At 46.7% G+C, this 71,709-nt stretch overlaps 1 protein-coding gene and 1 long non-coding RNA gene across 5 annotated transcripts; both read right to left on the bottom strand.

Annotated features, from left to right (window-relative positions):
* Positions 1 to 15,924: 15,924 nt before the first annotated feature.
* SMUG1 (single-strand-selective monofunctional uracil-DNA glycosylase 1) lies at positions 15,925 to 37,497 on the bottom strand. Of its 3 annotated transcripts, none has more exons than XM_080995043.1 (4): positions 37,475 to 37,497; positions 25,503 to 25,620; positions 23,481 to 23,743; positions 15,925 to 17,191 (listed from the first exon to the last, which is right to left on the bottom strand). In XM_080995043.1, the coding sequence occupies exons 3-4, from the start codon at positions 23,730 to 23,732 to the stop codon at positions 16,664 to 16,666; spliced, it is 780 nt and encodes a 259-aa protein (XP_080851169.1). In that variant the 5' UTR covers positions 23,733 to 23,743; positions 25,503 to 25,620; positions 37,475 to 37,497; the 3' UTR covers positions 15,925 to 16,663. The 3 variants fall into 3 exon arrangements, with proteins under 3 accessions (XP_080851169.1, XP_080851171.1, XP_080851170.1); XM_080995045.1 differs by lacking the exon at positions 37,475 to 37,497 and adding an exon at positions 35,564 to 35,623; XM_080995044.1 differs by lacking the exon at positions 37,475 to 37,497 and adding an exon at positions 25,936 to 26,087.
* A 1,536-nt stretch (positions 37,498 to 39,033) lies between these two features.
* Positions 39,034 to 61,277, bottom strand: LOC308471237. Of its 2 annotated transcripts, none has more exons than XR_013982827.1 (3): positions 61,159 to 61,277; positions 57,031 to 57,629; positions 39,034 to 39,229 (listed from the first exon to the last, which is right to left on the bottom strand). It is a non-coding gene; the product is annotated as an uncharacterized lncRNA (long non-coding RNA). The 2 variants fall into 2 exon arrangements; XR_013982828.1 differs by lacking the exon at positions 39,034 to 39,229 and adding an exon at positions 43,232 to 43,615.
* Between the last annotated feature and the right edge of the window lie 10,432 nt (positions 61,278 to 71,709).

Below are 71,709 nucleotides of genomic sequence, written 5' to 3'. Positions count from 1 at the left end.
CACTTTAGCTAATGGGGCCTCCTGCTGCTGCCGCGCCGCCGGAGCACAATTTCTGCTCTCATCCTGAAGCAAAGTTCTTAACCCGAGGTAATATTTCTGGGTTGGGGGAGTCTGTAACCTGAAGCGTATGTAACCTGAGGTACCACTGTATGCTGATCTCAGTCCTCCTTTATGAGCGAATGACACAACTTGATTGTTGGGATAAGAACCTAAAGCCAGCACCTGGTGACATCTGAAAAAACTTTACAGAGAAGATGCGTTTTCAGCCATTAACCCTGATGCAGATGTCCTGTGCTTTGGGGAGAATTCCTATGAATGACGTCAGGCTTTTGTGTAATTAAAAAAAAAAAATCTACAGTTGATAGGACTTTCAAAGGTCAGGGCACCCTAACAGCACAAAGAGACCTTGTGATTTTGGTCAACTTCAGCATGGGATAACTGAGGAAAACTGATTCTCATCATTGCCAATGAGGCTGTGCCAGCGACTCTGATGGGTGCTAATGGGACCTTCCTGCCTCCCATCGAGAGCTATGTGGACCCTTCTTGAGCATCCCAGCTGTGCAATAATTAATCACTGTCGGGCTCCCATAGCTCGGAGCAAAATTACTCCTGCATGAAAGCAATTTCCCTGGACAGAACATAGCTTGCGGTGAGCAGGCCTCGCCATTCTATTTCACAGGAAGCTCTAATTATCTTCCAAAGATGGGAGGCAACGCTTAAGAACAATCATTTATCTAGTTAGTACATTTTGCAGGTGAGGTTGTCAGTCTGCTTAAACATCCACCCCTCGGGGAAGAGAAGCAGAGTGGGGGGAAGGCTCCCCTCTCCTCCATCAATGGCTGGGAAGTTCAGGCAAAGTACAAGGTGGCTCGAGGAGGAGGTGAGAGGCGCATGCTGTCGGAGCCAGTCCATGTTGTAGGAAACAGCATGGGCTTCCAAGTCTGAAGTGTTGAATGCAGCAACAGAGAATAGGTACCACTTCACTGAGCAGGAAAGGACAGGTTCACATAATTTGCAATCCAGCTGGCCAATCCAGAGGCTTCGTACTGCCAGCCAACGACCAAAGTCAATGTTCCATACCGTTTTTATGACAAGCTGAGGTTGCCCCAAACGTAGGTCAGGAGATTCCTGGTTGAAGTCTCAAAACCAGGGTACCTCAGATCTGGCCAACTCTCCTGTTTTGAGCAGACGCTTGCAGTTTTAGGGCCGATTACTCTGAAACCTGATCTCTTGGCTGCCTCTCTTCCTAATCTATTTTATCTCCTCCGACTGTCTCCTAAGCAATGGGCTGCATCTAATTCTGTGCTTGTGCAAGGGAAATTTCTCGCCGCTTCCTACCCACCAGGGCTGGCCCTATCATTAGTCAAAGTGAGGTGGTGGCAGATGGAATGGCAAAGCCTCTCCCGACATCAGGAGGGGGGGGGTGCGGGCTCATGCCCACCTTCACCCACGCGGGGCTGGTTGCAGCCTGGCGCGATCTAGGGAATTCTCTGGCCGTGTCATTGCCTGGGCCAGCCAATCAGCTGGCTGCAGAGGCAGGGCTTGGGGTAATTTAAGGTCAGTGTGGCCCGAGAACGCCCCTTTCTTTCTTCGTTCCAGCTGCAGTTTCTCACCCACCCGCCCTCTAGGTTTCATCTGACTTTGCTATGGACTTCGGTTGGTCGCCACAAGGGGCCTGGTAGGAGTTTTTCCATTTTGGCTAATTGGCATTGATTTTAAAGCCATTTGGTTTTTTCACCTACCTCGTAGCAAAATGTCACAACACCTTTGGTTTTGGCGGTTAGGCATTGGTAGGGGTATTATTATGCTGATGAGATGGGGGGAGGAGCGCCATCAACTCCCCCAAATGCTGAGGGTTAGTCCGATAAAGGATTCCGGGGGGGGCGTTGCCTCGTCCGAAACCTAGGGAGGCTAGGGCCTAAAGCGCGCCCCCGAGCGGTAACCCCTCGGGGAGCACCTAGGGATGTGCATCTCAGGGGCTCCCCCTGTTGGAGTTAACCCCTCCAGGTCTTGTGCCGGATAGTCTGATAGGACCAATGCCTAAAGCCAATACCGCTCTTACCTGTAATCAATAAAGTTGTGGCCAATTTTTGCTCATTAACCTTAAATTATGGTCTCCTGTGTCTATTTCTATCCAACTTGGGGGGGGGGGGCGGGAATCGCCATGCAATGGAATCAGCAGCTGTAGCCCCTGCCCATTTCATTCTGTTGGTGGACATATCTCTGTGTGTCAGGTGACCTGAACTCTCTCCCCTCCTTGCAACCTGCTGATCTCAAATGCAATGGAAGATGGTGCCCCGCTAGCAGTGTCAAAACAAGGTCCAACTTCCAGTGTGGTCTACAACTCACACACCCCATGCCTATGGACCATGCTTGCTGGAGCTGATGTAAGCTTGAATTCAACAGCACCAGTTCTCCATAAAAGGAAATGATTGTGCGAAGAGGATCAGGTAAGGTTGAATCCCATATTGTAAATGCAGGTTCCTGCATAGGAGACCGTCAGGCCTATGCAATGTGGAATATAGGTAAAGGGTAAAGGGACCCCTGACCATTAGGTCCAGTCGTGGCCAACTCTGGGGTTGCAGCGCTCATCTCGCTTTATTGGCCGAGGGAGCCGGCGTACAGCTTCCAGGTCATGTGGCCAGCATGACTAAGGCGCTTCTGGCGAACCAGAGCAGCGCACGAAAACGCCGTTTACCTTCCCGCCAGAGCGGTACCTATTTATCTACTTGCACTTCGACGTGCTTTCGAACTGCTAGGTTGGCAGGAGCAGGGACCCAGCAATGGGAGCTCACCGCGTCACGGGGATTCGAACCGCCGACCTTCTGATCAGCAAGCCCTCAGCTCTGTGGCTTAACCCACAGTGCCACCCGCATGATGCGGAATATACTGTGTCCCTTATCAGTGAAGAGCGTCTTGTGGGATTGCTGAACAATCAGGTGTATCCTCCAACATTTCTCCAATGAAAATAGGGACATCCTATTCCATAATAATAACAACAACAATAATTTTATTATTTATACCCTGCCCATCTGACTGGGTTGCCCCAGCCACTCTGAGCGGCTTCCAACATATATAAAAACATAATCAAACATTAACCATGCAAAAACTTCCCTATACAGGGCCACCTTCAGATATCTTCTAATGGCTGTATAGTTACTTATCTTATTGGCTTGGGGGTCACATTAACTCCATACCCTCCAATAGTTCTCTGATGAAAATAGGGATGTCCTAAGGAAAAGCGTGACATTTCGGGATCAAATCAGAAACCAGGACAGCTTCTGTAAATCCAGGACTGTCCCTGGAAAATAGGGTCTGGGACTATGAGAGAAGGGTCATGTGACTGAATGCTTCTCCATACAAATTAAAAAATAAATTCTTGCATGGAAGAGCACTCAGCCATCATGATCACCTGCAGGTTGAAGCGGTGTAGTCCAAACACAGGTATACCACCTGAAACTATGCCTACATTTCACCTATTCACCTCTGTATTTACCTATGCAGGCATGTCCAATAGGTAGATCACTGGACATCTGTGGTAGATCACTGGTAGATCATTGGCTCCCCGCAAAGAAGCTGAACAACTGTGGCTCCCCTAAAAAAAGCTCAACATTTTACATCCTCCCTGAAAAACCTCAACAACTATGACCCAAATCCCCAAAAAGGGGGATCATTGCCAGTTTTTAAGAATGTACTGTATTTTTCGCTCTATAGGACGCACCCGACCATAGGACGTACGTTGCTTTAGAGGGGGAGAACAAGGGGGGGAAATCTCTCCCTCTCTGCGCAGCACCCCTTCAGCGAAGCGGGAGGAGAAATGGAGCCCCTTCCATTTCTCCTCCCGCTTCGCTGAAGGGGCGCTGCGCAGAGAGGGAAAGCTGCGCAGCGCCTCTCCAGCGAAGCAAACCCAGGAAAGCAAGAGGGATCGGTGCGCACCAACCCCTCTCGCTCTCCAGGCTTCAGCAAAAGCAACGCAAAGCCTCCGGAGCACGGCGGGAGCGCTTCCACTGCGCTTCGGAGGCTTTGCGTTGCTATCGCTGAAGCCATGGAGCCTGCATTCGCTCCATAAGACGCACACACATTTCCCTTTAATTTTTGGAGGGGGGAAAGTGCGTCTTATAGAGCGAAAAATATGGTAAGTAGATGACAGTCTCTTGGGAGTTGGCCACCCATAGGCCATTGGAAGCTCATCTCACAATCTTGGCTCCAACTAACTCTACCAGAGGGAAACTGCAGGCTGTGTCTACTTCAACATGGAGAACAATGACAATTACTTCAGGGTCAAACAAATTATTTGAGGGGGTCAGTGCTACACAAAGGTGTTGATGCGCCTAGCCAGTTTACCTTTAGGAACATCTCTGCATCAATGGTGCAGAAGACTTTTCCACCAGGAAGAACCTATGGGAACCATTGACTGCTAATGATGCTCTCCAAGCTGTTTTCCAGCGAATGGGTATGTAAATTTCACTGTGCAGCTGAGTAGAAAATCTCAGCGCCAGCATCTCCTCCTGCAATTAAAAGAATAAATAAACCACAAGCCACCTGGTGGCAATGCTGTAGAAGTCTGGAGATGTGTCCTACCTCACTGGAATACCCACTGAGGGAACAGGCAAGTGGGAGGCACGCAGGAACATTCCACTTAAGGTCAATGACTTCACACAAGTAGGTCCATCGCTTGATGCCTCGTCACTTCCCCACCACCAAAATTTGATAATACCCCTTTCTTAAACAAAAACTGTAATATTTTTATCATTAATATTTATAAAGCAGCATCAACAACCAATCACGACAAAGAAAGGCTCTCACATGCATTGACTTCCACATTACAGAGCTTTGTGGGACCACTTTTAATGAATAAGAAAGGCCTTTGGTTTAAGGAGTTGTCCCAGACGAGAGAGCCCTGTTACGCTGGTCCAAATGGTATATGGTTTTTACTGGCTTATGTCTCAAACAATTGGTAATATTACCACCTACTCAACCCCATGATTGTTTCAACACACTCAGATAGGCAGGGCATTTATTATTATTATTATTATTATTATTATTATTATTATTATTGTGAACCTCCCCAAAGTCAATTCAGAGTGGGGGTAATGCCTCTTACCCTCACTCTGAATGAGCGGGACACTTTTAGACCCGTCTGCAGAATGATGAAAAGTGAAGAGGGATAAAAGGCAAATGTCGACCCCAACTTCCCTTGTTCCTGCTGAGCTGTGGTTGTTACAGAAGGATAGCTGTGTGGTTAAGTCTGTCACAGCAGGAACAACTAAGAGTCCCATGGCACCTTAAAGACCAGCAATAACTAACCATAAAGGTGTCAGTCTTTAACGTGCCACAGGACTCCTTGTTGTTAGGATTATTAATTCAGTGTAGCTCTGAGTGGCTTACAACAGCCCTAATAAAATAAAAAAATCAACAGTGAAAATATAAAAGTTAAATAAAAACATACAGTGCGAATCAATAAAACTCTAAACCAGTAAAGTCAACAAAACCATCTGTAACGATTACCGTTTACAACTACACACCCTCTGAAAGCCTGCATAAAAAAAAGAATGTTTTACAACGCTTCTGAATATTGGGCTCAAATGGCCTTCTTTCAGCAGGGAAGCATATAGTGTTGCTTGAGAGTAGCCAGCCACATCTTCAAAGCAGACATCTTCCACCAGTGAGTTGCTCCACAGCTACTATTTCCTTCCTTCCTTCCTTCCTTTTGTAAGAGATGGAGAAAGAGAGTAAGGGAATGAAAAAGGAGCATGAAAGCCTGAGAGGGAGAGAGAAGGAAAACGAGAAGGATGGATGGACAGATGTGATAGAAACTGAGTCCTGGACCCTGAAAGGCATAGCGCTCTGTGTGTCTGAAAAGGTTGGGATCTGTTACTTGAAAGCATCTTCCATCTACTGAGAGTCACATTGGAAAGAACCTTGTTTTGCCCTTCTTCCCACCTGTCTTTTGCGACGTTTAAGCCTCCAAATGGAGCGTCTGGCTTGCTGCATCCGAGACTGGATGATATTATAAGAGACGAGGTCAGAAAATTAGATGCTTTCATCACTTTGACACTTAGAACTCGGTTTTGCCTGGTCCAAAAAGTGATTCTCACCAGATGCTGGGGGACGCAGACAATCCGATACAGCTGATCTTTGATGCAGGCTCCTGCGAGAGGTAGCGGGTCCTTTTGATTTCGCCGCCCACCCCCCAGCCCTGTGGCTTCCCCTCCAGCCCTCAGCCCCCATCTGTTAGTTCGAGAGCGAAATCTCAAATTTCAGGTTAATGTCACGGGAGATCAAAAGCTGCGTGGGGCAGGTGGGGTGGAGAGGGGAGCTGGGATGAGGTAGTGATGAGGTAATGGCCTAAAATTCTAGGGAGAGAAGCCCCTCGGGACTCAGCACAGCAGCAGGATGTAGCCAGCCTGCGCCACGGAGGGGGGGGGGCAGCCTTATATAGGGTCCATTTCCTTGAAAAGAGAGAGCATGATGAACGTGTGTTTTTCCTGTTATTTATTACAAGGCAAGATCTGTTTATTCACAAAGATACAAACTGCACATGGGTGGGCAGCCAGAACAGCCCATTTCTTTAAAACAGCATCACTTCTCCCACAAGTACCGTATTTTTCGCTCTATAAGACACACTTTTTCCCCTCCCAAAAAGTAAGGGGAAATGTGTGTGCCTCTTATGGAGCAAATGCAGGCTGCACAGCTACCACAGAAGCCAGAACAGCAAGAGGGATCGCGAAAGAAGCGATCCCTCTTGCTGTTCTGACTTCTGGGATAACCGCGCGAAGCCTCTTCAGGGCAACGGGAGGAATGCTCCCCCTGCCCTGAAGAGGCTTGGCATGGCTATCCCAGAAGCCAGAACAGCAAGATGGATCGCTGCTTTCACTGTGCAGCGATCCCTCTTGCTGTCCTGTATTCGCTTCGCTGGAGAGGCGCTGCGCAGAGAGGGAGAGCTGCGCAGCGCCCCTTCAGCGAAGCAGGAGGAGAAATGGAAGGGGCTCCGTTTCTCCTGCCACTTCGCTGAAGGGGTGCTGTGCAGAGAGGCGCTGTGCAGAGAGGGAGAATATTTTTTTTCTTGTTCTTCTCCTCTAAAACTAGGTGCCTCTTATGGTTGGGTGCGTCTTATGAAGCGGAAAATACGGTATGTCCTTGAGAAGCCCTACCACCACCACCACCACCACCACCTAGGCTTCTTAGCATCACAGAACTAGAGAGTTCAAAGAGACCCTGTGGGTCATCTAGTCCAACCCCCTGCAATGCAGGAAACCTGCCCACAGCCGTCCCTGGGTGGGCTTGAACCACCAACCTCCTGTCAGCTGCCAAACCTGGGCTCTTGTGTCCATTCCTGGCTCCATTACAATTGTTTCTTTCTCCGGCCACCATTCAAACAGGTGGGGATGTCCATAGCAGCTCAGTTGGTTAGAGTGCAGTGCTGATAATGCCAAGGTTGCAGGTTCAATCCCTGCTTGGGACAGATGCATAAACCTGCGTTGCAAGGGGTTGGACTAGATAAGGGGTCAGTAAACTTTTTCAGCAGGGGGCCGGTCCACTGTCCCTCAAACCTTGTGGGGGGGCAGGCTATATTTTTTTTGGGGGGGGGAATGAACAAATTCCTATGCCCCACAAATAACCCAGAGATGCATTTTAAATAAAAGCACGCATTCTACTCATGTAAAAACACCAGGCAGGCCCCACAAATAACCCAGAGATGCATTTTAAATAAAAGGACACATTCTACTCATGTAAAAACACCAGGCAGGCCCCACAAATAACCCAGAGATGCATTTTATATAAAAGGACACATTCTACTCATGTAAAACACCATACAGGCCCCACAAATAACCCAGAGATGCATTTTAAATAAAAACACACATTCTACTCATGTAAAAACACGCTGACTGTCCACGGGCCATATTTAGAAGGCGATTGGGCCAGATCTGGCCCCCGGGCCTTAGTTTGTCTACCCATAGACTAGATAATGGATGTTTACTGTGGAATTCATGTTCTTTACGCACCCAGGTTTTTCACACTGTCTGCATGATGGCACAGCACAGTTGTCCAAAATGCCAGCTCGTTTTTTATATGTATACTTAATTTGGATTTTCTCGTATGATGGAAAGCCTGTTACGCAGAAGTAACCTGCTATGCAGCCACTACTGGTAGTGAAAGCTTGTTAGCTCTTTTCTTCTGGGAGGGGAAGGTGGTTTGCCCTATGTGTCAAAGTTTGCTCCTCAAACATTGGTGAAGTTTCAGTTTCAACAACTGCAATCAGAGAAGTTGCTTGCTCAAGATCTCATGTAAGGGTTACCATGGAGACTGTAATCACAGTAAATGCATCAGGGCATTTTTTTAAAATCATACCGAATTTCTGCACAAGATCTCTTTATCAGATAATATAGATAAACGGAATGCAAAACCTCTGCATATATTTTGAAAACGGAATGGAAATGGATACTCCTCCCCTTAAAGAACAACAACCCACAAGGCTTCATTGTGAAACATGGTAACAAGAGACTGGTAATGTTCACTCTTCTGCTTTTGCACACTTCCTGTGTGTGTTGTTGTTCTTGTTTTTTAAGAGCGTGGGCACACAAATACAGAAATACGTGCACATATGCCCAGAATGGGAAGAGATGGGGGGGGGGAGAGAGAAGTAGCAGTTGAGGGGACCAGAAAACACAGCATAGGAATATTCCACGGAGGACCACCCACTGTTGAGGATGGGGAGCAGAGGAGTATCTCTGAAAAACCCCTGTAGCTATCAAGACCGGACATTTAAAAGCGCATTCTTCAGCTATACAACACATGACTTAAATCAAGAGATGGGTGGTTGAAATCCTGACAGAGGCCCTACCAGATACTTTTAGCTCCGGATTATGAATCATGGAACCTAAAAATAATTGTTAAGTTCATTGTGATGCATTATTTACTGTGCAAGCCACTTTGAAGAATCTCAGTGAGAACAGGTGAGATAAACTGTTCTTATTTATAAATGTATAGGCCACTTATTGGCACAATCAGCTCACAAGCAGTTTACAAAGTATAAAAATCTGTTATACAGAAACTGAAATAGAAAACACCCATAATGAAAGTACACAATAAAACAGTCCCATTAAAACATTAAAATATCAACATCCATCATTAAAATATGCTAAAATAATCACATGATGACAACACAGCAATCAAAACCAAACAGGAGACTTGGGTCAAGATCAGGGGAATGCCTGTGTTTACAGGTGTGTGTCTTCAAGAGAGCCAGTGCGGTGTAGTGGTTAAGAGCAGTAGACTCGTAATCTGGGGAACCGGGTTCACGTCTCCGCTCCTCCACATGCAGCTGCTATGTGACCTTGGGCTAGTCATACTTCTCTGAAGTCTCTCAGCCCCACTCACCTCACAGAGTGTTTGTTGTGGGGGAGGAAGGGAAAGGAGAATGTTAGCCACTTTGAGACTCCTTTGGCTAGTGATAAAGCGGGGTATCAAATCTAAACTCTTCTTCTTCTTCTTCAAGAGTTGGCGGAATGCCAAAGCAGATAGCCAATACTCATATATCTATGAGGTTCATCTGAAATGCTGCTTCTCCTGGCACAAAATAATAACACATCAAAATACACATGTACACAAACCAACCACACCAGGGAGTGAATTAGCCAGATAGAACTAAATACCTTTCCACCAGATTTTTCTCATACCTCGTAACGAATAATAATAATAAATAATAATAATTTTTATTTATACCCCGCCCTCCCCAGCCAGAGCTGGGCTCAGGGTGGCTAACACCAATAAAAATTCAGTAAAAAATAATAAGAAAAAAAGAAAAAGAAAAAAACCAATTTAAAATACATGTTAAAATGCAGTTTAAAATGCAGCCTCATTCAATAGAATGAAGGCTGTGACAGCCAATGAGATCCAGGGTCCAATCTAGAATGTTATCAAGGTAACGTTTTAGGGGAAAGGTGATTTATTTGTACTGGAACCATCTAAATTGAAAATAAAGGTTTAGTCAAAACTGGGTTCTTCTACCAGCAACAAGGGGAATCCAGCATCAGCAAAGACAGGATAAGACCATTCTCACAGCAGCTGTAAATTAAAGTGTCGAGCTTTTGCACATACATTTCTCACTAGGCTTAACTTTCTTCTTTGTTAATCGACCAGGAAACCACTCCATTACAACTTATGATTATTCCAGAAAAAAACTTCCTACAGCTCATTAGGGTTTTCTCCAGAGTTATCAAGGTGGTGGTCAACTACTCTATTCTGAACTTAAAAATGGAAACCGTAATGCTGGTGGTCAACAAAAGAGGTTTAAAGACTGTCTCAAGGCAAATCTTTTAAAATGTAGTATGAACACCGACAACTGGGAAACAATGGCCAGCAAGCGCTCCAGTTGGAGAACAGCCTTTATCAAAGGTGTCATGGACTTTGAAGACACTCGAACTCAAAATGCAAGGGAGAAATGTGCTAAGAGGAGGGCACACTTGGTAAATCCACACCGTGATCAACTCCTGCCCGGAAAACAATGTCCCCACTGTGGAAGGATGTGTGGGTCCAGAATTGGCCTACACAGTCACTTACGGACTCATTGTTAAAACCCTGTTTATGGAAGACAATCTTACTCAGCTACAAGTGATCGCCGAAGAAGAAGAAGAAGAAGAAGAAGAAGAAGAAGAAGAAGAAGGTTGTTCCTCCAAAACCACAAGGACTATAAACTCATTGTTATATAAAAGCCCTGATTCCAAGGAAAGAGTTTCAGACGCCAAGTTAAAAGCTGTATTCTGTGCTCCACTGTGATCAATTGCAGCAAGGTGGATTTCGCTAGGCTCCCTGGAGGGTCTTTTTTGTGCTAAACTCAACCTCCCCTACAAGCACGAAGGCACTTTGCGATTTGGTCTCCCCAGGCCTCCAGAAGTGGAGCAAGCCGATAAGCGGCTGCAGCGACAGCTGCTCTTGGAGCTGTGGATTGAGTTACAAGGGAGCGCAGATTGCTTTTGTCCACTCGGCTCTGAGCCATCCATCACCAGGTCTGACAGCACTTAGAACTGCAGGAACACACCGGCCACAGCGGCTCTCAGCACTGGGCTATCGGCGACATTACATCTCAAGATACAGGATTACAGCAGAGAGGCGCTTATACCCCCTAAATTGAAAGAGGGTGCAGGAGATCTGATGCACATCTCGTGTCAAAGACTTCAAAGGCACAGGGCAGCCAGGGAGGAGGGACGCTGCCCAACACCTCCTTACACTCCCTAACGCACATGAGCACAGCGGAAGCAGGTTACAAATCTTCCAAGCTGCAAATCTTTTAATGCCTTTTACATTAACATGGAATTCCTCCATCTTCCTTTAAAGAGGAAAGTGATGCATCATATTTAATGGATTTAGAAGGGATTTTGCATGTAGGGCAACCCACCTGCTGAATAAATGGGAGAGCAGTCCTGGAAGCTGTCAGCTGAGTGCCCTTTAGTCTTCTTGCTACGGTGGTGAGCTTTTGTTTGCAGAAATTCAGGTACACAGGCATGAATGCCTCTGAGCATGTACAGAATTTATTCCCAACCCCAACAAAAGGTACTGGTATTTTTTTTCCCCATGAAGGGAATGTTTTCTCACATACTTTTGAATTATTATTATTATTATTATTTTAAAAAATTGTTCTTCCACATTTATGACAAATATAACATATAATACCCACAAAAGAAAAGATATTACAATACTAAAAGAAAATAAAAAGAAAAATATAAACACTTATTACTTCTAGAACCCATTTTATCTTTCATTGTTATCTGACTTCCTCAAATCCCCCCTAACTGAATTTCATTGTATCACCTTGTAACAGTTTTCCAAAATCCTCTTTCTAATAAAATTAACTCCTTCAATTTACTATCTTCTTCTCTTTTCTTATTAGTCTAAATCCACAGTTCTTTACAACTCCTTCTTATTTTAATCCTAAGCCTAGGTGATACTTTCAAGTGACTTCTAATTATCTTATATTACAATATTTAGATAGATAGTCTTTAAATTTCTTCCAATCTTCTTGGTGCTCCTCTTCTTTCTGATCGCAAATTCTTCCAGTCAGGTCGGCCAACTCCAAAAAGTCCAACATCTTAATCTGCCATTCTTCTACAGTTGGTATTTCTTGAGATTTCCAGTTTTTAGCTAATAGTCTTTCCGCTGTAGTGGCATACAAAAATAATCTAACATCTTTTTTGGGCAAGTCCAGTCCTATTATTCCAAGTAAAAACACTTCTGGTTTCTTAACAAATGTATTTTTCAACATTTTTTTCAACTTATTATAAATCTTTTCCCAGACGTCCTTACATCCTTTTGAATTATTGGTGTCAATAAGCATATGGATAGGCCTGATCTGATAGGCATTACGTACTTTGATTTCAAAAAGCTTTTCATAAAGTCCCTCACCTAGGACTAAACTTAGCTGTCATGGAATAACAAAAGAGGTTGTCATCTGGATATGTAACAGGTTAAAGAACAGGAAGCAGAGAGTAGGAATAAATGAACAGTTCTCACGATGGAGAAAGTGGTGTCTTCAAAGGACTGATATTGGAACCACCGTTTTGAAACTTGCTCAAAAATGCCCTGGAATTAGGCATGACCAGGTTTGCTGATGACATCAGAGGGTTCCAGATGGCAAAAGAGCAAAAAGGGATTGCAAGGGGGTCCAAAACACTTTCTTCATGCTGTGAATGAACATTAAAACGGCAAGTGTGATTCAGTGATGCACACTGGGGCTAAAACATTGCAACTTCACTTCCTGAAGTTATTAATACCGATTTACAACCAATTACTGCAGTGCTAAGAACAGCAAAACAGGGTATTGCACAAAAATGGAAAAATAAAGATCCTCCTGCCATAAATGGTAGGGACACGGGTGGCGCTGTGGGTTAAACCACAGAGCCTAGGGCTTGCCGATCAGAAGGTTGGTGGTTCGAATCCCCGCTACAGGGTGAGCTCCCGTTGCTCGGTCCCTGCTCCTGCCAACCTAGCAGTTCAAAAGCGCGTCAAAGTGCAAGTAGATAAATAGGTAGCGCTCCGGCGGGGAGGTAAACAGCGTTTCCGTGCGCTGCTCTGGTTCGCCAGAAGCGGCTTAGTCATGCTGGCCACATGACCCGGAAGCTGTACGCCGGCTCCCTCGGCCAGTAAAGCAAGATGAGCACCGCAACCCCAGAGTCGGCCACGACTGGACCTCATGGTCAGGGGTCCCTTTACCTTTACCATAACTGATTGGTTAAGCAAAACTTGGCAAACTATCTTAAGGAAACTATCTTACTTCCATACAAGAGAAATGCAATACTTAATAATCAAGAAAATGTTTTTTTATTGAGAGGTGCGCCTTGTTTTTACAGTTCGGGAGTTAACAAAGTAAGTGATATTTTTCCTTTTAATTTCTTCAAGGTATTATAGTTTTGTTGTCTCTCTCTCTCTTCTTCATATGTAATTTCCTTGTTTTTTTCTTTTGCATGAGATATAATAGATTTTGCTGCATATTGTTACAACATAGTATCATTAAATTTTAAATAAAGGAAAAAGGGATGGATCCCGCTTGCTGTCTTGGCTTCGTTTTTAGCGGCGGGTCCGGGAGAGGCGGCAAGGTTGCGAAGCCTTTGGAGCACAGCGCGAGTTCCCGCTGTGCTCCAAAGGCACTCCAAAGGCTTTGGGCTTTGGGTTCCTTTCACTGAAGCCGGGAGAGTCTTGCTCTCCTGGCTTCAGCAAAAGGAACCCGAAGCCTGCGGAGCACAGCGCGAGTTCCCGCTGCACTCCAGGCGGCTATCCGACCCCTCTCGCTCTCCAGGCTTCAGCGAAAGCAACGCGTAGCCTCCGGAGCGCGGAGGGAGCGCTTCCTCTGCGCTTTGGAGGCTTCACGTTGCTATCGCTGAAGCCAAGGAGCCTGCATTCACTCCATAGGACACACACACATTTCCCCTTCATTTTTGGAGGGGGGAAAGTGCGTCCTATAGAGGGGAAAATATGGTAATTGTTTTTGAAAATCTATGGTACAATCACACTTGGAATACTATGAACAGTTCTGGTTGCCTCAGCTCAAAAAGGATATTGCAGGTTCAGAAACGGAGAACTAAAATGATCAAAGAGGTGGAACAATTCAGAAAAGTCTACAACATTCAGGGCTTTTTAGTTCAGAAAAAAAGGAGAGGTGGGGGTGAGGGAACATGAAATATATGCATAAGATGTGCAAGAAGTTGACAGAGAAAACATTTCCTGCTTTTCTCATTACACTGGAACTCATAGACATTCAATGAAGCTTAATAATGCAAGATTCAAGACAGACAAAAGACAGTACATTTTCACACATTACACAGCTAAACTCTGGAATTTATCTCCAAAATTCAAGTTACATTTAATAAATTTTGCATACTGCCAACCCTCTGACATATTCTTAAGTTTGCTAAAGGACGTGCATACCTTTCCTGGAGTGTGTGGTAACTTACAATTTAATCAACAAAAACATAAATGCTCAGTGTTCAAAGGCAGCGCCAACTTTGATATTTTCTCTTTCCATCAGAGAAGGTTATGGAATGCAGAATATTCTCTTATCACACACCAGAAGCAATGTGGATTCAAAAGAAGTGAACAATCAGCATTAAGCAGAAGATCCAGACAACTGGTTTTAAGGGAGATCTCTCCCTTGCGGCTGTGAGTTGCCTGAAATTCTTACTCCTCAAAGGGAAGCCACAGTGGTTTCAACCTAGTTCAAAATATCTGCTAGCATTGGATATAAACAGGAAGCAAAAGTTCCCAATTTTGTGTTTGGTTATGGAAACCTAACAGAGGTGGGAGGGAACCAAAAGGAATAAGCTGAAATTAATGCCAATTTTTAAAATTAAAAAAAAAACTGATTAAATCAGCTGGACCAGAAATGACTTATGAGCATATGAAGCTGCTTTGTACAGACCTAGTTCTCATTTAAGACTAAAAGAGAAGAGGCCCCATGGGCCACACCCATCCTAGGGGCCAGTCGCTTCTTACCCTGGTGTGAATTCATGGCAAAGATTTTGGCTAACATGCACATATACCCCTAAGGACCAAAACATGCTGTACAGGTCCAGGGCTGCAGTGTGGGGAGGGCTGCATGTGCTGTGCCCCCGAGCGCATTTTCTGGAGGGGGAGTGACTAGGCACCCCCACAAGAGGCTCCCATCTTCCTCGTGCCCAACTGCAGGACGTGGGAGTGGAGTGGAGCGTCTGCCACCCTTCTCCTCAGCTATGCCACGTGCAGCTCTGCCACAGCGGAGAGCGGCTGCCAGCCATGCACCTCCATCCCTGGGCCACCCTCTCCGGCCCAGCAGCTCTGGCAGAGAGAGGAGAGTGTGCGGTGTTTCCATACGCTCTGCCCATGAGCAGGCCCCGTGACTTCTTTTGGGGGTGCACACCCCAGTTGAAGCTGCCCGGGAAGCAGCTATGGGGAGGCAACCCCCACATTGCAGAAGTGCCTAGACCACTTTGATTGCCACCTGCTTGATTTACCTGAACTCTGAGGGCTGTAGCTCAGTGACACGGCACGTCCGCCATACGGAAGATTTTGCATGCAATTCTCCTACATCTCCACTCAGGTGGCAGGTCTTGAACTTAAGAGAACTACACAGAGTAAGCAAAAGGGGGCTTGACCAGTTGCCCACAGCCTTTTCCAGCACGGGACCCACCTTTAACGCAAACATGTGTTTGGGGACCTATTCATTATATACCGTATTTTTCGCTCTATAAGACTCACTTTTTCCCTCCTAAAAAGTAAGGGGAAATGTGTGTGCGTCTTATGAAGCGAATGCAGGCTGCGCAGCTATCCCAGAAGCCAAAACAGCAAGAGGGATCGCTGCTTTCACTGTATAGTGATCCCTCTTGCTGTTCTGGCTTCTGGGATTCAGAATATTTTTTTTCTTGTTTTCCTCCTCCACAAACTAGGTGCGCTTTATGGTCTGGTGCGTCTCATAGAGCGAAAATTATGGTACATATTTTTATAATGTGTGCATGGAGGTAGTGCTGGTGTTGAGACCCACCTTAGATCAGGTTTTGACCAATGAGCTAGATCAGGAGTAGCCAACGTAGTACCCTGTAAGGTGTTGTTGGAGTCTGATTCCCATCAGTCGCATTCAAAATGGCCAATGGTCAGGGATGCTGGGAATTGTAGTCCAAAGCATGTGGAGGGCATCACGGTGGCTAGTTAAGCCAATGGTTATTAAGACACCTTAATATGTTAACATGCCTCCCCCACAAAGAACAGAGGTTTGGCAAAAAGCCAGACTAACACCATGGGCCAAAACTCCCCACTTCAATGTCTAACATGAGTTTGATCATGGAGAAGCCGGCAGGAGCCAGAAGCACCTAGCAGAGTGGCAGCTGCTGCTACAAGATCTGCCAGATATCACCCCAGATAGCACCAATACATGGAGATGAAATGGAAACCCAAATTCCAGGAAAGACTCAACAGGGTGCTCCAGAAAAACCTGAAGAAGTGAATTATGAGTATATCTCAGGAGCACAAGAAAGAGTAGTGTTAAAAAATGGTAGTGTCAACCCAACGATAGAATAGTAGCTTTCGTAGCCCAAGCCTGGGCTGGTCTATGAAAAATGAGTCCAGAGTCATTGGCACATCCAATGTGATTGGCATGTGAGGCCAAGACACCCAAGGGCAACTGAGGTTCCGCAAGCAATCATTCCACAAGGAGAGCCAGCACACCGAGTTCCTCCAGTTTTGCTCGGATGATGGCATCCCAGCCCTTGTTGGCCTGGGGGTTGCGAGGTGATGGGTGCATCACCCCCTCGACTCGCACTGGGATTCCAGCAGCCGACAGGGCCTTGCGGGCACGCTGCTCAGCAAAGCGCCCCACGCCAATCACCATGTTGACGCCCAAGAGCTTGGCGGCTTCGCACAGAGCGTCGTCACAGACCTGCAGGAGCTGTTCACGCTTGGCGGCCGGCAGGTCGGCCGGAGTCAAGTTGCGTCCGCTGTGACTAAGAAAGAGAAGCGGGCAGTGGTTGTGAACAAAACAGTGGCGGAAGAACACCTCAGGCCTGGCGCACAAGGAGCGGAAGAAGCCCCAGAAGCGGGCGCCGCTCACCTCCGTCTGGGGGCATTCCAGGCCCCGGATAGGTCTCTTGGGGTGCTCCCTTGGTGGCTTGGACACCTGCCCACGGACCTGGAGCCAGTCTCGGACCAGCTGCACCTCTCCAAAGGGCACCTGCAAGGGAGCAAGAACCATCACATGGAAATCAGGATCTGATGGGAAAGAGTCTGACTCCATAGGATTTGACAGATCTGCATTTGCTTTGGGATTTCTGTGGGACTCCCAATTTGTCAGAAAAGGCGCCCCAAATTAATCTATTTCAGAGAGGAGGGAAGTAAACAAGTTAAAATACAACGTCCTTAGCAAGTAGCCCCAAGACTAGGCGGATGTCAGGCTTCGGGTAATCTTACCAGTTAGAAACTTTAATAATCACAGCAAGAGAACAAAGAACACATCTCCTAGAAATGGCGGTGCTCCCAATTAAGGATTCCACTCCCTTCCATCCCTATTAATCTACGTCACTCCTACGTTTTGTAATCTGAGTTTGTATCCTCTGTGCTTTCTGTTCTGACACTTTCTGAGCTCTTCTTGACCTTGGGCTGAGTGGAGGAATGTTGTCCAGAGACTGTGAATCTGTTAACCCTCTCTCTTCCAGTGTTTCTTCTCCTAGCTGTTCCCCATCCAATATTTCCCAGCTTCTGCCTTCTGAACTATGTCCCTCTGCAAACCACTGTTCGAAATCTATATTGTCCTCTTGCTCCTGGGAAGATTTAGGAGCAGGAGCAGGGGGAAGGGGAGGCTCCCACCATTCCTCCTCAGTGACAAAGAAGAAGACAGCTTCATGGTGAAACCTCTACTAGGGATCTTCACCACAGAGAGAATCCAGATTACTCCAAGGGGGTACCACAATTATTTCCTTGCATAGCTGCTCAAGATCACCTAAGAAGAGGTCTAGGTCTAATTAGTACCTGTGAAGACTACATATGCCAGAGGCAGTAAGCTTCTGAATAACAGCTGCTGGAAATCACAATTGGGGAAGCTGTTGCATTCAGGTCCTGCTAGCACAATTCCCATAGGCATCAGATTGGCTGCTGTGAGAAGATGCTGGACTAAATAGGCCTCTGGCCTCCTCTGGCAGGACTCTTTTATGTTCTTGTGCCACTGTAAGATTCATTTTGGAAGAAAAGCCATATACAGTGGTACCTCGGTTTACAAACTTAATCTGTTCTGAAAGTCCGTTCTTAAACCGAGGCGCGCTTTCCCTAACGAGGCCTCCTGACACCAGTGCCCTTCCACCGTTCAGCTTCCGTTCTTAGACCGAGGTAAAGTTTCCAAACCAGGACACTACTTCCAGCTTTGCGGAGTTCATAAACCAAATAGTTCGTAAACAGGGCTGTTCTTAAACTGAGGTACCACTGTATAAACCAGGCATAGGCAAACTCGGCCCTCCAGATGTTTTGGGACTACAATTCCCATCATCCCTGACAACTGGTCCTATTAGCTAGGGATGATGGGAATTGTAGTCCCAAAACATCTGGAGGGCCGAGTGTGCCTATGCCTTGTATAAATAATAATAAGTAGGAAAGTCAAGGGTGAATAAAAATGGATGTTTCATGGGGTTTTGGGAATCATTATTCATCTAAGCAGTTTTTCCCAACCTTGGGTCTCCAGCTGTTTTTGGACTACAACTCCCATCATCCCTAGCTAGCAAGACCAGTGGGTCAAGGATGATAGGAATTGTAGTCCAAAAACAGCTGGAGACCCAAGGTTGGGAAAAACTGATCTTATACCATGGGTGGTTTTCAACTTGATTTTGCTCAGAGCAGACACACTGAAATCAATGGACCTAACTTAGTCCTGTTCATTCGTTTCAACAAGACTCCTCTGAGTGAAACTTAATTGACCCCATGAGTCTTACTTCTGTGTAGTAAACATATATAGGGTTGTGAGATGAGCTTACAGAGGACCTGGCTGTGCAGCGAAGTCTTTTGCTTCGCAAGCCTTAATTGTGAACAACAGTTTTGTGGACAACAGAGACAGGGACTTCTTCTCTTTTAAATTGTTTTTATTAAAGTTTTTCTTGGATGGGAGGCAGGAGCTTCCGGTGCAGGCCAGCCAAAGACAGACCTCTCCTCCTGTTTTCCAGCTCAGCCCAGCTGCTGCTCTGAAAAGCATCTACTGGTATCTTTTCTTTGGGGAGGGGAGTGGGATAAGCTTTCGTGATGAGAGGCTAATCCATCTATCATTATCAGACGCTGATCTCCATAAAATTTAAATGCTCACACAGGCCACAAAATGGATTGGGTTTTCAAAAGGCAGGCCAAAGGGAAATAAGAATGAAAGTGTGCAGCACGGAATGGGGCTTCTAACGCCATGCATGGTCTCTCCACTGGAATGCTAAGACTTTGGGATTGAATTCAGTTTTCAAAGAGCATGCAGAATTTCCCAGCCTCTCTAGGTAGAAGTAGGAAAAACCCCTCTCTGAACATCCTGGTGAGACTCTGTCAGTCGGCGTAGATATTATGTAGCTAGATCAGTGATTCCAAAGTGGATGATATTGCCCCCTGGGGGGCGCTGGAATGATCCCGGGGGGAGGTAGTAGCCTTGGGTGCAATTGGGAGGAGTTGATTAAAAATAATGGAGTGGTAGAAGCATAAAGAAAGAAGAAATAAAATGTTGAAAAACCATTTGTACATCTTCACCATCATTGTTGTTAGCCGCCCTGAGCCCAGCTTCGGCTGGGGAGGGCGGGATATAAATAAAATTTTTTATTATTATTATTATTATTATTATTATTATTATCATCATCATCATTATTATTATCATCATCATCATCAATTTAATAATAATAATAATACCCCATCCATCTGGCTGGGTTTCCCCAGCCGCTCTGGGCTCCTCCCAACAGAATAAAAAAGCAATAAAATATCAAACCTTTAAAACTTCCCTAAACAGGGCTGCCTTCAGATGTCTTCTAAAAGTCAGATAGTTGTTTATTTCCTTGACATCTGATGGGAGGGCGCCACCACCAAGAAGGCCCTCTGCCTGGTTCCCTGTAACCTCACTTCTTGCAGTGAGGGAACCGCCAGAAGGCCCTCGGAGCTGGACCTCAGTGTCCGGGCTGAACGATGGGGCTGGAGACGCTCTTTCAGCTATACTGGGCCGAGGCCGTTTAGGGCTTTAAAGATCAGCACCAACACTTTGAATTTTGCTTGGAAACGTACTTGGAGCCAATGTAGGTCTTTCAAGACCGGTTGTTATATGGTCTTGGCGGCCGCTTCCAGTCACCAGTCTAGCTGCCGCATTCTGGATTAGTTGTAGTTTCTGGGTCACCTTCAAAGGTTCCCCACATAGAGCGCATTGCAGTAGTCCAAGCGGTAGATAACCAGAGCATGCACCACTCTGGCGAGACAGTCCGCAGGCAGGTAAGGTCTCAGCTTGCGTACCAGATGGAGCTGATAAACAGCTGCCCTGGACACAGAATTGACCTGTGACTCCCAGGCTGCGCACCTGGTCCTTCAGGGGCACAGTTACCCCATTCAGGACCAGGCCCACCTCCTGTCCCCCAAAAACAAAAATGCCACAGCTTCCTCAGCACTTGGCAATGTAGCAGTGGTTACTTCCACCCTGCGGTGGTTCAGACTGAGCTGACAGGCTTCACTCTGGCCCGCCCATAGGTTTTCATAGAAATCATAGAATTGTAGAGTTGGAAGGGACCTTAAGGACCATCTAGTCCAACCCGTTGCAAGGCAGGAATATGCAGCTATACCATATGGGGATCAAACCTGCAACCTTGACATTATCAACACCATGCTCTAACCAACTGAACTATAAATAATTGTATAATTTGAAGCTTCAAGGTGTCTTATTTACAAGAACTATGCTGTAGGACAGGGGTCAGAAAACTTTTTCAGCAGGGGGCCAGTCCACTGTCCCTCAGACCTTTTGGGGAGGCGGACTATATTTTGGGAGGGAAATGAATGAATTCCTATGCCCCACAAATAACCCAGAGGTGCATTTTAAATAAAAGCACACATTCTACTCATGTAAAAACATGCTGATTCCTGGATTGTCTGCGGGCTGGATTTGGAAGGCGAGTGGGCTAGATCCGGCCCCCAGGCCTTAGTTTGCCTACCCATGCTGTAGGATGTAGGTATGTAGAAATACAGATACATAAAAGAACGCAAATTTGTCACTGCACCTTTTTGTTTGTTCACTTAAAGAAGGTAGATTTCCAGGGGGGCACAGAGTGCTTCCCCACCCCCCTGAAAAGGGGGCAGTAGGCCAAATAATTTTGGGAACTTCTGAGCCAGATGGAACAATGGTCTGATCTTCAGCACCTTTGTCTCAGGGTGCTGAAGATTTTGCTAGAGCCCCCCCCCCCCCAGTTATAATTCCTAGGATTCCTCAGAAGGAAGAGGAATGACTTATTAAACCAGCTTGTCTGCAGCGTGGGCAGACCACAGGAAACAGAAGCAGTTGTTTTACTGTGATCTCCAGACTAATTCCTGTGTTATCATAGCTTAAGTTAAAGAAACAACTTTCCCCCCTACACACACAACCCGCTGCCCTTTAGCAAAGTTGTGTCTACATCCACATCATAGAGCTAACTGCTTCTAGCATCGCGCGCGGGGGGGGGGGGAGGGAGAATCAGTCAGTTTACACCTACCCACCTATACATGTTTAAGCTAGGTCTTCGCAATATCACAGCAAGCACTTTGCCACCCTATCAATTTCCCTACTCCTGTCCTTTCCTGGCTCAGCATCAAAGCAGACGCGAAGCTATTTGTCTGGGTGTTGACTCCGCTACGATGGGACAAGTCAGGACACCCCAGTTCCACCCACGAGGCCCAAGCCACGTGCAGGAAACTAGAGAGATAACAAGGAAGAGTTCTTCAGCAGAGAAGTATCTCCGCTGGAATCGTGCAGTTCGTTCGCACACCAGAGCTGGCCAGGAAGCCTCGCTCGCACATGGGGTCATTTTATTAACGCCCACCATCATCTAGCCAGCACTGAGTTCCTTTTCACAGACAGGCAACCTGGAGGCCCCACCATCAAAACAAGTAGAGCCGCTGTGATTTTATGTTATACCTATATCTAGCTGCTGTGGTTTGCAATAAGAATCTTTAGCACACCAGGTGCTTACACTGCCATTGCTGGACTCGAAGCCATACATTTCCCAAATCTGCAACACGTAAAATGCACTGGGTTTCACTCCAATGCTAGTCCTACTCCGAGTAGACCCATTAAAATTAATGAACCTCAGTTAGTCATGTCTTTTAATTTTAATGGGTCTGTTCTGAGTAGGACTAGCGCTGGATGCAACCTGTGTTTTTTAAAAATTTGTTTTTATTAAAAGATTTTCATAGACAGCAAGGGTACATACAACATCTCTGTTTTTAATTCATAGAGTCCTTTCTGCAGGTCAGTTACATTCGGTGTGGGACACTGCTATCATATACATTAACCTGTTTTTTGTTAAATCTGGAGCCACATTTCATTCTTAAAAACACACACACCCCTTTTAGAATGCTTTCTTTATGGAGCTTCCACAGTGCTATGATTTTGCCACTTGGGCAGCTGCTATGGGAAGGCACACCAGAAGCAGTAACTCGTCTAAATCTGAAGGGCGTGATCTCAGTTAGGGGTGGGTCATTCAATCTCATGGAATGTGGGTTAAACCACTGAGCCTAGGACTTGCCGATCGGAAGGTCGGCAGTTCGAATCCCCACGACGGGGTGAGCTCCCGTTGCTCGGTCCCTGCTCCTGCCAACCTAGCAGTTTGAAAGCATGTCAAAGTGCAAGTAGATAAATAGGTACCACTCCGGCGGGAAGGTAAACAGCCTTTCCGTGCTCTGCTCTGGTTTTGCTAGAAGTGGCTTAGACATGCCGGCCACATGACCCGGAAAAACTGTCTGCAGACAAACGTCGGCTCCCTCAGCCAATAAAGTGAGATGAACGCCACAACCCCCAGAGTTGTTAGAAACTGGACTTAACTGTCACGGGTCCTTTAAAGGTAAAGGGACCCCTGACTGTTAGGTCCAGTCGCGGACTTCTCATCTTACTTTATTGGCCGAGGGAGCTGGCGTACAGCTTCCGGGTCATGTGGCCAGCAGAAAACTGTACCTCAGAAAACTTAGCTAGTCCCTTGACTTGATGGGGAGCCAAAAACAAGGGCCTGAGTTATTTGTTAAAGTTGATCCACATACTAGGCCTTGAAGTCTTATCCGAATATCCTTCCCACTAATCCCTGATGCCTGGAGTCTTGTTGCAGCTGCTCCAAGTAATAAAAACAGCACTCTGAACATGTTCAAAGGCCCTCGCTTCCCTATTATTACAACTGGCCCAGGGCCGAGCCCCACAGCCTTAAATAAGAGCTTACAAGGTGAAGCCCTGATGCAGATTAAGTTCCAAATCCTGTCAAGCTCAACTTACTCTCCCCCACCTCGGCTTGCCTTCTTACCCCAGTCTGGGCCATTCCAAAAGGCCCTGGGTTCATACCAAGAAACAGCACCTCCTTGCGGAACCGACAGTATCGATGCACGTAATCTTCGTGGGGCTCCCAGGCGTATTCCAAGGGGTTGTAAACGTACTCGACGGGCTCGAGGAAGCTGAGCTCCTTCAGGCGGAGGGCCTGCTCTCGCTCTATGCGGAGAAACTGATCAGCCAAGCCATCACCCTCGGAAAAGCTCACGGGAGCCTCTGAGGAGTTCATCGGAGCTCTGCCTGGTAAATGAGAAAAGCAGAAGTTGGATGGCCATCTGCTATGGATGCTTTAGTTGAGATTCCTTCATTTCAGGAGGGTTGGACCCTCAGGGTTTCTTTCAACTCTACAAGTCTATGATTGCTGGGCCGGAGAATGGATGGCTGAGTCATGGGATACGGGCTATACAGCTATGATACAGATACCCACATTCCGCTGGTGGGGATGTGCGTTCTTTGGAGGCAGATCAAGCCAGCCTAATTTCTCACTGGATCACAAGCACATTAGCATAAAGTTCTTCATAAAGACCTTGGCAGCTTTGACAAGTGAGATGGCACGCTGTACCCTGAGTGGTAAGGGACGCGGGTGGTGCTGTGGGTTAAACCACAGAGCCTAGGGCTTGCCGATCAGAAGGTCGGCAGTTCGAATCCCCGCAATGGGGTGAGCTCCTGTTGCTCGTCCCTGCTCCTGCCAACCTAGCAGTTCGAAAGCATGTCAAGTGCAAGTAGATAAATAGGTACCACTCCGGCGGGAAGGTAAACGGCGTTTGCATGCACTGCTCTGGTTCACCAGAAGCGGCTTAGTCATGCTGGCCACATGACCCGGAAGCTGTCTGCGGACAAACACCGGCTCCCTCAGCCTATAGAGTGAGATGAGCGCCGCAACCCCAGAGTCATCCACGACTGGACCTAATGGTCAGGGATCCCTTTACCTTTTACCCTGAGTGGTACCTTAACAACTCAAGCCTGTGCGTTTTTGGCTATGGGCACTAGCCAGTGGGTGCATTCATTCCATTGCCCACTCACATATGAAACTTCTAGAGACCCTGGATAAGAGGTCAGGAATCTATACACTGAAGAACGACAACACTAGTAACTATAAATTAATAGGGAATTCCTGCACAAGAAAACAAAGCAAGTTTGGGTAGGAATAATAATAATTGTTGTTGCTGTTGTTGTTGTTTATACCCTGCCCATCTGGCTGGGTTTCCCCAGCCACTCTGGGCAGCTCCCAACAGAATATTAAAAACAAGATAAAAATCAAACACTAAAAACTCCCCTAAACAGGTCTGCCTTCAGATATCTTCTAAAAGTCAGATAGTTGTTTATTTCCTTGACATCTGATGGGAGGGCATTCCACAGGGAGGGTGCCACTACTGAGAAGGCCCTCTGCCTGGTTCCCTGGAACAGGCAAGAGACCATAGTTCAGGAGAAGAAGAGACCATAGTTCAGAGGAAGAGTACTTGCTTTGCAGGCAAAGCTTCTCATGTTCAATGCTGGGCATTTTTAAAAAGGCTCTCTGCTTCAGAACTGTTGCTAGCCGCTCTGAGCCCGGCCTTGGCTGGGGAGGGCGGGGTATAAATAAAAATTATTATTATTATTATTATTAGAGCCAGAGTATAATAGAATACAGTGGTACCTCGGGTTACATACGCTTCAGGTTACATACGCTTCAGGTTACAGACTCCGCTAACCCAGAAATAGTGCTTCAGGTTAAGAACTTTGCTTCAGGATGAGAACAGAAATTGTGCTCCGGTGGTGCGGCAGCAGCAGGAGGCCCCATTAGCTAAAGTGGTGCTTCAGGTTAAGAACAGACCTCCAAAACGAATAAAGTTCTTAACCCGAGGTACCACTGTAATGGGCAAATAGTCTGACCTTGCAGAAGGCAGCTTTCTATTTTCCTGAAAGGTATTAGAATGCAGGGAGTATCCAGGTAAATAGGGATGGCTAGAGCATTTGCACACACGTGGAATATAATAAATTCTGTTCTTGCTCCACTTACTTGGCTGAGTCTTTTCTTGAGAAGCCAGGAGACACCCCTAGAAGCACACTCCCAACACTTGGCTTCAGCAACGTGGCAGCATGTAATGAAACTGTTTCTTATCACCCACTGAAGTGCTCTGTTGAAAGACAGGGAAACATGATGGTTTGATTTTTCGAAAGCTATTTTGGCTCCAGCATTTTACTTTAACGGAATATTTTTACATTATATTCAATTAGTGCTGGAGCACTTGACTTTTAGCAGTGTTTTAAAATAACGCTTTGAAGGCTTTTCATGTTGTAAGGTGTTAAATTGTATTTTATTACGCCTGACCTGTGACTTATAAACAAACTACTTTGGGAAAATGTGCGTTTTTAAAATAAAAAAAGCAGTACACAAGTTTACTAAATATTTCCCAATGTGAAAACACAGAAACTATTAAATATGGTCTTGCCTTGTAACAATGGCTGGTAGTTCTTTGTTTCACCTTAAGATAAATCATATCCTTTGTCTCAGAAATTTCGTAACAGCATCTTCACTGAGGTTTTGCTATGATGTGAATGAATTTCAGTTTGTTCATACAGCTGAAAGTGAGAAAGTTTGTCATTTAAACCACCTTAAGTAGGTAAAAAGGGGATACGGGTGGCGCTGTGGGTTAAACCACAGAGCCTAGGACTTGCCGATCAGAAGGTCGGCAGTTCAAATCCCTGCGACGGGGTGAGCTCCCGTTGCTCGGTCCCTGCTCCTGCCAACCTAGCAGTTCAAAAGCACATCAAAGTGCAAGTAGATAAATAGGTACCGTTCTGGCAGGAAGGTAAACGGCGTTTCCGTGCGCTGCTCTGGTTCACCAGAAGCGGCTTAGTCATGCTGGCCACATGACCCGAAAGCTGTCTGCGGACAAACGCCGGCTCCCTTGGCCAGTAAAGTGAGATGAGCGCCGCAACCCCAGAGTCGGTCACGACTGGACCTAACGGTCAGGGGTCCCTTTACCTTTAATTAGGTAAAGGTTTGCTAACTTTTTCTGGAAGAATGGTTTAACATCTGCATACAATAGGGAGAAATGCAACAGATATCACTTTCCCCAATTGCTGCAGCTCCATGGTAGGAAATGGTATCACCAGTTGAATTTCTGCCCACCATACAGGTGTTTAAAGCACTTGGAGGGGGTCATGGAGTAGCAAGCTGAAACTGGTTGGCCATCCTATCCAACTACCCCTTGAAGCAGAATTCAGACCAAACTCCACCTGCCTGTTTTCCCTTATCTTCTCCAACCACCCAGTCTCTTATAAGTACCAGGGCCTGCCTCGTAAATGGTAAAACTCTGTATGTCACGCCTCAATCCATTGCAGCCTATTCCTTAACAGCCTTACTTCTTACCCCACCGAGTGGATGAGCGATTTCTATCATAGCTCTGCTTACAAGTGAACCAGGCGAGGCCTCCAAATATATTCCTCCATGGGGAATGTTCCTTTTATTGCCTTTTTTATTACCATAATTAGTAAAGCATTCACTCAAGATACAAAACATTACTGTAAATAACCTATAAATGCTCTGTGCTGTGATTAAAGAAAGACAACCACCTCCACACGTGTGCTCACTTGCAATCTTGGAGAGAGAGAGAGGAAATAAAACTCAAGAGCCACAATTCAGCAGAGAGAAAATTAGCTCACAAAGGGCTCGCTGGCAGGTGAATACTAGGAGTCTGAACATTGACTGGGCCACAAGCCAGGCTCTTTGCTCCTGGCTCTCTGTGCCCCTTTGCCTCCAAAATAATTCCACATTTGCATCCCCCAAACTCAAAGGTATGTAAGCTAAAGAGCTGACAGTTTTATTTTACATAGTGCCGCACTCCGCACCGAATCTAGGATCAGATTTGGAGCTTTTGCAGGATCTAGAACAGGGATGGAGAACCCATGGCCCACCAGATGTTGCTGGACTACAATTCCCATCATCTCTGACTGTTGGCCATGCTGGCTGGAGCTGATAGGAGATGGAGTTCGACCACATCTGGTGACACACAGCTGCCCCATTCCTAGTCTAGATTGTTTTTAGCAAGAAGTCATACGGCAGCGGTAGGGTAGCACTGACCAATCAAACAGTCCAAGCACTCAGTTGGGGCGGCAGAAAAGGAAACGATCTGAGAGACACTCAGGGGTGCACTATGCAGGGACCTCTCTGCAATATTTGAACCATCCTCCCCAAGTTTTTAGTTTCCCAATTAAAAGAAAACATTATCTATCCCTCTTTACTTAGTAAATTGTTGTTGTTTAGTCGTTTAGTCGTGTCCGACTCTTCGTGACCCCACGGACCAGAGCACGCCAGGCACTCCTGTCTTCCACTGCTTCCCGCAGTTTGGTCAAACTCATGCTGGTAGCTTCAAGAACACTGTCCAACCATCTCGTCCTCTGTTGTCCCCTTCTCCTTGTGCCCTCAATCTTTCCCAACATCAGGGTCTTTTCCAGGGAGTCTCTTTGTCTCATGAGGTGGCCAAAGTATTGGAGCCTCAGCTTCAGGATCTGTCCTTCCAGTGAGCACTCAGGGCTGATTTCCTTCAGAATGGAGAGGTTTGATCTTCTTGCAGTCCATGGGACTCTCAAGAGTCTCCTCCAGCACCATAATTCAAAAGCATCAATTCTTTGGCGATCAGCCTTCTTTATGGTCCAGCTCTCACTTCCATACATCACTACTGGGAAAGCCATAGCTTTAACTATACGGACCTTTGTTGGCAAGGTGATATCTCTACTTAGTAAATATATAGGGGCAAACAAGTTGACGGCACACTGCTCAGGTCATTACTAAGAAATCTGCCTAATGCCCTTCTGCTGTTGTTGGCACTGCTTTTCCCATCATCTCTGGGGCATAATTCACTTTTGAATGTACTCACTATACACACTTCCCTGCCACTCTTACTCATGCCTCTTCATGGTTTCCCCCAAAGAAATCTAGGATCTGTAGTTAGTTTAGGACGCTGAAAGTTGTTCCTTCCAAGAGCTACAATTCCCAGAGTTCCTCTGTGAGCGGAATAGGGGCCTCCTAACAAATCTCAGCACCCTTAAGAAACCACAACTCACACAATAGCCTGGGGGAAGCCATGGTTGTTTAATGTGGCCTCATAGCTCTTTAGATGTATGGCATGAATGTGACCTTAGAATTCAGCAGGGAAGAGAATGGGGAAATACTAGGGTTGGTTGACTCTGCCTATTGCTGGCTGTGGTTACGTCTGCCGTTGGTTCTGGCTCCACCTCTTGTTTGTCTCCCTGACTTCTGCTCTGCCACTCTCAATAGGCACTGCCCACCACTGGTAATAGGGCTCTTGCCAATGAGAGTTGCAAAACGGCACCCACCTTTGCTTGTTTCACTTCACCACCTGCAGGCAGGAACATCCACCCCCCTGTCTGAAGAACACTGGCTGAGCAGAGATTTATTATTATTATTACCCCGCCCATGGATCAACCATACCAGACGCTCCAAGTGTCCATATTTTCCAGGGAAAGTCCCAGATTTACAGAAGCTACCCCGGTTTCTGACTTGATCCCAGAATGTCTCCACTTTTCCTTAAAGGTAAAGGGACCCCTGACCATTAGGTCCAGTCACGGCCGACTCTGGGGTTGTGGCGCTCATCTCGCTTTATTGGCTGAGGGAGCCGGCGTACAGCTTCCGGGTCATGTGGTCAGCATGACTAAGCTGCTTCTGGAGAACCAGAGCACCGCACAGAAACGCCGTTTACCTTCCCGCCAGAGCGGTACCTATTTATCTACTTGCACTTTGACGTGCTTTCAAACTGCTAGGTTGACAGGAGCAGGGACCGAGCAACGGGAGCTCACCCCGCTGCGGGGATTCGAACTGCCAAGCTTCTGATTGACAATTCCTAGGCTCTGTGGTTTAACCCACAGCACCACCCACGTCCCACATATTATTATTATTATTAATAATAATAATAATAATACCCCGCCCATGGATCAACCATACCAGACCCCCCAAGTGTCTGTATTTTCCAGTCCCAGATTTACAGAAGCTGCCCCGGTTTCTGACTTGATCCCAGAATGTCCCCACTTTTCCTTAGGATGTCCCTGTTTTCATTGGAGGGTATGGAGTTATGCAACTCCTGAGCCAAGGAGATAAGTAACTATACAGTCATACCTCATGTTACGTCCGCTTCACGTTACGTTCTTTCAGGTTACGTCCTGCAGTGACCCGGAAGTACCGGAAACAATTACTTCCGGGTTTCACCGCCCGCGCATGCGTAGAAGCACAAAATGACATCACTCGCAGGCGCAGAAGCGGCAAATCACAACCCGTGCGTGCGCAGACGTGGGTTGTGTTCCTTTCATGTTGCGAACAGGGCTCCGGAATGGATCCCGTTCGCAATCAGAGGTACCACTGTACAACCTTTAGAAGTCATCTGAAGGAGCTAGATAGATAGATAGATGATAGATTGATAGATGATACAGTGGTACCTCGGGTTCGTTCCGGAGGTCCGTTCTTAACCTGAAACTGTTCTTAACCTGAAGCACCACTTTAGCTAAAGGGGGCTCCTGCTGCTGCCGAGCTGCCGAAGCCCCATTTCTGTTCTTATCCTGAAGCAAAGTTCTTAACCTGAATCACTATTTCTGGGTTAGCGGAGTGTGTAACCTGAAGTGTATGTAACCTGAAGCGTATGTAACCCGAGGTACCACTGTAGATGATAGATAGATAGATAGATAGATAGATAGATAGATAGATGATAGATAGACAGATAAGATGGAAGCTGCCGAGAGTGGCTGGGGAAACCCACTCAGATGGGTGGGGTAATAATAATAATAATAATAATAATGGAATAGGGTGTCCCAATTTTCACTGGAGAAATGTTGGAGGGTAAGGTATACAGTGCTGAGACTGAGGCTTGATCGATCTATTGGGACCACAGCAGGGCACTGCAGTGATGAATGGCAGTCCTAACCCCCGCCCCACCCTGCTCATGGGCAAGATGCTTTTTGCACTGTCAGCTATCCATGGTCCGCTTAGGCAGCCCTGCACTAATGAAACCTTCTATCATGCTGCTACAACTCACACTCCCATCATGCCTATCTGCCACGCAGGTCGGCACACATGTACATTTCTGGTCATGCAAGCACAACTCCTCTCTGCATAGACATTGTTTTCCAAAGCAACCATGAGGACCGGGCGCTTGGTCTTTCAATAAACTGAACATTCAAGAGTCTCACAGTGCTCTCCTAAAGAGCCCATGCTTCTCCCTTGATCACAGTCAGCTATGTTTCAGGGCAGGCGGGGGGAACACTGCAAAGGGGAAAGGAGCAAACCCAAAAATTATCGGGGAGGAAAGGGAGACCCACTTGCCCCCCCTTTCCTCAGAGGGGCAATGTGTGAAAATAGGGCCCTCCCTCTCCTTAGCCTTATTTCAAATCCTCAGAAGGAACGTCATCTCATAAAAGCCGTGGCCGCTGAGAGATTTAATTGCCTTGCCAACTGCACGGGGTGTAAATCTACGAAGCTCCGGATGTTAACTCCGTGCTCCCAGAGCACAAATTAACAGCATCCCATTCGCAGGCAGTGGCATCCCAGCATGCCTGAGCATTTAACAAGGGGCTGGGGAGAAGGGGGTGGGGAGCAGGAGGGCATCTCCCCTACAAAGGGTCATTCGAGGGGTTGCATTTCCTCAGCAGGTGAATAGGATTGTCCTGGTCTCAAGTTTCTACAGTAAAACTTCCCAGTGATCCTTCTATACCAGGGGTCTGCAACCTTTAAGACAAAAAGAGCCACTTGGACCCGTTTCCGAAGGGGAAAAAAACCTGGGAGCCGCAAAACCATTGCGACATTTAAAGCATGCGCGCCGCTGCCCTCCGATCTGACAGCGGGCGGGAAGGTGACGTTGGGATGGTGCGTGACTAACACACGCACCGCCCCCATGCGACGTCACAGCCAGTACAGCACCCGCCACAGTGGGGAGTGTCGGGGCGCACAATGCGCCTCCTCCCCTCACTAGTATCCGCCCCGGAGCCGCGGCAAAGGTGTAAAAGAGCCACATGCGGCTCAGGAGCCGCGGGTTGCAGACTCCTGTTCTATACCCACCACAGGAGCACGTTCACATTCTCAGTGTTCCAGATGAGACGGGAAGGACCTCTTAAAATCGTCCTTAAAATCTCAGTGTTCCAGATGAGAAGAGAAGCACCGTATTTTTCGCACCAGACCATAAGACGTACCTAGTTTTTGGAGGAGGAAAACATGAAAAAAAATATTCTGAATCTCAGAAGCCAGAACAACAAGAGGGATCGCCGCGCAGCAAAAGCAGCGATCCCTCTTGCTGTTCTGGCTTCTGGGATAGCTGCACAGCCTGCATTTGCTCCATATGACACACACATTTCCCCTTACTTTTTAGGAGAGAAAAAGTGAGTCTTATAGAGCAAAAAATACAGTACCTCTTAAAACTGGAGAAGTGGAGAGAAAGAACACTTTGGTCATCTTTTTATGATGAGACTTGAAGTCATCATCATCCACAACATGCCCTCCTAGTGCTAATGGGTTTGTTTGCTCATTCCATTTGTATCCCACCTTTCCTCACAACCACCTTGTGAGGTAGGTTCAGCTGACTGACCGACGGGCACAAGGTTACCCTGTGAGTTTTACAGCTGAGCAGGGATTTGAACCCTGGTCTCCATGGTTTGGGACGCGGGTGGCACTGTGGGTTAAACCACAGAGCCTAGGACTTGCCGATCAGAAGGTCGGCAGTTCAAATCCCCGCGACAGGGTGAGCTCCTGTTGCTCTGTCCCAGCTCCTGCCAACCTAGCAGTTCGAAAGCACGTCAAAGTGCAAGTAGATAAATAGGTACCGCTCCGGCGGGAAGGTAAACAGCGTTTCCGTGCGCTGCTCTGGTTCGCCAGAAGCGGCTTAGTCATGCTGGCCATATGACCCGGAAGCTGTAACCCGGCTCCCTTGGCCAATAAAGCGAGATGAGCGCCACAACCCCAGAGTCAGTCACAACTGGACCTAATGGTCAGGGGTCCCTTTACCTTTACCTCCCAGGTCTTATCCTAGCCCTCTGGCCACTGTGCCAACTGTGTTGCTCTTAAAAGCACGGGGCCTCTGTCCAATAAAAAAAAGTGGCAGTTGTTTTGCACCTAGCACCAGAGCTGTATTTGTTCAATGTAACTGAAGGAACACCAACTCTGTACAGTACTTAAGGAGAAAGAACTCACAAGTACACCAGCAGCCACTGAGATTTTCCATTCATTGGTTAAGTTTTTAAAACTGGAAAGGATAGCAACAGGGATTTATATTTGGATACTATAATAAAAAATGTATAGATTTGTGATATCCATGACCAATTTCACACATGCCACAAAGCACAATCGACACCCCCAGCCCCCTGTTGGAATGCATGTGTGCGTGTGCTTGTAATCAGATTTTTAAAACTGATGGATGGACATGAAGGAATGTGGATTTTAAATGGTATTTCAACCATCCAGTCCCCCAGTCTGGTCTCTGGTGAAACTGATAACTTTGGGGAAAATCTTTTGACAATTTCACTGGTGGGGTTGTTGTTTTCCCTGCCCCACCCCCACCCTTTAAAATAAACACACACACACACACACACACAGTCATCTTTGGTGCATAAGTCGCTATTTTAAGTTTTTAAAAGACGGTGCATCACCACTGACGTTTATAAGTCACTAACCTCCCAGCTGCAGTTCTGCCAGAAGTAAGGGAAAGGAAAGTTGAAAGAAATCAGCATGGGGTGAAATTGACAAGCTTTCTCCAGCCTTCTCTGTTTTCACCAGAGAGGGGTATATAGAGCATTTTCAGGCATTTCCTTTTTTTATCAGAACTCTCAGGTTGAACTGCTACTGTCAGTAAGAAAAGACCAAAAACAATATTGAGCACAGCACTCTGCTCCATGAGAATATAATTCTTTATCTTCTTCTTTTTTAATGCTTCTAGCTCTCATGGATATATATGGCCAATATCCAATCGAATCAACTTTCATTTTTTAAAAGGCATGTTTCTAGCACTCATGGTTCAATGTGCATTGCAGGAGTTAGACTAGATGACCCTTGGTGTCCCTTCCAACCCTACGATTCTGGGATTCTATGAACATTTGACAGGTTTAACATTGGTTAAGAAAGTAAAATACCTGGGGGTTAATATGACCGCTAAGAACTTAAACCTATTTAAAGACAATTATGAGAAATGTTGGTCAGAAGTGAAAAAGGATCTAGAGATATGGTCAAACTTGAAGCTTTCCTTGTTAGGTCGAATTGCTGTTATAAAGATGAATGTATTGCCAAGAATGTTATTTTTGTTTCAATCATTGCAAATCTTGGACAAAATGGACTGTTTCAAGAAGTGGCAGAGAGACATTTCTAGATTTGTTTGGCAGGGCAAGAAGCCCAGAATAAAATTTAAAATATTAACTGATGTAAAGGAAAGAGGTGGATTTGCCCTGCCAGACCTTAAACTTTATTATGAATCAGCAGCATTCTGCTGGTTGAAAGAATGGCTGCTTCTTGAGAACACAGACATTTTGGATTTAGAAGGTTTCAATAATGTTTTTGGGTGGCATGCATATTTGTGGTATGACAAGGTTAAAGCACACAAAGCATTTAAAAACCATATTGTTAGGAAAGCATTGTTAAATGTCTGGATAAGATATAAGGACTTACTTGAAAATAAAACCCCAAGGTGGTTGTCACCGATGGAAGCAAAGGCTCAGAAAAGCTCAATATGGAGGCCAAATGGCCGAAATATTGGGAAATTTTGGAACAAGAAGGAGACAAATTGAAATTGCAGAGTTTTGAAAAGTTAAAAGACAAAGTGCGAGACTGGCTTCATTATTATCAGATAATGGAGGCATATAATTTGGACAAGAAAATTGGCTTCCAGGTGGAAAAATCAAAATTAGAAACAGAACTGTTAGATCCCAAAACAAAGATACTTTCAAGAATGTATAACTTGCTGTTGAAATGGAATACTCAGGATGAAACGGTTAAATCGGCTATGATCAAATGGGCACAAGATGTTGGACATAACATTATGTTTGCTGACTGGGAACAGTTGTGGACTACAGGTATGAAATTTACGGCATGTAATGCCTTAAGAGAGAATATTATGAAAATGATATACAGGTGGTACATGACACCAGTCAAGCTTGCAAAAATCTATCATTTGCCCGATAATAAATGTTGGAAATGTAAAGAAAACGAAGGTACATTCTTTCACCTTTGGTGGACGTGCCCAAAGATTAAGGCTTTCTGGGAGATGATCTATAATGAAATGAAAAAGGTATTTAAATATACCTTTCTAAAGAAACCAGAGGCCTTCCTGCTGGGCATAGTCGGCCAATTGGTGCCAAAGAAGGCTAGAACTTTATTTATGTATGCCACAACAGCAGCAAGAATACTTATTGCAAAGTATTGGAAGACACAAGATCTATCCACCTTGGAAGAATGGCAGATGAAGGTGATGGACTATATGGAATTGGCAGAAATGACTGGCAGAATCCGAGACCAGGGAGAAGAGTCGGTGGAAGAAGATTGGAAAAAGTTTAAAGACTATTTACAGAAATATTGTAAAATTAATGAATGTTAGAATGATGTTGGATAGAAACTAAGTGGTTTTTAGCTGTAATGTTATAAGAGAATATAAAAAATAGACTATTAATAGGTAAAAATCTAATGTTACAATACTTTAAGATTGAAGACAAGGATAAACAAAGAGGGGGAGGGATTTGCTGAACTAACAAACTGAATTGGAATACAAAAAAGGGAGGCGTGAGGAGGTCCGGGAAATAAGCAAATGAAAGATAAGTGATGGAAAGACTGAATTGTTTTTAACTATTTTTATTTTGTATTTTTCTTTTTTCTTTTTTTATTTTGTAATATTTTGAAAATCTTAATAAATATCTTTTAAAAAAATATATATGAACATTTGGTAAAAAAAATCTCAAAAGCCAGAGGAGCTGCTGATCAAGATTTGCAGAAAGGAACAAGCAGAAATTCAATGCCCCTCCCCATGAAAACTGCAACTGCAAAATTAACTGCAATGTTAATTATGCAGAACATTATGCTTTTTTAAATAAAACAAAAACCTGAAAATTAGTTGAAAACACGTAGCTTCTCCCCTTGCAGGGTTTGGTTAGCTTGACACAGAATTTTGATTTTTAAGCTCAAAGTTCTCATTTTCCTACTTAGAAGTTGGCCAACATGAACCTGAAAGGGTCGGCCGACTTTAGGATGAACAGGTCAGAGTACAGTTAACATAACAAGTTAATGAAAGGCCACAGATATACAGTGGTACCTGTGGATGAGAACGGGATCCATTCCGGAGCCCCATTCGCATCCTGATGCGAATGCAACCTGCGTCCACGGGTTGCAATTTGCCGCTTCCGCGCATGACGTCATTTTGAGCATCTGCGCATGTGCAAGCAGCAAAACCTGGAAGTAATGCGCTCTGTTACTTCTGGGTCGCCGCGGAGCGCAACCCGAAAATGCTCAACCCGAAGCTACTTCAACCCGAGGTATGACTGCATGGAGCAAGCAGATCCTTCACATTTGAAGCCCTTCACAGTCTGTGCTTGCCAGGACAGAATGGAAGGCATTCCGGTCTCCTAATTTTCACCATGCCAGCTTCAGAACATCCATGGGACTTGGGACCAAAGCCTGCTACCACTCCATCCCCACAATGCTTCAGGGCTTTACACTGCTGGTAGTTACTGCCCACTTGGGTAGAGGCAGACTTGCTGGTACAGCAGGCAGACACACAAACACAAACACACACACACACACACACCACAACAGTGGCCCTCTCTGCCAACTGGAGAGGCAAATGCACACCACCCAACCCCATCACCCATCAACATGGGGGGTAGAATTGCATTTTTAATCCTGCTGAAGATTGCAACCTTAAAGATACAGAAGTGCCACTGATCAACCGAGGCTATTTTCAAATTCATAACATTGCTCTCTGTTTCCCATCCCTTAGCCTTGAACTGATGCCATTCTAAAAAATAAAAGTCAGCATGGTGTAACTGTTAGACCTCGGACAACAGAATTCGAATCCCAAGCCAACCAGGAAGCTTGGGCCTCGCAGCCTAACCTACGGCACCTCAAAGGTTTAGATACAGGTAGGTAGTCGTGTTGGTCTGCTGTAGTTGAAACAAAAATAGTAATAATAAAAATTCTTCCAGTAGCACCTTAGAGACCAATTAGTCTGCATGCACGCGATAGCTCATACCAATAACAAACTTAGTTGGTCTCTAAGGTGCTACTGGAAGGAATTTATTATTATTATTATTTTGTTTCGACTACCTCAAAGGGTTGCTGTGAGGATACAGTGGAGAGGGGGAGAACCATGGGTGTTCCTTGGAGGAAAGTCGGGGTATAAATCCAACAATAAATAAAATAAAAGCCACAATGGTGACAGATAAAAGGGAAAGACAAAAGGAAATAGTTGGCAGCAGCCAACCCTCCAAGACTCAGACGAGATACTGCAGGGTGATTTGAGGACGCAGTGGCCAAAAATAAAAAGACACCAGCAGTCTGGGGCTATAAAGCTGTACTGCTAACAAAGGAACCTCCATGTTCAAAGGAAGTATACCTGAGATTAGCAGACGATGGAGACAAAGAAGAGGGGAGGCAGCTGCCTAAATCATGCCTTGCTTGTGAACGTCCCGAGGACAACGGACTGGCTGCCGTTGGGTCGCAAAACTGCCGGATTAGATTATCATGGATGTTTGGTGTGATTTAGCCATTACTTTCTCGTTACCCGCGGGGCGCTTTGCACCCCGACAGGTGGGAAAGTAGCTTTGCAAGCCATGTGCAAACACAAATGTGTTTTAATTTAAACAGTTAAAAAACAAAAGGGGACGAATGTTGTCTTTTTCTCACCCCATCTGCACCACCTCCCCACCTCCATCACTATAATGTACTGTCTAAATTATGCTGAATGAATGAACCCCCCCTCCCAACCCCTCCGCAGACTCCCGGTCTACTTTACCTACAATGCTCGGTTCAGGCCACGCGCCTCTCCCATATCCTGTGCGGTGGCTGCTGGGAGCTGTAGTCTTTCCCCTCCCGCAATACCCCCCAGCAGTTAGGAGGGGTCATCCTCCTCGACACTGCAACTCCCAGCATCCTCCTGAAGAAAACAGGAGCCTGCGAGATCTCCGGGGAAATGTAACGCCTACGGAAGCGAAAGGCAGGAGGGGGGTTGGAATGAATGGAGGTGAGCGAGGCATGAATGGAGCTAGGAACGAGCCCGGAATTTGCAAACGGCAGGGGTGCATCTGAGCACGTGCAGAGAGCTAGTTCACTGCTTTGTTGATCAGCTATCACAATAAATGTATGAGCGCTGTTTAGGCTAGACTGGAGGCCGTGGCTTCCATCCACGTAGCCTTCAGTCCTTGGGTCCAGCAGTATAAATACAGTCGAGATATAGATAGATAGATAGATAGATAGATAGATAGATAGATAGATAGATAGATATAAAAATAATTTGACACATTTTGACTGCCACCAAAGGAGGCATACTCCAAAACGTACACGAAAGCTTATACCAAGAACAAAGTTAGTTGGACTCGTAAGGTGCTACTGGACATTTTTTTATTTTTATATATATTTCGACTGCATCAGACCGACACGGCTACCTACCTAAGTATAAATACAGGTAGACATAATTGTTCTTAGAAATAAACCCAGATACTGATCTACCTGACTGCATTAGGAAGAGGGAATGTGGGCATGAAAAAGGATCAGCATGTTTCTACTTGCTGAAATCTCATACACGCACCAGCCTTCGGCAACCTGGTGCCCTCCATACGTTTTGGATTATGCCTCCTTTGGTGGCAGTCAAAATGTGCCAGCAGGAGCTGGTGGGAGTTGTAGTCCAAAACATCTGGAGGGCACCACGTTGGGGAAAGCTCTAAAAGGTTTCCTTTCTTGGTTATCTTTCAGCTACCAGAAATTTGCAATTGGTTGTGACCTATGTACACACAGACCTGACACCCCATTCATGCAAACTGACACTGAATTCCTTCCATGGACTTTGCCTGCAGGTGTAATACAGTGGTACCTCGGGTTAAGTACTTAATTCGTTCCGGAGGTCTGTTTTTAACCTGAAACTGTTCTTAACCTGAAGTACCACTTTAGCTAATGGGGCCTCCTGCTGCCACTGTGCCGCCGCTGCACCATTTCTGTTCTCATCCTGAAGCAAAGTTCTTAACCCGAGGTAATATTTCTGGGTTAGCGGAGTCTGTAACCTGAAGCGTATGTAACCCGAGGTACCACTGTACTATGATTTATGTAAATCACCTTCGGACAGTGGCTCAGAAGGCAATTAAGAAATTCATGGTAATAATAGGACCTGATTCTGCCTAGGCTTTGATGGGCATGGCTGACCATAGGATTAGGCTGTTGGGCTGCAAATCCTTTGTGACCTGCCCCTAACACCAAGCCATTTGGAGGATAGGAGGAGTTGCACAGCAGAATATTGGGTACAGCTGATCAGTCTGCAAAACAAAAGTGCATTGAACATCTTACAGAGGAAAGCATATTTACTGCACCCAAACTGCCCATGTGTGAAGAATGCAGCTAGCATTGTTAAATGATGGGATTCCCCTCTCCCAAGTCAGGACTCCGCAGCAGTTCTCATTCTCCAAAGGTCCTCATAACGGAGAGAATCCAAGGAATGAAGAGCGTGTTGATCTGCACATGCTGCCTTCGCTCCCTTTGCATTCCAGAATAATCCCTGCCGCCACCTGATAATGAGCAGAAGTGGACAGGCCTCGTTATTGCTTCTGTCAACACTCAGGCCTTATCAGTTCTGTCGTAACAGACTCCCCTCTCCCCAGTAATGGCCTCTTGTGTGCAGGGTTGCTAGCATCAAGTAGGTGTTTAAAGGATCAGAGCTGTGAGTCACTCTGAGACACAAATATTTTGAAGGTGCAGATACCCTGCTGGCCTCTCGAGAGCGGTTCCTCCTGGCTTGTGCCATCCCAAGGTAATGACAGGCCTTCTGATGAGCGAAAGGACATCTGGCTGAAGGAGACTAGCCCAGCACTGGGCAGGTGCTTTGTCTGACAGACTCGATCCCTAGCACCTAATTAAAAGCATCTCAGCAGTAACAGCACGAGGAAAGACCTTTGCTTGCAATCTTGGAGAGCTCCCTCCCATCAGGCAGAACTGGGCTAAATGGAACCAAACATCCGTTTAAGGCAGCAGCTTGTGTCAAAACTTGGGATCACAGTGGCTGAACAGAGCAAACAGGTTATATGTATCCCATGCCTCTGGCTCTGTATTCTAGAGTATAAGGATCCCTGTCCCAACATCCTAGGCAGGTGCTTGTCTGGTCTGCTTTGGAAGATCTCCATAACCTTATTGAGGGTTTTTTAAGGCCTCTGTTCAGCGCAGTGTCTCCTAGAGCAGGAATGGGGATCCTGCGGCCTTCCAGATGTTGTTGGACTACAACTCCCATCACCCCTCTCCATTGACAGTGCTGACTGAGGCTGATGGGAGTTGCAATCCAGCGGGTGGTGCTGTGGGTTAAACCATAGAGCCTAGGCCTTGCCAATCAGAAGGTCTGCGGTTCGAATCCCCGCAACGGGGTGAGCTCCCATTGCTCAGTCCCTGCTCCTGCCAACCTAGCAGTTCGAAAGCACGTCAAAGTGCAAGTAGATAAATAGGTACCACTCCGGCGGGAAGATAAATGGCGTTTCCGTGTGCTGCTCTGGTTCGCCAGAAGCGGCTTAGTCATGCTGGCCACATGACCCGGAAGCTGTACGCCGGCTCCCTCGGCCAATAAAGCGAGATGAGCGCCGCAACCCCAGAGTCGGCCACGACTGGACCTAATGGTTAGGGGTACCTTTACCTTTACCTTTGCCTGACATCTTGAAGAGCCCCAAGTTGCTCATCCCTGGGCTAAAGAGAATTGCATTATATGCAGGGCAAGTTTATTAGGGGCAAATGGGGCACTGCTCCACCAGCCTCAGTCTGTCCTCAGCCAGCCACCACCTGCCTGTCTTCTTACTTACAGCAGGCCCAGGGAGTGGCACTGCTTGTCATTGTCTTTGATTTCACCTTCTGTTGAGCTCCCCGCTTTCCACCCTACCAGCCTCAATGTGCTCCAGCCATCACTTCTTATACAGCTAAATATAGATATACAAATTCATCTATAAATGTCAAAGCACCTTCAAGTGAAATCTTCTAACACCCATTAAGATCTCTCAACTCAGCCTGCAAAGAGCTTTTGCCATTTGGCACGCAGATTTTTCAGTTTGGCATCCACTTGCTGAGCTGTATAGAACAATGGAAATCTCGGACATGGGCTAAGCCCACCCGTGGCTAAAAACTAAACCAAACTGGCAAAGAATAATAATGCTGGCCTGTGGCTAAACTCCCACTTTGTCAGTTTTCCTCCAGCCAAGCCTGTAGCCAGTGCCACCTTCTGCCTGGGCTGGCTGCCCTCGCCAAACCCTCGCCAGGAAGGCAAGTGTGTGTTAAACCATCAACATGCCTTGCTTGCTGTTGCTCGGCTCCTGTAACCTCCTGTTAAATAAGCCCCAAAGCCTTCTCTCCAGCAATTCCCAGAAACATCAGGAGGAAATGACAGGGTGAAAGTTCAACTACCCAATGGTTATAAATGAACTGTTTCCAAAAATCAATACACCATCCTGAGAGCAGCTGACGCCAGTCCAGCTTTGCGCAGCTGTAGGAAAGGACTGGAACGCTGACTTGGTCCTGCCTGAAGGATTTGCACTAGCTGCCACCCCCCACATCTGCAAAATGGGGGACGACATAATACTGACCTACCTTGCAGGGCTGTGCTAAGGACGGGTGAGCTAATGAATGAAAAATGCTTTGGGCATTCTAGTGACCTATGAAATCCACATGTTTAGATCACCGTGTTTGTAAAAGGATGGCTGAAACAAGTTTGTCTATTAAACCAAGCAGAACCCCAGTTTTGCAGAGAGAAGGATGGGTGATGGAAGGAACTGGGCAGGGAGCCCCATCTTCCCCTGGCTATGCATTGTTAAAGGTAAAGGTGGTGCAATATCTGGGTTACAAGTCTGGCATATGGGGTGTAGCTGTTAGAGGAGTTAAAAATAACACAAGGGAGAGTCAATTTTCTCACAGAGCCACAAAGCTCACTCAGTGTGCTTGGACCAGTCATTCTCATCTCTCAGTCCAACCTACCTTCCAGGGTCGTTGTGAGGACAGAATGAAGGGACATATATATGCTACCTTGAGCTCCTTGAGGAAAAGTGGAATAAAGAGGTGATGACAAAATAGACTTTAGTAGAAATACATGGTGTGTGAATAGAGTGGAGAAGGTTGTGTTCCTCCTTGTGTTATTTTGCGATGATCTGCCGGTGGTATATCAGAAGTGGGGAACCTGCCCCCCCATGTCAACTTACAGATTTGAAAATAAGGGACCAGCAGCCTTGAAAATAAGGGATCAGCAGCCCAAATAAGGGACTTTGCTTAGCTTATGCACGTCGGGGCTGCCGTCGTCCTGGCGCGAGGAGTTCCATCGGCCCTTCCCCACCTGAGAGAGAGGGAGGGAGGAAGAGGGACTCTCGCCCACGAGCCCGGCATGAGGCAATTGCAGTGCCGTGGCGGCCACTGAAGCGCCACCCTTCTGCATCCTTCCCCATCCCCTCCTCTTCCTCCTCCCTCAGGCCGCCTCCTCAGCCGCCTCTGGCTTCCCCTGGCAGCGCGGCAGAAGTCTCGCAAGAGAGGGGCTGCCTGCCCGCCTGCCGCCACCCGTCTCCTCACGATGCGCCCCTGAGGGGGAAAGGGGAGAGACGGAGACGCGGCAGCTCGTGTGCGCGCTCTCGCGGCAGAGGACCTCGAGCTACTGCTTCCCTCCCGAGCCGGGGAATTTAAGGGACATCATCAATCCGGGACAGCAGCGGGACACGGCGCTAGGATAAGGGAGTTTCCCGCCAAATAAGGGACAGTTGACAGCTATGCCCCCCTCCGAATGTTGTTGGACTGCAACTCCCAACATCCTTGACTATCAGCCATGCTGGCTGAGGTTGATAGGATTTGGAGACCAATAACATCTGGAGGGTCCCTGGTTCCCCACCGCATTTGGATATGAATGCAACTGTTCTGTACGCTGTGAAGTTCTCAAGATAAGAACATTCAAATAACCCCAGTGGATTGGATCGGTGGCCCACCTAGTCTAACATCCTGTTCTCACAGTGGCCAACTAGATGCCCATGGGAAGCCCACAAACAGGAGCTTACGCACAGGCCTCTCCCCTCCTGCAGTTTCCAGCAACTGATCTGCAGAAGCACACTGCCTCCAGCCCCTGCAGTAAGATAACAGAATAAGAGAACAAACGCTCGCCATTATCAGTCATGACATGCAAGAATTGGAGTCAGCCCTTCTCGTTCCTGTTAAAATTCAGGCTTCGGGCTGAGCCAGAGCTTTGCCCTTGAGATCTATTTTTAGTACAAGTATTCCATTCTAGAATGTGTGTGGGGGGGAATTAAAGTGCCCCTCTGAGCATAAGCAAAGTGTATTTGCCTAAATAGCACAGGATGTAATGGGTCACTGCTTGAGTACCCTGAAAGCACCTCATTTTCTCACAACTTTCTTTTTTCAGCATGACTTGGCTGCTGGCAGTGCCACTTAAGAGTTGAGAAGTTCGTATACCGCTTCTGAAATTGCATGTACAAAGGTGTCCTGCTGCAACAAAATGTTGCAGCATGGCATGTTCGAGTCAGTAAGCCATGCCCTCTCCAACTTACTTCATTCCATCCCGACGAGTCATCATTCTGTAGCAACTAAGCATGCTCAGTTGGACCACGTTGGGATTATCCCACCCTTATGATTTAGCTTTGTCTTCCTCCAAAATATATATACTTGTTCTACTGCAGATCTCAGGATTTCTCCATGTCTGCCGACATCTCCCTTTTGTGGGTCGAGCTGTTTCGGCTGTATAAACAATGGCACTCACACCTGAACATTTGAAATAAGGGGAAATGGTTCTGTGTGCTGTAACCTTCCTCCAAGGGGCTTGCGGTGGCACAGATGTTGTTCTTGCATGGCCTGCTATTCCAGGGCTGGCCAGTGATTCCCAGATCTAAGCTTCAGAGGCTCAACTTCATCAAGGCAACTGCTGACAGGGTGCCCAGCTGCAAAAGAAGAGCAGACTCTCATGGCTTTATTTTTATTTATTAAATTCAAGAGATCCGCAGGACAGATAACTTTGGCAAGAGGTGTGTGCAGCTATGCACAGGTAGAAAAGGGTCCCACCTACCTAATTCCCCTTCCTGTGGGAGGGTTGGCATCTAGTGCCACTAACTTTCCTTTGCTCTGCAAGCCCTGAAAAATTGTGTTGCTCCCAGCACAGCTGAGAAACAGGAAGGGTTAAGGTTTTCTTCCAGCTGCTGCGTGGAAGTCGCTTCCCCCACCTTCCCTGGCTGCTAAGAGCTGCCTTGTGCAGAGGGCGCCATCTATTGGCCTGAGGAACACCCGGCATCTGCTAGGGCTGATGCAACTCAGCGGCATATTCCAGAGGACTGACTCTTCCTGGCAAGTGTTGCCAGCCGGCATTTATGCACGTTACGCGGGTGTATGTATGCGTACACACATGTATATGATATGCATGAAACAGCAACACTGGAACTGTGCTGGTTAGGGGAGTGATAATTTTGCCCCTCCCGCTGTTTTCTGCAAAGATATTTTAATATGCATGGACAATTTCTCTCCCTTAATATTCTGGAAATTATTTGTTGTGTGATAAGTTATTGATATGATAGTCGTAGTACATTTCTTCATTGTGTTTTAACTACTACATTTTGTAATTCATGGATACTATTCTTAAGATAGGGACGCGGGTGGCGCTGTGGGTTAAACCACAGAGCCTAGGACTTGCCGATCAGAAGGTCGGCGGTTCAAATCCCCGCGATGGGGTGAGCTCCCGTTGCTCGGTCCCTGCTCCTGCCAACCTAGCAGTTTGAAAGCACGTCAGAGTGCAAGTAGATAAATAGGTACTGCTCTAGCGGGAAGGTAAACAGCGTTTCCGTGCGTTGCTCTGGTACGCCAGAAGTGGCTTAGTCATGCTGGCCACATGACCCGGAAACTGTACGCTGGCTCCCTCGGCCAATAAAGCAAGATGAGCGCCACAACCCCAGAGTCGGTCATGACTGAACCTAATGGTCAGGGGTCCCTTTACCTTTACCTTTTATTCTTAAGATGGTGCATCACCTTGAAACTGGGTTCATAAAATCATGGAGTTGGAAGGGACCCCAAGGAACATCCAGTCCTACCCCCTGCAATGCAGGAATATGTAACTATTCCTTATGGGGATCGAACCTGCAAACTTGGTGCCATCAGCACTACACTCTAACCAACTGAGCCATCCAGTGGAATAGGACTGAAGCTACCGTATATATAACATTCCATATAAGGTGATTAACAACTCACAATGAATGAATGAATGAATGAATGAAGTGAGGGATGTAGAGATGCCAGGTGTTTAGGCTTGCCCGATATAGTTGAGGGATGACCCAGTGGAATTTGGGGAATAGTTATTAGTGTTGTGTATATAGCACTTCACAAGAGTATTACAAGCAAAAAGACTGAGCACGCTGTCAGTCTAAATGCTGACAGTGGGCAGAGCTAACAAGAGGGGGCCTAGAGAAGGATGGAATTGAACAATCAAGCTTTATGAGTGGAGAATGTGCACAGAAGCAGCAATAAGCATCTGGGCTTCATTTAAGTTCAGGCTTCTCTGAAAAGGTGAGTTTTACAGGAAGCATGGGAAAGGGGGGGTTGGCTTCACAAAGGGGGTGGCGTTTCAGGCAAAAGAGGCAGCAAGTGAGAATGGGCAGCTGCATTTGATAGCACAGGAAACTTCCCAAGAACATCAGAACACAGCTAGAACCTACAACAAAACGTTGCAGTATATCCTTACTTTCTATCAGAAGTGCTTCCGTCCAAGATCCCAGCCTGCAATCCATGCCCAACTCTAGGCTACTCCATTCCAACTGGCACTGAACATTCCATACTTGTGTGAATGCTCCATCTGGGACTTTTTCTTTAAATTCTCTCTGCCTTCAGCGTTTAATCTCAGAGCCTCTGTCTATTATCTTTGAGAATTCTTGGAGAACAGGTGAGTTTCCCTATGGGCAAATGCCCCCGTCGTCAAAAAAGGGAAAAAGGAAGACACAGGTAACTACTGACCTGTGAACTTGACACTGATACCAGGAAAGGTCCTAGACCAGATAATTAAACACTCAATCTGTGAGCACTTAGAAAAGGAAGCTGTGATTATCAAGACCCAGCATGGCTTTCTCAAACAAGTTATGCCAGACAAATCTCATTTCTTTTTTTGGTGGGTTAGGGAAATGCTGTGGACGCAACGTATCTTGATTTCAGGAAGGTGTTTGACAAACTCCCCCGTTATTCTTGTGGATAAGTTGGTAAAATGTGTGCTGGAGGAGGTTACTGTAAGGTGGATTTGTGGCTAGTTGACTGACCGAACTCAAAGAGTGCTCACTAATGGTTTCTTGTCATCCTGGAAAAAATGACAAGTGGGGTGTTGTGGGGTTCTGTCCTGAGCCTGTTGCTGTTCAACATCTTTATAAATGAGTTTGATGAAGGAATTGAGGGGATGCTAATCAAACTTTTTAAAATAATAATAATATTTATTGAAATTTTCCAATCAAACCAAATTATATATTCCAAATTATCCAATGATCAAACAAATTCCAATTTTATGCCTAATTATAAATTATTATTATTTTGTAGCTGACTTCCCATGCTTCGAGATCGGAAGGAATCCTAATCATCCCGTAGTTCTATTGCATTTCAAAATATTACAATAACTCCCTTAAGACATTCTGATGTTAATCCTTCATTATTTTCAACAGCCTCTGCGTTCATTCTGCAAGTGTGTTTAAGTCCAAATAAAATGTTTCTGTGTGGATTTTATGTCTTTTCTTTATAGTCCAAATCTGTGAATGTTAATCAAACTTGCAGGTGACATCAAACTGGGAGGGGTAGCTAATGCCACAGAAGACAGAATTGGGATTCAAGATGACCTTAACTGCCCAGACTAACAAAATGAATTTCAATAGCGACAAATGTAAGGCTCTACACTTAGGCAGGAAAAACCAGCTGCACAAATATAAGATGGAGGCTTGCTAGTAGTATGTGTGAAAAGGCTCTAGGGGTCTTGGTGGACCACAAGCTTAAAATGAGTCAACAGTGTGACGCAGCAACAACAAAAACAAATGCTATTCTAGGATGCATCAACAGAGGTATATTGTCCAGAAAAAAGAGAAGCAAAAGTACTACTCTATTCTGCCTCGGTCAGACCTGCAATATTGTGTCCAGTTCTGGGCACCTCAATTTAAGGAGGATATTGAAAAGCTTCACTGCAGATGGTGACAGCAGTCATGAAATTAAAAGACGCCTACTTCTTGGGAGAAAAGCAATGACAAACCTAGACAACATCTTAAAAAGCAGAGACATCACCTTGCCAACAAAGGTCCAGATAGTTAAAGCTATGGTTTTCCCAGTAGTGATGTATGGAAGTGAGAGCTGGACCATAAAGAAGGCTGATCGCTGAAGAATTGATGCCTTTGAATTATGGTATTGGAGGAGACTCTTGAGAGTCCCATGGACTGCAAGAAGATCAAACCTATCCATTCTGAAGGAAATCAGCCCTGAGTGCTCACTGGAAGGACAGATCCTGAAGCTGAGGCCCCAATACTTTGGCCACCTCATGAGAAGAGAAGACTCCCTGGAAAAGACCCTGATGTCAGGAAAGATGGAGGGCACAAGGAGATGGGGGCGACAGAGGACGAGATGGTTGGACAGTGTTCTGGAAGCTACCAGCTTGAGTTTGACCATACTGCGGGAGGCAGTGGAAGGCAGGAGTGCCTGGCGTGCTCTGGTCCATGAGGTCACTAAGAGTCGGACACGACTAAACGACTAAACAACAACAATTGAAAAGCTGGAACATGTGCAGAGGAGGGCGACCAAGATGATCAAGTGTCTGGAAACCAAGCCTTATGAGGAACGGTTGAGGGAGTTGGGCACGTTTAGCCTGAAAAAGAGGAGTACTGAGAGGAGATATGAGAGCCATCTTCAAAGATCTAAAGAGCTGTCACATGGATGGAGCATGCTTGTTTTCTCTTACTCTGGAGGGCAGGACTCAAACCAATGGATTCAAGTTACAGGAAAGGAGTTTTCACATAAACACCAAGAAGAACTTTCTGACAGTGAGCTGTTTGACAGTGGAACGGACTCCTTTGGCAGGCGTTGGACTCTCCTTCCCTTGAGGTTTTTATGCAGAGGTTTCATGGCCATCTCTCATGGATGCTTTAGTTGAGATACCTGCATTGCAGAGGGTTGGACTAGATGACCCTGGGGGTACGTTTCAATGCTAAAGGTAAAGGTAAAGGGACCCCTGACCATTAGGTCCAGTCATGACCGACTCTGGGGTTGCGGCGCTCATCTCGCTTTATTGGCCGAAGGAGCCGGCGTACAGCTTCCAGGTCATGTGGCCAGCATGACTAAGGCGCTTCTGGCAAACCAGAGCAGGGCACGGAAACGCCATTTACCTTCCCACCGGAGTGGTACCCATTTATCTACTTGCACTTTGACGTGCTTTTGAACTGCTAGGTTGGCAGAAGCAGGGACCAAGCAACGGGAACTCACCCTGTCATGGGGATTCGAACCGCCGACCTTCTGATCGGCAAGTCCTAGGCTCTGTGGTTTAACCCACAGTGCCACCCGCGTCCCTACCTTTCAACTCTACAATTCTAAGTGAGTTGACAAATGCCAACCAGACACTCTAATTTTGACCCCAAAGCCTGGTGCCATAAATGTTGCGAGGTGGAATCATGGTATTGCCTGATTGTTTTTCAGTAAAGCCAGATTTTCTTCTTTCTTCTTCTTCTGAGTAAAAGCCAACAGCATTTTAATTTAGTGCGTGCATGCATGCTTGAACATTAGCCCTGGGGGTGGACTGCCTTGGAGTGGTCTTCTCCTTTAAAACAAAGCATATATGTGGGTTTTCCTGTGGCCCACAGATGTGCTTTCAATTTACAAAGCCAGGGTGCATGCTTGTGATCTTTTAAAAGCAAAAGCAGAATGGGTGATAAGTGACCCTGAGCATGCACACTCGCTTAAGAACAGAAGAAGTGGTTTTTCCGGACGCATTAATTCAGCCTTTTCTGCAAGAATCCCAGCAGCCTTCTTCTCTGTGGGGGGGTTCCCCTTTGTGGTTTTACCCTCCCTTTGCAAGTGGGTGTTGCTGAAGCTGTCACCACATTGGTGCCAAGTAAATACTGGTGTGCGCCTTGCGCCCAGGCTTTTGCAGTGTTTTAGCGTACAGGCGGTGACCATTTTGCATGGGTTTTTCCGTTCCTGCCTCTTTCCACCCCAAAAAATGTTGCCATATAGAGCGTTTCTATTCAGGGTTTCAGACAAACAGACACGCCCTCTTGCAGGACATGCCATTCCCTTCAGTTTTCCATCCTGCAACGGTCAGTCAGGAATGCCAGCTGGCCAGGAAAGTTGGGACACAAGAAAGGAACGTCCTGACTTGCTCCTGTACCTTTAATAGAGGTTTGACTTGCAGAAAGCAATAGGTGAAACTTTCCATAGCTTGGGAGATAAAGCAGGACCCACCTGCTAATTGCTGCAGATCAGCGACTTTTAAAGGAACAGGACAGGTAAAGGGGCTGGTTCAAAAGACAGCAGGGTAGCTGTGAGAAATGCCTTAAATCATGAAAGGCAGCCCTGAGGCCAAATCTGCAGAGGAGGGTTTCTGTTTCAGTCCTGTGCACTGTAATTTACTGTCCAGCCCTTGTGTCCCTCTCATGAGCCTCTTCTAAGGGCAGATAATTCTACATCTCTTCATTTGATGTCACTTGGAAGATAGTTTTAGCAGGGGGAGGAAGTCTACTTGACCTTTATCCTTGACCTGGCTTTTGGCACTTGAGGTGTGCATATCTTTTCAGGACCCACCCACTGTTATGATTGCAACTTGTTTTAAACTGTTTTTAATTGTGCACTTAAATGTTGTGACCCACCTGGGACCTTGCAGGAGGAGGGCAAGTAATAAATAAACAAGGGACTGTGTGACGCTTAACCACAATGGCATCCCTCTTGCCTTCTTTGTGCCTTTTTCAAGCTATACTATAGATTTTGCTGAAGTCCTTGTTGCACTGGCTGTAAATAACCTGCCATCTCCCTGAAGAGATCCAGAGGGAAGGATTAGATCTTAGGAAACTGTGTTATACCAAGTCAAGGCCTTTGGTCCAGCTCAATTTTTTGTACATCACTAGTCTTCAACTAGGGACGCGGGTGGCGCTGTGGGTTAAACCACAGAGCCTAGGACTTGCCAATCAGAAGGTCGGCGGTTGGAATCCCCGCGATGGGGTGAGCTCCTGTTGCTCGGTCCCTGTTCCTGCCAACCTAGCAGTTCGAAAGCACGTCAAAGTGCAAGTAGATAAACAGGTACCGCTCCGGCGGGAAGGTAAACGGCGTTTCCGTGCGCTGCTCTGGTTCGCCAGAAGCGGCTTAGTCATGCTGGCCACATGACCCGGAAGCTGTACGACGGCTCCCTCGGCCAATAAAGCTAGATGAGCGCCACAATCCCAGAGTCGGGCACAACTGGACCTAATGGTCAGGGGTCCCTTTACCTTTTTAGTCTTCAACTGGTCCCAGGGCCAGGGGCATAGCATGGGGGGACAGGGGGGCCATAGCCCCGGGTGTGCAATTTTGAGGGGGCATGAACCAGGTGCCCACACACAGGCACTGGCTTCTGCAGGGATCCCTGTCCCAGCTAGGCACATCCTGGCAAGCACTGTCCCCAGCTCCCCGTCCTTCCCTGTCTGGCGCTGGGGGGTCTCTGGGCCCCGGAGACCAGCCTAGCTTCGCTTCTGCGACCCTGGCCCCCTTGCTGAATGGCTGCCAGGCCAGCACTCACTTGCTCCTTGCTTGACGCAGTCCCCAGTTGGACGTGGAGGGAGGGAGGCGGGCAAGGGGCAATCCCAGAGTGGCCCAGCCCAGCACTTGTCTCCGCGGGCTTCAGGGGGATTTGCCTCCCAGGGTTGCATCATCCAGCCGGGCTCCCCCCGTGCGGTCTGGCAGCGCGGGCCCATTTTTTCCTCTGGTGAGGGTTCGCTCCAGCACCATTGATGGTGAGGGCTGGGCTGGCACAATGGGCTCCATTTATACTCCATTTACGCATGCCCTGGGTGCCAGCAAGCCAGGCTACGCCACTGTCAGGACCCACAGCTGGATATTGGCCTCATCAAAGGTGGGTCACAAAAGCACAACTAAAGGTAAAGGTAAAGGGACCCCTGACCATTAGGTCCAGTCATGACCGACTCTGAGGTTGTGGCGCTTATCTCGCTTTATTGGTCAAGGGAGCCGGCGTACAGCTTCCAGGCCATGTGGCCAGCATGACTAAGCCGCTTCTGGCGAACCAGAGCAGCACACGGAAAGGCCGTTTACCTTCCCGCCAGAGCGGTACCTATTTATCTACTTGCACTTTGACGTGCTTTCGAACTGCTAGGTTGGCAGGAGCAGGGACCGAGCAACGGGAGCTCACCCCGTCACGGGGATTCAAACCGCCGACCTTCTGATCGGCAAGTCCTAGCCTCTGTGGTTTAACCCACAGTGCCACCTGCGTCCCTAAAAGCACAACTAGAAGCATGTAAATTATGACTAGGACCTTCTGCATGAGAACAGATGCCCTACCTCCACACAGAAGCGCGGATTTCAACAGAATATTAGGAGAAACTTCCCACCCCTACTGTATAGTTTTGCAGGAGATATTCATGACAGGGTTTTAAAAACCCAGAGATGATCAAAGGGCAGCTTTACTTTTCTTACTCCTTTCAACTTCTCTCTCTGATTGCACTGCCTCAAGGGGATGGAACAACTCCCTTATGAGGAAAGGTTACAATATTCGGGTTGGTGTTGTTTTTTTAAGTTCAGAGCAAAGGCAGGTAAGAGGGGGAGCATGAGAGCAGTGTATAAAATCATGCATGGCATGGGGAAAGCAGTTAGAGAAATGGTTTTCTCCCTCTGTCATAATAACACTCAGGGAATACCCACTCTTGGAAGATTCAGGAGGACTAAAGGAAGAGCTTATTCACACCGTGAATAACTATGGAACTCACTCACAGAGGAGGCAGTGACGGCCGTCAGCTTGGATGGCTTCAAAAGAGGATTACGCAAATGCATGGAGGATAAGCCCATGCCCTCCAACATTTCTCTGATGAAATTAGGGATGTCCTATTAATTAATAATACAGTTTTACCTCGGGTTACAAACACTTCAGGTTACAAACACTTCAGGTTACAGACTCTGCTAACCCCGGAAGTAGTACCTCGGGTTAAGAACTTTACCTCAGGATGAGAACAGGAATTGTGCGCCAGTGGCATGGCGGCAGCAGAAGGCCCTATTAGCTAAAGTGGTACTTCAGGTTAAGAATGCTTTCAGGTTAAGAACAGACCTCCAGAATGAATTAAGTACGTAACCAGAGGTACCACTGTAATGAATAGGACTCTAGGTGGCTTCCAACATACAGTGGTACCTCAGGTAACATACGCTTCAGGTTACAGACTCCACTAACCCAGAAATAGTGCTTCAGGTTAATAACTTTGGTTCAGGATGAGAACAGAAATTGTGCAGCGGTGGCGCAGCAGTGGCAGCAGGAGGCCCCATTAGCTAAAGTGGTGCTTCAGGTTAAGAACAGTTTCAGGTTAAGTATGAACCTCCGGAACGAATTAAGTACTTAACCCGAGGTACCACTGTATATAAAAACATAATAAAACATGAAACATTTTTTTAAAACTTCCCTATACAGAGCTGCCTTCAGAAGTCTTTGAAAGGTTTTATAGGTACATATCTCCTTGGCTCCAGGGTTGGATAACTCCATACCCTCCAACATTTATCTGATGAAAATAGGGGCGTCCTAAGAAAAGTGGGACATTCCGGGATCAAATCAGAATTTTCGGGGCTGCTGATCCCTTATTTTCAAATCTGAAAGTTGACAGCTATGGTCACCAGTTGCTGGAAATGGCCAGAGGGGGAGAGTGCTGTTGCGTTCATGTCCGGCTTGCAGGCTTCCCAAACACATCTGGTTAGCCGTTTTGAGGGCGGGGTGCTGGGCTAGATGGGCTACTGGCCTAATCCAGCAGGACTCTTCTTAGCGTTAAGAAGCCCGACCTGTAATAAAATGATGCCCTGAAGCCTCTTTCTGCAGTTGCTTCCATATTATGGAACCAAGGAGCCCAAGCAGTTGGGAGAACTCATCACATGGAGCAATGGGAGAAAAGGACTCCTGTGCTATTGCGAAGGGAGCATGACAAGCAGGGATTTATTTATTTATTTAAAGAATGGTTAGCTTTCTCCTCCTTGCAAAGTACATAGGAGGAAGTTGGAAGAGTGACGTTCTTTCCCACTTCCTCCTTTTTGCCACTGCATCGTTTTCAAGGCTCATATTAATTCTGCTGGACCCGGCTTTTACAAATCTGGCTCAGAAAAGCCAAGTGCGCATGTGCACACACTTTCTGTCCCCATGGGAAGCGATCCAAACAGGGAGCACACATGACACTCGTTCAAAAAGCCAAAGGTGCCCGTGAACCTTCAAAAGTTGGTGACCCCCTGTTCATGTGTACACTGTCAAGAAGGAGTGCTCAAGGTCCTCTAGTTTACGCCTAGCCCTCATACAGCTCCAAAGTGCAAAGTGGTTTGGAGGACAACCTTCACATTCTGAAATGCAGACAATCTCTGAGAGCTGGTAGTGTAGTGACTAAGAGATGGAGCTATGAATCAGGTCATCGTCTCTGGTTCCAATCTCACCTCTAGCAAGAGCTTACCAGATTGCCTTAGTGAAGCTACTCCCTCTGAGCTTCACTTCTCCATCCCCAAATTTGCAAGATGTGGCTGCCAAGAATCACCCTCCTTACATCTTTGTTGTAAGGACTGCAGCAAGATAGTGCACAGAATCAAAGCATGTATAATACTTGGAAGCCCTTTAGGAATGTTAAGTATTATCACGATCATCATCACCATCATATTGTTGTATGTTCACTCGGCTTGGGGGAGAGGTGTCAGTGCCCAGATGTTGCTCACTTCCCACAAACCATTCAACAGCTGTCCTGATTTCCCACCATCACCCCACAAAATACACTGGACTGAGGAACATTGTTCCAGCAGGGAAGGGATGCCATGCAACATGGTATACCCTCCTTCCAGCAAGACCCAAGCTGTCAGCACATAAAAAGCTTATGTAGGCATGGCATTATGTTCTCTTGCCCCTAAGGTTGTTGCTACCAAATCCAGGGATGTGTCTGTAACAGTTTATAGTTAAGACAGAGGTAGCCAACATGGTCTGCCCCCTCCCCAAACCGTGTCGCTGGACTACAGTTCCCATCTTCCTTAACAATTGGCCATGCTGACTGGGACTGATGGGAGCTGGAGTCTAACAGGATTTCAAGGGTGCTGTGTTGGCTATCTAAGAGTTAAGATGTGCTCTAGGTAAAGGTAAAGGGACCCCTGACCATTAGGTCCAGTTGTGGCCAACTCTGGGGTTGCGGCGCTCATCTCGCTTTATTGGCCGAGGGAGCCGGTGTACAGCTTCCGGGTCATGTGGCCAGCATGACTAGCCGCTTCTGGCAAACCAGAGCAGTGCACGGAAACGCTGTTTACCTTCCTGCTGGAGCGGTACCTATTTATTTACTTGCACTTTGATGTGCTTTCGAACTGCTAGGTTGGCAGGAGCAGGGAGCGAGCAACGGGAGCTCACTCCGTCGCAGGGATTCGAACCGCCGACCTTCTGATTGGCAAGTCCTAGGCTCTGTGGTTTAACCCACAGCGCCACCCGCGTCCCCTGATGAAATTAGGGACGTCCTATTACCGTATTTTTTGCTCTATAAGACGCACCAGACCACAAGACGCACCTAGTTTTTAGAGGCGGAAAACAAGAAAAAAATTATTCTGAATCTCAGAAGCCAGAACAACAAGAGGGATCACCGCGCAGCGAAAGCAGCAATCCCTCTTGCTGTTCTGGCTTCTGTGATAGCTGCGCAGCCTGCATTCGCTCCATAAGACGCGCACACATTTCCCCTTACTTTTTAGGAGGGAAAAAGTGAGTCTTATAGAGCAAAAAATACGGTAATTAATAATACAGTGGTACCTCGGGTTACAAACACTTCAGGTTACAGACTCTGCTAACCCGGAAGTAGTACCTTGGGTTAAGACATCCCTAAGATGTGGTCTACAAACACACAATTCAAGATTTTCCTTGACTTCTTGCAGTGTCTTGCCTGGGCTCAATGGATCCTAGCCACCTCTGTTTAAAAAAAAATCCAGAGAAAACGTGGTTCTTTGCCACCTGGGCATGCAGTCTGTGCGTGTATCCCAGTGAAGGACAGAGCTGCAATTCTTAAGCTGCACAATTTCCCCTTGGCAGCTAAAGGGCGCATACTAATGCTTGCTCACACACTCTTGCTGTCGTGGTTTGTGTGTGTATGCGCGCGCACATACACTTGCTCGCACACGCTCATGCACTCCCACAGCATGCACAAACCCTGAGCCTCACTTTGATTCCCAAAAGGATTCCTATCAAATATTTCCATGACTGATAGGATGTCTATGTCTGCCTGTCTGAATGCCTGTTTTTGCCTCAGGGTGCTCAAGCACAGTTACCTATGTATACATGCCTGTGAAGGACACAAGGCAGACAGCTGTTACTCAGGATTGCTATGCAAACAAAGTCCCAGGTAGCATGCCTTAACTCCTTTTGTCCTGACAATCAGGGCTATTAAACATGCAGAGGGGGAATATAATGTTTTTTCTCCTGTTTGCAATGCAGGCCAGGGAGCAAAGTTTGTAATCCACTTACACCTGGAAGCATACTTCAGAGCTGAAAGCATGTGTGTAGCCAGGAGGGGGCAGCTGCCCCCCCACCACCAAAATCAAGTAAATAAATAAAAATCCTTAACTAACTGACCAATTGTGTTGCACATAACTTGGTTCTGACCCCACAACATAAAACCTGACCCTCCCTAAAATAAATCCTATGCCCCTGGGTTGAAGGCAGAGCTGTAGCTGTGATCTAGCCAGGTTTTTAGCCCCAGGTGAAGCCTCCAGAGGCCTCTGAGTCTCTCAGTCTGTGTATGTGTGTACGCAAATGTGCGTGGCAGGGGTGCCAAACTCAGTCTTTGACCCGGGTGAAATAAAGCCGAGTTTTGCCCCTGGCTGAATCTGCTATGAAGGAAGTCTCATCGCCTGCTGCTTGAACCGAGCCTTCTAATGTTGTTTCTAATAAACAGGCTTTCCAGGCATGTGTAGGCCCTTCAAAACCCTGCCAGACCTGTAGGATATCAGATGAGAAGTTAAATAAAATTGGGAAGGTAAGGAGGAGAAAGTTGGTGTGATGTTAAATCCACAAAGTCTGTAGAATGAATCGGTCTTAACTCGATGCCAGGATTAATTGTGCAGATTTTTAATGCTGGACTCACACCTGTCTGGAGCATCCTCCTCCTGCATGTGACCAGGTAGATGGGCGTGACCCTGGAAGACCCCATAAAAGAGCTGGTCACACAGCCATCTTCCCTCCTTCTTCGTTTTATTCCATCTTGATGTATCATGGGATGAACCCACTCTCTCTTCTGTACAGTGGTACCTCGGGATAAGAACTTAATTTGTTCTGGAGGTCTGTTCTTAACCTGAAACTGTTCTTAACCTGAAGCACCACTTTAGCTAATGGGGCCTCCTGCTGCTGCCGCGCCGCCGGAGCACAATTTCTGTTCTCATCCTGAAGCAAAGTTCTTAACCCGAGGTACTATTTCTGGGTTAGTGGAGTCTGTAACCTGAAGCGTACCACTGTAACTACAAGCTAAAGCCTGCCTTCAGGGAACCTAAAAGGTAAAGGTAAAGGGACCCCTGACCATTAGGTCCAGTCGTGGCCGACTCTGGGGTCACGGTGCTCATCTCTTTTTATTGGCCAAGGGAGCCGGCATACAGCTTCCGGGTCATGTGGCCAGCATGACTAAGCCGCTTCTGGCGAACCAGAGCAGCGCACGGAAACGCCGTTTACCTTCCTGCTGGAGCAGTACCTATTTATCTACTTGCACTTTGATGTGCTTTCAAACTGCTAGGTTGGCAGGAGCAGGGACCGAGCAACAGGAGCTCACCCTGTCATGGGGATTCGAACCGCTGACCTTCTGATCGGCAAGTCCTAGGCTCTGTGGTTTAACCCACAGCACCACCTGCGTCCCGTCAGGGAACCTACTGTGAATTGAATGTAAGTAAACTTCTTATCATTACTTTTAATAGAAGACTGTTGTGTCTTTATTCTTTTTAAGAGGGAACAAAGGTGATTTACCAGGAACAAACCCAATCTGGACAAGCCAGATTAGATTGCTTAAGTAAAGAGATTCAAACAAATCTACCAACGAGCTTCCTGCTCTATACTGGGGAATGTACTCTGCCATTCACTCACTAGCATGAATCCATGTCCCTTTCCCTCTCCCCCCCCCCCCAAAATAAAAGCTCCCTACCCGCCCACCCTTGAATTGTGGATTGTTTGAATCCTTCGGAAGCCCTCGATTCTCAGTACCACCTTGACATCATGTGTCATTATGCAATGTCATTCCATGTGCTGTGCGATGTCTTATTGGCCACATTCATCCATGTGTTATTTCCTGAGGCACAGAGGCATTGCGATGTTGTTACGCATTGTTACAGAGCACACCGCTTGCCATGTGAGTCCAGGATTGGCTACATGGACCCGTTATGGCTCATTGTCTTCCCATCAGCTCAGAATGGAGTATAAGTTGTCACCCTCCTTCTTCGGTGACCCACACCTCTTTGGCTGAGCCTGTCCTCTGCTCCGTCCTTCCTCGCCTTCTCAGTTCTCTGCTTCCTAGCCTTTCCTCACGTACAGTTCATTGCGGTCTCGGTGCTATTCACACACACAAGTCTTGCACAGCCCTTGCACAGCACCATCTTCATCAAAACGCCCCATGTGCTTTTCCAGCTGAATCTGGATTTACTGTTTCTGCAGAAAATTCGCTAATGGCACTTCCAGACTGCCATTATTTTGGGGTGGGATTCAGTCGCATACTGGCAAATTCAAATCTCACAGTTACAGTGGATTGGGAGATCCTGCAAAACAAACATGCACACCCAAATAAGAAAAGTGAGAGGAAAATGCACTGGAAAATGTGGGGATAACACAGCATTGGGCTCATCCAGACTTCCTTTTACTCTGGTTTTCCTAGGGAAAGCTCAGACATGGAGCTTTAAAGCCCAGAAACACAGCACAAAAGGAAGTCTGGATGAGCCCCAGTGTCTAACCTCCCCACAAATAAGGGCAAATCCACACCATGCATTTAAAGCGTAACGAATGCACATTTAAAGCACACAAATCCCCCCACAGAATCCTGGGGAGTGTAGTTGTCCTTGCATAGAGCTACAATTCTCTGTTACAATAACAAACTACAATTCACAGGATCCTCTGGGGCGTTAAATGTGCATTAAATATATGGTGTGGATCTGGCACAGAAATGGAAACAAGAAGACCTACCGACGAAAGAAAAATGGCAGACAAAATTAATGGACTATGCAGAATTAGTTAAGATGACAGGAAGGATCCAAATCCTGCGGGATCAGAGATTCTCAGAGGACTGGAGGAAATATTTGAACTATTTGAAAAGCAATTGTAATAAACAGATTACGCTAGTAGGACTCCAAGAAGTTCTGTAAGGAGGATTATGTGACGTATTGCAGAGAAGATTATGAAGAGAGTTATTAGTTAAGGATAATTAAAAGTAACAGAGAAATTAAGAAATGTAGATTAAGTGATAAAGACTGAAAAATCTTCAGATGCGGTTGATGGAAGTCCAAAACATTGTATAAGATAAGAAAGTATGTTATATGATTTTTGGAAATTTGGAAATATATATATATGGTGTGGATCTGCCCACTGTCCAATCAGAATGAACGGAAACTATACGCTTTGCTTTGTAACTTTCCTTCTACTAGGGCTAAAGGGTTGTTTCTTCTTTTTCATGGAAATCTCTATGTCTGGAATCCCTTGCAGGCACAGGCCCTCTTGCAATTGCAACGTTTGCACCATTATAAATCCGTCCGTGTTCAACGCAGTGTCATCTAGCCTCGCCCTCAAACAAATCAGGATGAATGCTCAATAAACAGGTCATCTGGAAGTGCTTCATTTTAAAATAATAAAGCGAAATGGTAAATTATTATTTGGGGGGGGGCAGATTCAGCTAAACAGTCCTGTCAGCAGAAACCTGTGCAAGGACTTCCTCTTGTGCAACTTGGCTTTCCTCTTCTCTCCTTCTGCAAAACACCCCCCATGGTGGGGGGGGTGTCAGGAGAACTCTGAAACAGCACATGGGGGGGGGGGGAGAAGGGGAAATGTTCCGTCTGGCAAGACAAAATACTTGCCCTGCTGGAGCGATTACCTTTGTACAACATTGAAGTTTTACTCTTACTGGTTTTTTTTTATTTATTAGTTGCTTTTTACAGTAAAAAGTCTCAAAGTGACTAGACAAAAAAAAGCACATGAAAAGAATTTAAAGCCAAAGAAAATTTAAAACACTAGCTGTACACAATACATAAAAAAGCTAATCCAACAAAAAAATTAATAAGGACCAATGCTGGATACATTGGGATTAAATTCCGGGTGGGGATATGGAATAGCATTTTGATGAGGACAGTGCCATAGGGACATTTCACAAAGCTTGAGTGCCTGAACAGCACCAAATCCACAGTAAACTGTGGTGTGGAAGGTGTTCTTTGTAACAATCCTCCCAAGTCCCACCATATGTTCTGTAGGTTTCAAAACCTGCCAATCTCTCAACTTCATGACACCATTGGGGCAACATTCAGGAAAGATGCACCCTTCCCTGGTGTTTGAAGTCACTTATCTTTATTCACAGAATATTTAAAGGCTGTTGTGCCACAAGCATACATTCCTTTGCTTTAACCAAAATAATGGGGATGGGGTGAGTGCATTGATAAAACAAGTACAGTGATGGCTAAATACTTTTTTCCTACAAATCCCAGAAGTATGTTCTTGCAATCAGTTGCCATTTGCAGTGGTAGTGAATAGCCAGACTTTGAACCCGACTGAATCTTCTTTTCCATGCCATAACACCCCCCCCCCAAAAAAACCCTACCCCACTCTGAAATCTGAAATGGTATCCTGAGATCACCAATGGCACCCTGCCACTTTGCCTTCTTGATAACTGGGCTGTTTATCCTGTCAACCAGCCTTCGGGCTAGCTAGACCCTTGCTCAAAAGCTCTACTTCAATTTAAGAATGTAATTTGCTGTAATTACAGAGCTCAAATTGTCTGTGCTGAAGGAGGAACAAAATCAAAGTTCCGAAATGAACACCGATTCACTCCCACCGCCACCTCTGCAAAACAAGCAAAGTAGCTGATGGAAAATTCCGGATTACAAAAGAAGGGTGCCAAAATCCACAGCATTCTACCCAAGCTGTGCAGGTGGAAGGTTCTGCTACACGCAGCAGGACAGGTGTGCATTGTTAGAAAAGGCTTGTGTTTTTCTGCCCTTCTGAAGAGAGGGCACATCTCTAAATTTGTGTGTAGCAATGTGCATCCAAGGGGAAACACAGGGTTGTGTTTATGTCCAACAATCCTTGCACCATTCTCCTCCACCCCCTCTGCGCCACATTTTTTTCTGACTATGAAGCTTTGAGGACTATTTTACTTAACATCCAGAAAGCATTTTGCACATCTATGTCCTGGAACAGTTGGGCAGCTGGACACCACTAATCTGACCATGGCCATACTCTAGAAAAATCTTCTGGCTAATGCCTAAACCATACACAGATTACACACTTTCCTACTGAGGGCAGGACATTTTTGCAGGGTCCTCATCACTACCGCATTCAATCCACTAGAAGCTGAAAACTTGTTCATTACATAAATCAGTCAGGCACGGACCATATGTAAATGTATGAGCCAGAACTGATGTAATATAATTTACACCAACAAGGTCGCTTTTGAATGAATTTCCACAGATGCATACATGTGGAAACGTTTCCCTCAAATACATGATCTGTGTAGTTTGCCAAAAGGCAAACCCATGGCTAAAATTTGTGTTGGTCCTTTTTTGTAAAGAAAAAAAGACTCAAGTCAAGAAGTTTTCACCTTTTGTATGTGTTCCTTGAAATCTCCACAAAACCCATCCTGTGGATGTCTCTGGACATTTTGCCCCCTAAATATTTTTCCCCTCCTGCTTTCAAAATGACAGTACAAATTATCCTGTCTAATTAGATGGGGGGTGCTTTCATCTATTCTCATACACTTGATTCCCACTCTCCTGAAGAGACTAGAAGAGGGACGGAAGAAAATGTCTTTGAGCAGGTACAGAGTGCATTTCATTCACCGCCTAACAATTACAGAGAGTTCCACTGAAACCCATGTATCTGAAATCTGGCATTTTAGGGGAAAGAGGATGCAGCTAGATGTCAAGGGCTGTTACCGGGAGCCACACTTGAGGTCCTACATTTCCCTCCGCCGCGCCTGCAAATTAAGCACGGGAGACGCTTTGTCTGCACAAAACGGCCGCGGCTCCCAGGCACGCGTGTTTTAGTACGTTTGCAGACACATGTCTGCACTTCCATCGTTCACACACATACGCAGAGAGAGTGAGCCGAGTAGGGCGGACAGACGATGCTTTTCTGGCGTTGGCGCTGCAAACGCCTCTCCTCTGCTTGTCTGAAGCTGCAATGGATGCGCACGTGCTTTCCAAAGTGGGGATGGCGGCGCTGCGTGCGTGCAACTTCGCGCGGCACGCCCTCCAAAAGGGGACTGCTTGCGCGCGCGCGCGCACCGCCGAGCCCCTTCTTCCTCTCCTTGCTTTTGCATCTTTCCTGCCACCTTCCGCGCCGCCGCCGTGGCCAGCCCCCTACCCATCCCGCCTCCCCCCTTCCCACCCTCTCCCTCCTCGCGTCATCATCTCCCCCACGGCTGCAGCGATAGATATTAACCGCGCCGGCAGAGCAGACAGCCAGCGCAGCGCCTGGTGCTCTCAGCAAATCAAAGGCCCATTCAGCGGCGTGATGGATGGGCCTGCCCTCGCGGTGAACCCGCACTTTAATACAGAGGAAGTTATGAAAGCGCCATCCATCAGCGGCGGGCGCTTGCTCGCTCGCTCGCTCCTCTTCGCATGCTCGCCTCGGTCGCTGGCGGCCCGGGGCTGCTGCTGCTGCTTCCCCCCCCTCCACCCGTCCTCCACCGCCCCCCCCCAACACGCTTCGCCGCCACCTTGCAAAAATCTCATTTTGCTTCGCAGCCGCTTGCTTGATTATCCGGCGATCCACGCCCACGCTCCCCTCTTTGGCCCGATCCCTGTTCCACCCCCCCCCCCGTTTGCACTTTCAGGGGTGGGGGAGCTATGAGCCAGCACCATGCAGAATTGGGGCATTTCCTCTTCCCCCCTTTTTTTCTAAGCAGAGGGATGGCGGGGGGGGGGGAAGAATCGTTAGGCGCGCTGGGCCCCACCCTCCCTACCGCGCAGTCGCTCGTGTCCAATTTAGAATCTTCCCTGACATTTTCCTCCGCAGCTCATACATCAGGAGGGAGGAGAGCCAAGCCGGCGGGGGGGGGGGAGAGGGGGAAGGAGAAGGATGGTTCTCGCAGACAGCGCGGTGTCTGTCCTGGAGAGACAAAAGGAGACGAGGGAGGGAGGGGGGCGGGCAGACAGCGAAAGGGTGCGCGGAGGGGAATGGGGTGTTTCTGGAAGGGAGACAGGGGCGAGGTTAGAAAGGAGAAGGGTCTCTCCATCACGGTGATGGGGCGAGGGATGCTGCTGCTGCTGCTGCTGCTAGCAGACAGTGGCCGGCCTTTGGAGAGGGAGGCCGCATTGGCCAGCCTTGGCAGGAGAGGAGCCGGGGCTGGGGGGAGGATGGGAAGGGTGGAGTAGGCAAGGAGATGGATGGAGAGCGAGGGACGGGGAAAGGATGCTTTGCGCGCGCACGGCTTCGTTCAGCTTCCACTTGTGGCTGTTTGCAAGCAAGATGCCCGCCTGGGCGATGATCATCATCCTGCATACAGGACTTTGCTTTGTTTCACTTTGCTTCTTTATTTCAATTTCTAACCTGGCTTGGGGTAGAAGTGTGGGGAGGAATGGAGGGGACTAAAAAAAAAAGCCCCCCACCCAATCCAAATTAGATTGGACTGAAAATCGTATTGAAAACAATGGGGCTTAAACTGAGCTTGGGTAGCTTTTCATGGCTGGTATCCGTGCAACTTGAGGTCAAACTCAAGAAAGTACCCAAGACGGAAGACTCTGGGTACCTAAAGCAGGAATGGGAACTTCTAGTGTCCTCCAGATGTGGAATTCAATTCCATCAGCCCCCAGCCAGCATGGCCAATGGGCAGGGATGATGAGACCTGTGGCCTGGCAACATCTGGAGAACCACAGATGGTGGCTATAAAGGAACAAGTGAAATTTCGAAGGAACTTTATAAAGTGTTATTACCGCATCACACTCTCAGACGAATACCGAAAAGTTTAAATTGTCAACCTTGAAAATTGTGCCAGGTTTAAAGGGTCCAGGGGAAGAATCTCAGTTTTGCAAACTTGCTTATTTCCTCCTTTTCTATTTACCCCAATGTGCTAGAGTCTATATGAAATATTTCATAACAGTATTTTCATATTTCATTCAACCTAGCTGTATTTTTCCTTATTCAAAGTGTGGTTTAATCACCAACATGCTGCTACATCTTTTGTTGATTTTCTTTCATGGCTGATTAAGATTTAATCCAAATTGTACATAGTGGAGAAGGAAAAAAGGGAGCACAACTTCCGCCCATGTGGCTTTCACTAACTGGTGGGGGCAGAAACTGCACAGCCACTCCTAGGAGGAAATGGTGTCTCTATGGGTGGGTGGAGAGATTTGGGAAAACTAGGTGCTATGTAGGATCAGATTAAACTAAATACCGCATTTTTCGCTCTATAACACGCACCAGACCATAACACGCACGTAGTTTTTAGAGGAGTAAAACAAGAAAAAAAATATTCTAAACGAAATAGTGGATGTATGATTTTTGTGGTTCATGCTGTGGCCACAGACATGTGATCTGACAGTGAGTTTGGAGTAGCCCAATGCAAAAATCCTGAGGATCCATGTGGATCCATGCTTTGTAACCACGGAGGAGGGAAGGAAGGGGAACCATGGATCCTCTGCTCACGACTGCAGCAGATCCCCCCCGCCACCCGCAGGCATTCGCTCCATAACACGCACAGACATTTCCCCTTACTTTCTAGGAGGAAAAAAGTGAGTGTTATGGTGCAAAAAATGCGGTACATATTACAAGGCCAGCACATAGCAACATGATTCAAGATCACCAACTCAGATGTGTTACTCTTTAATTTGGCATATGCACAATCCCTGGTGGTAAAAGAGCACGTTTTCTATCCATGTGCCCTTTCAATATATAGTTACGGGTGAATTGGAGATTCTTCCACTGGAAGTATGGTACGTTTCTGTATGCTGCCCATATTAAATAAATGAGTTTAAGTACTACTGCTGCAGTCTAGTGGTGGATGTAATGAAGGAAGGATCGGATGACCGCAGTGGGTATACAGACGGATAGCACGATATGGGTATGGATATGAATGGTGATATGCAGCCATTACTTGATGCCAATATTGTGTTAGAATACTCTCGGAAAACATGGTAGCCAATAAAAAAACAAAACACCCACATAGTAAAGGTGCTGTTATCAGCCCTTTTGTGATCAAAATGTTTCTTCAAAGCAAAAGCAGAACTGTTTCCTTTGGTTAAAACCTCAGAAAGAAGTAAAATGGCATAGCAAATGAGGAAATGAATGGGCAAGGAATCAATATAAATTATCAGTTAGGAAATGTACAAAGTTAATAAGAGAAGCGACAAGTATTGGAGAAAGACTCAGAGTTGACAGGGCTAAGGACAATAGGAAGGGATCTTTAAAAAGTTTTATCAAGAACAAATGAAACCCTAACAATGATACAGAGGCATTACTAGACGGTGATGGGGGGAAAATTGTTATTAATGGCACAGAGAAGGCAGAAGTGTTCAATAAATATTTCTGTTCTGTATTTGGGAAGAAGCAGAGTGATACATCCATATCCCATAATGATGATGAACCATCTTCCGTTGCAAACTGCACCTAGGGAGGATGTTAAACAGCATCTACCAGGAATAAACATTTTAAAATCAGCAGGCTGGGATAAATTGTACCCAAGAGTTCAAAAAAAGCTGGCTGAGGAGATCTCTGCTCTGTTGATTTTTAATTTTTATCAAATCCTATAAGGCAAGTGAAATTCCTAAAGGCTGAGCGAGAACACTTGCTGTGTGCTAAGATTAGCAATGTACAGAAAGGGAGACCCCTCTTGGGTTGCCAGATTTTCTGTCCCTGAACCTAAGGAGAACAATGGGAAAGTTAAATCTCCTTGAATAAATCAATCCAGGTGCAGAATCCATTGATTGCAGTGGTGAACCTTTCATCTAAATAAGTGTGTACACAAACCGGTGCATACACACACCTTGCTTGTATTAGCCAATGTATAATATTTATACTCCACCCTTCCATCAAGGAGCTCAGAGTGACACACATGGGTGAAATGAGTGACAACAGCCCAGTGAACTAGATTAGACCAAGAGTGACGGGTCCAAGATGAGCCAATAAACGTGGTGGCTGAGCTGGGATTCAAATCCAGGCCTAGGTCTAAGACTCTATCCACAACCCCACACTCACTCTGAGAAGGGATATGTGTGGCAAAATGTTAGCAGTGAGGTCAGATAAATGTACTGCAAGAAATACAGACTGGTATAATATTCTGTGCATCTGATGAAGTGCACTCTAGTCAAATAATAGTTTACGGTGTAATCTTGTAATTTTTTGAGGTGCCACAAGATTCTATGTGGTTTCTCCTTTGGATTGAGGTTCATAAGTGTGAAGGAGACACAAGTGGATCATTGATATGTTTCTAATTTATTTATACTGCGCCATCAATTTACAATGGGGCTACATAGCCATGCTTCTACTTCCAATGAGCTTCCAAACTAAAACAGACAATGGGGAAAATGGCAAAGAGAGAGAGGGAGGGAGGTGATGATGATGATGATGATAACTTACTAGTTGCTTGTGACCCAAAGATCTCCAAGCAATTTACAGGTTACATATTAGAAACATAAACACATAAAAGCAGACCTAAACAACCCTGATAATAGCCAAAGGATAATAGCTTGGCAGCATACTAATAGCAAAACAGCATAATCTCAGTCTCAAATGTCTGGGGTAAAAGAAAAGTCTTTAACTGGTACCGAAAAGATGTTAATGAAGGGGCTAGGTGAACCTCATTGGGGAAAGCATTCCACAGACAGGGAGCCACAACTAAAGAGGCCCTCTCCCTGGTCACCACCCTCAGAGCAGGGACCTGGAGATGGGCCTCACAAGATCTAAGGGTCTGGGTAAGATTATATCTGGAGAAGCATTTCACAAGACATTTAAGTCCTGAGCCATAAAGAACTTTATAGGGCAAAACTAGCTCAGACGCATACAGGAGGCAGTGCAGTTGGAGCAGAAGTGGTATCATATGATCTGTCAACAGGCTGCACAAACTGAAGCTTCTGGACTGTTTTCAAAGGCAGTTCCATGTAAAGCACAATGCAGTAGTCCAGCGTTGAGGTTCCCAGAGCATAGATTACTGATGTCAAGTTGCCCCCATCCAGATAGGCTTGAAACTGGACCACCCACCTAAGCTGATGGAAGACCCTCCACACCACTGAGGCCAGCTGTGTCTCAAGTGACAGCAATGGATCCAGGTGAACCAACTACAAGGCCTCATCTGGAACAAGCCACACATCACTCGGTTGGTCAGAGGAACCACCCACCAAGAGCATTTCAGTCTTGTCTGAATTAAGCTTCACTTTTCTGGCCCTGTTCCAGTTCATTATCGCAACCAAGCACTGATTCAGCACATCCGCTGCCTCACCTGCAGAAGATGAAAAGGAGTATATTGATGACAATGCACTCCAAAACTCTGTACAGTCCCACTCAGCAATTTTGTGTACATGTTAAGCAACATGGGAGACAGAATCAACCCCTGAGGGACTCCATACTGGAGAATCCACCGAGTAAGTAATGCTCCCAAAAGCTACCTTCTGGAGTTGTTCAGCCAAGCAAGAGTGAAACCACTGCAATGTGGTAACCCTAATACCCAGCTCAGACAGTCGCCACAGAAGGATACTTTTTGGCTGATGGTAACAGAAGCCACTCAGAGATTACACTCCCTGTCTTTCTCCTGACACAGGTCATCAGAGGCGTATCTAGGGGTTGGTGAAACCAGCTCCTGCGGGGGCAAAAGCCCAGGGGCGCACAAAGATAACCCATCCATCTATGGAGTGTATGCAGTGTTCGAAACTCCCATTGTTCTAGGCGCATTTTGCGACAGGGAATTTCATTAGCATGAGCAGTTTCTGAGCTCTGGGCACAGTACTGAGCCTAATATTTCAGATTTAAAACTGCAGAGTGGAAGGAAAGGTGGACCCATTTCTGCCTCCCCACTTCCAGCCACTCTCTGAAGACTGGAGAAGAGACCCTCTTAAGAATATTGGGGGAGTGAGCAGGGGAAGGGCTAGACTAGGCCTGGGCGATATATCAATATATCGCCCAGGACCGGTATGAGGAGCAGACTGCAATGTCGGTTTCACTCAGCGGTATATCACTGGTGAAACCGCCGCTGCTCTTGAGTCCCTCTGCTAGCAGCATCCACTGGAAGGAATCAATAGTTCCTGCCTTCAGCGGGCGCTGGCGGTGGTTTCACCAGCGATATATCACCAAGTGAAACCGCCATCCCATTCTGCCCTCATACAAATGGAGAGAGAGAAAAACAAACTGTATCGGGGAGATGCTAATACAGTGGTACCTCGGGTTAAGTACTTAATTTGTTCCGGAGGTCTGTACTTAACCTGAAACTGTTCTTAACCTGAAGCACCACTTTAGCTAATGGGCCCTCCTGCTGCCGCTGCGCCGCTGGAGCACGATTTCTGTTCTCATCCTGAAGTCGGGAGGTAATCTTTCTATTTTACTTACTATATGTAGGGTTTGGTGTCAATGTTGTTTGTGCAGGTTCTCTGCTGTTCATTTGTGTTCCTTTGGTGGTGAGAAAGGTTGGGGTTGGCCTAGAGTACGGTTGTTCATTTGTGGTTGGCTGTGGTGGTCTTTGTTTTCGTGTGTGAGTGGGGTGGGTGGGTGTTTTGGATCAGGTCAGCCATATTGATTTGTATGCTGTTGGTGGATTTTTGTCGTCTTGTTGGGCTGTGTGTGTGATAAAGGGGAGCCATACCAGGGTGAAGGCATCTTCTTCTGCTTGTCCCCATGTCAGTTTCAGTTTATTGGTTAATTTTTCTAGTAAGGCTGTTTCCCATACTATTTGGTACCATTGGTCCATGCTTACTCTTGAGCACAAACAAGCCCTACACCTGTGGGCATCAGATGCAGTGTCAGCGCTAGAGAGGCACCCAGAAGCAGTGGGGTCCTGCGCTACAACATTCCTCTCCAAAACAGGTTGTGTTCTAGCACCAGAGGATTCATCCCACAACTGCACCAGAACAGCCTCTGGCATGGAAATGGAATAAACATAAAAAAGAAAACCTAGCATAGGCGGTTGGGGAAGGGATGGTCATGCTGTATTCTGATACACCAAGACAGCAACTTCTAACTGAACTGAGGAGTCTCAAGCCTCATTGTTTCCCAGGGCTTAATTTGGCTTCTATGGCCACTGAGTATGCTCAGTCTTCACCAGGCTCTTTGGGAGAATAGTAGTTTCCCACTAAAACTTGTACTTCTGCAAACCCTGGGAATCCCCCAAGCATGCTGATGCCACTGTCTTGTGCCAGGGTGGTGCAGCTTTGCTACACAGGGGTTGGCACTGGAGAACTGAGATTGCTATTAGTCTACATGACAACATAAAAATGCATAACGATAATGATGGTACTGTTCCCATCCATCTCCATGCAAATTTCTCACTAGTCCAATGTTGTAATTTGGATCTGTTTCTACCCAATCTGTATCTCCAAAGGAATGGGAGTCCATCTTCAGTTCGGAGCAGCAGTTCTCAAACTACAGGAGGTCCCCTTGTGAGGTATGGGAACATAGGATCCAGAGGGCATAGGATCCTGGAACAAGTGGAACTTTCCTTCTCCCGGGCTCATTGGCAGCTCACACAGGAACATAGGAAACTGCCTTATACTGAGTCGAACCACTGGTCCATTTAGTTCAGTACTCCCAGCAGTGGCTCTCAAGGATTTCAGGCAGGGAACACTCTTAGATCTATCTGGGATTGAACAGGGGACCTTCTGCATGTAAGGCACATTCCCTTCCACTGTCTACAGCCCTTCCCCCAAAGTTGAGAACACAGTAAGCTGCCTCATACGGAGCCAGACTGCTCGTTGGTCCATCTAGTTCAGTACAGTGGTACCTCGGGTTACATACGCTTCAGGTTACATACGCTTCAGGTTACAGACTCCACTAACCCAGAAATAGTGCTTCAGGTTAAGAACTTTGCTTCAGGATGAGAACAGAAATCGTGTTCCGGCGGCACAGTGGCAGCAGCAGGAGGCCCCATTAGCTAAAGTGGTGCTTCAGGTTAAGAACAGTTTCAGGTTAAGAACGGACCTCCGGAACAAATTAAGTACTTAACCCGAGGTACCACTGTATTGCTTGCAATCACTGGCAGCTGATCTCTGGGATTTCAGACAAGGGCCTCTCCCATGGCAGCCCCATGTATAACACATTGGGTTAATCAAACCCAGGGGTCCGCAACCAAAGGCCCATGGGCCAGAAGCGGCCCGCGGAAGTTGTTTGACTGGCCCACGAGCCACCCCCGAACCAAGCTGCCCACTCGCGTGCTGCGCTAAACCAGCACAGTGTGGCAGGGGGACTTGCTTCCACGGTGCTGAAAATTGTGTCTGCACAGACGCAGACACCGATAATCGTGGGTTCACACGCACAGACGCTAAAACTCGCGGGCGCGCACATGATCTGGCCCACAGATGGATCTCCACAGGACCAATCCAGCCCAGGCAAGATAAACCTTGCTGACCCCTGATCTAACCTATTGGTTCCCATAGCATAGACAAGAGAAGTTAGGTTAGCCTTGTCCAGCCAAAGCGGATGGAAGTCACTCTGCACCACCAAGGCCACTTGAGCCTGAAGCAACAGTGATGGATGCAGAAGTACACCCCAAGGTATGTACTTGCTCCTTCAGAGAGAGTGTAACCCCATTCTCGCAATAATCCCGTGAAGTAGGTTAGGCTGAGAAATGCTGCCTGGCCCAAGGCCACCCAGTGAAACTGTATTGCCAAGTGGGGGTTCAACCCTGTAACTCCCCAGTCCAATCCAACACTCTCTCTAATTCCAGACGACCCTCGTGGTCCCTTCCTGCTCTACAGTTCTATGATGTGTGGCTGCAGTGCCTTGGTGATGAGAGAAAGTCACAGTGCAGCATTGCAAGGAATTGGCCCTGAAGCAGAAGTGGAGGCACCTGGCGCCTTCCGGGAATTGTTGGATTCCAGTTCCCATTAGCCCCAGCCAGCATGGTCAATGGTTAGGGGTGATGGGAGCTGTGGTCCGGGAACATCCATAGGACCACAGGATCCCCAGCCCTGTTCTGAATGCTATGGATAGTGTGTGGCTCAAATGGATTCCCCATGGAAGCCAACTCCAGAGCTCACTTCAGCAGAAGTGGTGCTGAACTGCTTTCCTAAGCAGCTGACTTGGAGGGGAGGAATAATAATAATAATAATAATAATAATAATAATAATAATAATATATTATTTATACCCCGCCCATCTGGCTGAGCTTCCCCAGCCACTCTGGGCGGCTTCCCAAAAAATATTAAAATACTGTAATACATCAAACATTAAAAGCTTCCCTAAACGGGAAGGGAAGGAAACATCTCTTACTGAGGGAGGGTGTTGGAAGGGATCAGTAAAAGGGGATTTCCTTTGTTTTTCATGTTGCATTTGGGAGCCCTGGCAGAGGAAAAGAAGACAATTCACCCATTCTATCACTCAGAAGAGGGCAGGGTGCAATTACGTACGCGTGTGCGTGCAGGATTGGAACCGGAGAGAAAGAGAGCCTGAGTTTACGCAAGAGAGCACAGCTACTTTTTTGATAAAACAGCAGCACACAAGAGTGTGTGGAGGCCCATTCAAAATTGATAGGTCACAGTCCTCTCTTCCCAGTTTTCACAAGGGAAGGACACTAATTTTCAAAGCATATCCTTTCCCACCTTGACGTCAAAGTTCGTTTCTCTCACACTCTTTTGACACTGAGACTTTCTATGTGATCCGAGGCAGCAGTTTCAAGAAAATAATTTGCCACACCAAGGGACTGCTGGAGGCTTGACGTGGGCTTTCCTTTGACAATTTCAAGTGGCAACTGTTTCCTTTGACTGCGCCATCATGTGGTGACGTCAGGGATTTTCCGCCTTAGGGGTAAAACTCAAGAACTTGGGTGTTTTCACAAGTCCCTCATGCTAGTTTTAGCTTAGCGAAGCATTCCCAAAGATTATAGTGCAATTTCCATTCTGCATATTAAAGAATGGAGGGGGGGAGCTACTTGCTGCAGGAAATCCTTGCTGCATTGGGACAGCAATATTACTGCAGCCACCATTATCCCATGGGAAGAAGGAAGCTCAGAAAGTAATGATAAAAGGTCCACACTTTGAGACAGGAGATGTGGCAGGCGTCCCACTGAAGGTTGAAACTGAAGGGAAAGCTGCTGGAGCAATGAGCTCAATGATGCAATCAGGGCTGGAGCAGATATTCAGGTCCCCACTCAGCCGAATTAGCAAGAGGGCCCCAGAATGCAACAGGGGTGGCTTACCATGCTTGGAAGTAAGTGAAGCAATGTACATTGCTATCAAATGAGGAAGTGAGAAGGCCATAAGATCATTAAAACCAGTGTGTAGTGGGGGGAAAACCACATAACTGCACCGTCAGGTGAGTGATAGGATAAAGGCAATAACCCCTGATCAATTGGGCTAGCTCTCTTCGCTCGTCTATCTGGCATTCCAGTGTGTGCATTTTGTTGTTGTCGTTTAGTCGTGTCCGACTCTTCGTGACCCCATGGAGCAGAGCACGCCAGGCACTCCTGTCTTCCACTGCCTCCCGCAGTTTGGTCAAACTCATGCTG

This window comes from Podarcis pityusensis (genome assembly GCF_964106645.2).
Source record: "Podarcis pityusensis genome assembly, chromosome: 2".
NCBI classification, from domain to species: Eukaryota; Metazoa; Chordata; class Lepidosauria; order Squamata; family Lacertidae; genus Podarcis; species Podarcis pityusensis.
The sequence above is the reverse complement of the archived record's forward strand: the minus strand, read 5'-3'. Positions and strand labels throughout refer to the sequence as shown.

What these genes read in the sequence shown, in the direction of transcription:
- SMUG1 (XM_080995043.1), bottom strand. Translation starts at nt 23,732, where the DNA reads ATGAACTCCTCAGAGGCTCCCGTGAGCTTTTCCGAGGGTGATGGCTTG. An exon ending in TTGGAATGGCCCAGACTGGG is followed by an intron (nt 17,192 to 23,480) that starts GTAAGAAGGCAA and finishes GCTCCCTTGCAG; the next exon opens with GTGCCCTTTGGAGAGGTGCA.